Source organism: Mesoplodon densirostris, chromosome 2 (assembly GCF_025265405.1).
Source record: "Mesoplodon densirostris isolate mMesDen1 chromosome 2, mMesDen1 primary haplotype, whole genome shotgun sequence".
Lineage (NCBI taxonomy): Eukaryota > Metazoa > Chordata > Mammalia > Artiodactyla > Ziphiidae > Mesoplodon > Mesoplodon densirostris.
Window position 1 is genome coordinate 176714432 of NC_082662.1, and position 72089 is coordinate 176786520.

Here is a 72089-nt window from a genome sequence, read left to right on the forward strand (position 1 = left end):
GTTAGGTCAGAGCATCCTTGTTGATTGGACTTTCAGTTTGTGACGTCCACAGACCTCATCACGGGAGGGTGGGGAGAGGTCTCTTCTGTTGGTGGACGGAATGGTGGGCACTTGGTGGGGAGCACTGATGAGAAAGGGAGACAGCCCAAGACCTACACGTATGCACTGTTTCCCCTGGCCCAACAAGGTTCCTGACCCCAGGATTAACCCAGAGTTTCCGAGAAGACTAGGAGCTGCAGGGAGACACAATTAATGGTTTACTCTCCACCAGCTTTTCCTTGGACCCAAGGAGGAGAAATTACAAAAAGATCACATCACACTCCTTTCATCTTATGATTTCCACACAGGCAAGTGCAGGGAAACACTAGTCTGAAGGAAGAAAATGCATTAAAAACACGTGCATAGGGACTTCCCTGGTGGCGCAGTGGTTAAGAATCCACCTGCCGACGCAGGGGACCCGGCTTCGAGCCCTGGTCCAGGAAGATCCCACATGCCACGGAGCAACTAAGCCCGTGTGCCACAACTACTGAGCCTGTGCACTAGAGCCCGCGAGCCACAACTACCGAAGCCCGCACGCCTAGAGCCCGTGCTCCCCAACAAGAGAAGCCAAAAATAAATAATAAAATAAATTTACAGAGAAAGAAAAACACGTGCATAGCCCCTAGCTGTTTATAAAGTTCTTGAACGTGTGTGCCCCCTTCCGATTCTCACATCTTTCCATTTTGCAGATAAGCAAACGGAAGTTCAGAGCATTTAAAGGACTCGCTCAAGGTGGGAGGTGATGGTGCAGAGAGGGAGCTACCTCAGTGCAACAACTTTCAGACAGTGTGCCACCCCGGTCCCGCACACAGGTACACAGATGGTGGAGGAGACAGGCCAGCACGAGTAATGATCACAAATCTGAGTGACAAATACAATGAGAGACGTGTGGTTGGGGACGGGATCTATTCAGAGGAGGGCTTCTGGGGCATGGGAAGGAGTTATGGGTTAGGGAAGGCTTCACAGGGGAATTGGCACTCACCATCGTCCACGTTTACTGAGATTTTATGAAAGGACACACTAAGGATCGCCACTGCCAACTCTGCCTTATTCGAGGCAATTAAACCATGAGCTGAAATGGTTCCAATTGATCCCATCATCTTACCTTCCTATAGAGTTCATCCAGTAGCTGAATTTGGGGGAGGCAAAGAAAAAGGACCCACACAAAACTTTCCCAGTTGAAGACACTTTTATTTTGGTAACGCACCTGAGTCCCTGGCAGGATGGGCCTGTCCTCCACGGGGGCAATGGGGTGTTTGGGAGAGGATGGGGGCCCTGCCCTGACGGGGCAGCTGGGGGATGAGGCAAAGGGCTTTGTGACCTTGATAGGTCACAAAGGGCTTTGTGACCGTGATAGGTCACAAAGGGCATCAGAGGATAAATAGGCTGTGCCGGGGGTTAGGCTGAGAAAGTGGTGACTTCTCTCACTAGGACGGAAGTTCACCACAGCCTCTTGGGGAGATAGAAACCCAGAAGCAGAAGTGAGGTGAGGCGGAGGGCAGCCTACCATAGCTCTCGACACACTTGAAGAGATTCAGCCTGGGCTCCAGGCGCCCTGCAGCGTCCCCGCTGGGATCATCTGTGCCCCTACCCACACCCCTGCCTCTGGGAGACCCTGAGGCAAACGTGGGGGCCTGTGGGGCGGGCTTGGAAGACCTGCCGTAGGGCCGCCTGTGTGACGCGGGAGCATCGCGGCTCGCTCTTCTGCCAGTGAGGCCGAGGGAGGGAAGAGCCAGGGACCCGCCTTCACCGCGCTGCCTGTCGGGATCAAAGACAGCCATGACTGGCGACTCTCTGCTCCCGTATCACACGGCCCGGAGCAGCACCTGGGTGGACCTGTTCCACACCACCGCGGGGAAGCTGCAGCGGCAACTGCACAAGGGAGAATATGACATATTCAAGTACGCAGCAATATTCGAGAGTGACTTTATCCAGGTCACGAAGAGGGGAGACGCGATTGACGTGCACAACTGGGGCGGCATGGTGACCATGGGCATCACATCCAGCAGCCCCGTCCTCCCACTCCCAGACATCATGCTGCTGGCCCGACGGGCCACCGGCTCTGAAAAGCACACCGAGCGCAGCCAGGCCACCAAGGGGAAGAGCCACAAGGCTGCAAAGACCTTAGAGCTCACCAGGCTCCTTCCCTTGGACTTCGTGAGGATCTCCACTCACAATCGTGAGAAACAACAGCTGCGCGTGAAGCTGGCCACTGGCCGCTGCTTCTACCTGCAGCTGTGTCCCCCACTGGACGCACGGGAAGACCTCTTCGCCGAGTGGGAACAGCTCATTGACCTCCTGCGACCACCAGTGGACAGTGAAAGCCACACCTATGCCGTTCCCGTCTGGGACATGACCTGCATGCCTGTGTTCGAGGAGGAGCAGGACGGGAGGAGCCCGGCTGTGGAGGATTTCCAAGGAAAGGGGGATCGGGACCAGGTGAGCGCCAGCAGCTTCCACACGTGCCCTGAGGTGGCCGGGGCCACGCCTGCAGCTTCTGCTGGGGGGCACGGAATCCACCTGGACTCCCACAAGTCCGATACCATGCCCGATGTGGCCCCTGCGAAAGCAAAGCCTACTACACGGCTTGACAAAGCGTCAGCATCGCAGTCAACGACAAAGGTGGAGACAGCAGGGGTGGCAGGAGGCACCGCAGCGGGTGCTCTGAGCCCGGCAGTGATCAAGTCTCCTGCCGCTCAAGAGCAGAGCACGGCCAGAGCAGCCACAGCCAGCGACGGGCCTGGAGGAAGCAAAACCACCCTAGCCACTGGGGACACTGCCAGAACATCCCTGAGCAGCGGGAAAACGGCCTTGGCAGGTGCTGAGAACAATTCACAGTATGCTTCCAGCATGTCCACCAGCCTCTCCGCAGGGGCCGGCATGACTGTGGTGGGAGCAGAACCTACCAGCAAGACTGTCAAAGGAAGAGCCGACAGGGAGGATGAGGGGACCCTCGTCTCAAGCTTGCCACAGGAAGGCAAAGCGAGCGAACAGGATGGCAGCTCACAGAGAGTGTCCCAAGCCCGCAAGGGAAGAAGGGAGAGGAGGGAGCACTGGAGAGAGGACAGAGCTCTGACGAGCCCCTCGCTCTGCAGTTCCGTGGAAAGCCACCAGGAGGCAGCGGGGAGCAAGACCATCCCCAAAGCAGCTGGCCCGTGCTCAGGCGGCCGCAGAGCCACTAGAGATGACCAAAAGGCCAAAGGCCACGGCAGCCCGGGGGGCAGCGAGCAGGGCACTGCTCCCAAAGGCATCAGCCGTGCTCCCATCACCAGTGAGTCCAAGACCTCGCACAAATCGGGCAGGAGCGTATCTCCAGCGCGTTCAGGTCCCACCACCAAGAGACTCAACAGGATCAGCTCTTTCTTCAGGAACATGAGAGCCAGACTTACCAAAAAGACAGTGGCCTCATCACGAAATAAACATGGGAGCATCCTGGCGAAGCCAGTGCAAGGGACCCGAATGGAGGCCATCCCAGAGACAGCAGAGAGTGGCCAGGGGCTGGAAATCGCTGGTGTGACATCGGAGACCATGGAGCCAGTGACCGTTGAAGCCCATCAATAGGACCTAGAGCTGGGAGCTGCAAAGGGGACCAGGGCTCTGGGAAGTACCCCTGGAGAGCCCACTTCAGCTTCCTTACTGCAATTTAAATAGAAAACCATACAATCTGAGAACGCATGCAGTGTTTTGTCTGAATTTCTAGGTCCCGAAGCCCAGCCGTAGACTCACAGTGGATTCTGTGATGTCACAGTCTGAGACCCAGTGTCCAGGCAAGGGCAGCCCCACCTCACACACATGCTCAGCGCCAACAGCAGTGCTCCATCTGGCTTCCACTCCTTTCTGGCTTTGCCCCTCAGGGCCATGGCTCAAAGTCAGACTATGGTCTGGGAAGCTCTCCTTCACTATCCCCCTATTATTTTATTTATTTATTTATTTATTTATTTTTTGCGGTACGCGGGCCACTCACTGTTGTGGCCTCTCCCGTCGCGGAGCACAGGCTCCGGACGCACAGGGGCAGCGGCCATGGCTCACGGGCCCAGCCGCTCCGCGTCATGTGGGATCTTCCAGGACCGGGGCACGAACTCATGTTCCCTGCATCGGCAGGTGGACTCTCAACCACTGCGCCGCCAGGGAATCCCCCCCCCCTATTCTTTGTATAAACGCTTATTCCCCCTGAAGGTGTGTAAACACAGCCAGAACATGTCCCCTCGGGCTATTCAGTGGACAGAAATAAGGGTGGCAGTATTAGCTAGCGATCAGAACAGCAAGCACTCTCATCTAGACTTAGCCGTTCCCTGCCCAGGTATATACCCTGGAGAAACACACATGTTCTAAGAAACAACTCTGAGAATGTTTAGAGCAAAAATAACTGAACAGCAAAACACGGGAAACAGCCCAAATTTCCGTCAGCAGAATTAGTACAGCAGGATATGAAGAGACTGGAATATTCAATAGTGAAAAATAAATGAGCTACACACATTAGCATAGATCAACTTCTCATGATTTTTAAAAACATCAAAAGAATGGGATACAGTTCCACTCATGGAACCATTCTGAAACAAGCTCAAACAATGGATTGCATAGGGTACATGTTTAAAAAAAACGGTAGCTAAAAATGAGGGAAGAGTAAACCCAAACTTGAGGACAGTTTTCTCTAGGGTGGAAAGGCTAGGTCAAGGAGGTTGACACAAGGCTGTTAGTGCTGCTGGGAATCGTTCTGTCTCTTAAGCAAGATGGTAGGTACACAGGTGTTGTATTTTTCACATTTTACTAACTCTGAAATCAGGATGGTCCTACGATCACCGTGGCACTTGTGAGGAAGTGATTGCCAATGCCTTTCTCTTTTCATCACTTGTATTTATGCACAAAAATGATGTCAGAAAGGCTTGGCATCTTTAAATTACATTGATTTAAGGTAAAGTACAAGAACCCTTGTTTGGTTATTAGGAAAAGAAGGAACGATATGCCTATTTTACAGATGAGAACACTGAGGCTCAGAGAAGGTAACCTGCTCCAGTCGCACAATGGGATCTTTGCAGAACAGTGATCCACCAGCCCACTTCTTTATGCAAAGCCCTGTCTGTAGTATGCGAAGGAAGCAAGCAAACAAGCCTGAGATAGGACCAGCACAAGAACCCGAGGCAGCAGCATTCTTACCATCATGTTCCAAAACTACAGAGATGAGCGTCAATTTTTACTAGATTGAGGGGAGGGAGGGGCGGGGGCTGGGAGCCGGTTTTCGAACTTCAGTGAGCTCACAGCTCTTAGCTGGCCTTATCTCGAGGGAATCCATTCCACCCTTGAGCTGTGTCTGGCTCCCAGGCTTCTACCTCTAGCCTCTGGCATGACCCGGGCTGCAGCCAGAAACAGGCTCCCACCTGAAATTCCAGCGTTCACTCCTGGAACGTCCAGCATCCAGTCCTCCTCCAGACACTAATTAAACTTTTGAATGCCCTGCTCAGAAGGGTTTCTCCACACCAAATCTGCAGGAACTTTTTTCTTCTGGGGCTCCAAAGCCAAATCCTTAAAGCTCACATGAGGGAGAGTATTTGTTAGGTCAGAGCATCCTTGTTGATTGGACTTTCAGTTTGTGACGTCCACAGACCTCATCACGGGAGGGTGGGGAGAGGTCTCTTCTGTTGGTGGACGGAATGGTGGGCACTTGGTGGGGAGCACTGATGAGAAAGGGAGACAGCCCAAGACCTACACGTATGCACTGTTTCCCCTGGCCCAACAAGGTTCCTGACCCCAGGATTAACCCAGAGTTTCCGAGAAGACTAGGAGCTGCAGGGAGACACAATTAATGGTTTACTCTCCACCAGCTTTTCCTTGGACCCAAGGAAGAGAAATTACAAAAAGATCACATCACACTCCTTTCATCTTATGATTTCCACACAGGCAAGTGCAGGGAAACACTAGTCTGAAGGAAGAAAATGCATTAAAAACACGTGCATAGGGACTTCCCTGGTGGCGCAGTGGTTAAGAATCCACCTGCCGACGCAGGGGACCCGGCTTCGAGCCCTGGTCCAGGAAGATCCCACATGCCACGGAGCAACTAAGCCCGTGTGCCACAACTACTGAGCCTGTGCACTAGAGCCCGCGAGCCACAACTACCGAAGCCCGCACGCCTAGAGCCCGTGCTCCCCAACAAGAGAAGCCAAAAATAAATAATAAAATAAATTTACAGAGAAAGAAAAACACGTGCATAGCCCCTAGCTGTTTATAAAGTTCTTGAACGTGTGTGCCCCCTTCCGATTCTCACATCTTTCCATTTTGCAGATAAGCAAACGGAAGTTCAGAGCATTTAAAGGACTCGCTCAAGGTGGGAGGTGATGGTGCAGAGAGGGAGCTACCTCAGTGCAACAACTTTCAGACAGTGTGCCACCCCGGTCCCGCACACAGGTACACAGATGGTGGAGGAGACAGGCCAGCACGAGTAATGATCACAAATCTGAGTGACAAATACAATGAGAGACGTGTGGTTGGGGACGGGATCTATTCAGAGGAGGGCTTCTGGGGCATGGGAAGGAGTTATGGGTTAGGGAAGGCTTCACAGGGGAATTGGCACTCACCATCGTCCACGTTTACTGAGATTTTATGAAAGGACACACTAAGGATCGCCACTGCCAACTCTGCCTTATTCGAGGCAATTAAACCATGAGCTGAAATGGTTCCAATTGATCCCATCATCTTACCTTCCTATAGAGTTCATCCAGTAGCTGAATTTGGGGGAGGCAAAGAAAAAGGACCCACACAAAACTTTCCCAGTTGAAGACACTTTTATTTTGGTAACGCACCTGAGTCCCTGGCAGGATGGGCCTGTCCTCCACGGGGGCAATGGGGTGTTTGGGAGAGGATGGGGGCCCTGCCCTGACGGGGCAGCTGGGGGATGAGGCAAAGGGCTTTGTGACCTTGATAGGTCACAAAGGGCTTTGTGACCGTGATAGGTCACAAAGGGCATCAGAGGATAAATAGGCTGTGCCGGGGGTTAGGCTGAGAAAGTGGTGACTTCTCTCACTAGGACGGAAGTTCACCACAGCCTCTTGGGGAGATAGAAACCCAGAAGCAGAAGTGAGGTGAGGCGGAGGGCAGCCTACCATAGCTCTCGACACACTTGAAGAGATTCAGCCTGGGCTCCAGGCGCCCTGCAGCGTCCCCGCTGGGATCATCTGTGCCCCTACCCACACCCCTGCCTCTGGGAGACCCTGAGGCAAACGTGGGGGCCTGTGGGGCGGGCTTGGAAGACCTGCCGTAGGGCCGCCTGTGTGACGCGGGAGCATCGCGGCTCGCTCTTCTGCCAGTGAGGCCGAGGGAGGGAAGAGCCAGGGACCCGCCTTCACCGCGCTGCCTGTCGGGATCAAAGACAGCCATGACTGGCGACTCTCTGCTCCCGTATCACACGGCCCGGAGCAGCACCTGGGTGGACCTGTTCCACACCACCGCGGGGAAGCTGCAGCGGCAACTGCACAAGGGAGAATATGACATATTCAAGTACGCAGCAATATTCGAGAGTGACTTTATCCAGGTCACGAAGAGGGGAGACGCGATTGACGTGCACAACTGGGGCGGCATGGTGACCATGGGCATCACATCCAGCAGCCCCGTCCTCCCACTCCCAGACATCATGCTGCTGGCCCGACGGGCCACCGGCTCTGAAAAGCACACCGAGCGCAGCCAGGCCACCAAGGGGAAGAGCCACAAGGCTGCAAAGACCTTAGAGCTCACCAGGCTCCTTCCCTTGGACTTCGTGAGGATCTCCACTCACAATCGTGAGAAACAACAGCTGCGCGTGAAGCTGGCCACTGGCCGCTGCTTCTACCTGCAGCTGTGTCCCCCACTGGACGCACGGGAAGACCTCTTCGCCGAGTGGGAACAGCTCATTGACCTCCTGCGACCACCAGTGGACAGTGAAAGCCACACCTATGCCGTTCCCGTCTGGGACATGACCTGCATGCCTGTGTTCGAGGAGGAGCAGGACGGGAGGAGCCCGGCTGTGGAGGATTTCCAAGGAAAGGGGGATCGGGACCAGGTGAGCGCCAGCAGCTTCCACACGTGCCCTGAGGTGGCCGGGGCCACGCCTGCAGCTTCTGCTGGGGGGCACGGAATCCACCTGGACTCCCACAAGTCCGATACCATGCCCGATGTGGCCCCTGCGAAAGCAAAGCCTACTACACGGCTTGACAAAGCGTCAGCATCGCAGTCAACGACAAAGGTGGAGACAGCAGGGGTGGCAGGAGGCACCGCAGCGGGTGCTCTGAGCCCGGCAGTGATCAAGTCTCCTGCCGCTCAAGAGCAGAGCACGGCCAGAGCAGCCACAGCCAGCGACGGGCCTGGAGGAAGCAAAACCACCCTAGCCACTGGGGACACTGCCAGAACATCCCTGAGCAGCGGGAAAACGGCCTTGGCAGGTGCTGAGAACAATTCACAGTATGCTTCCAGCATGTCCACCAGCCTCTCCGCAGGGGCCGGCATGACTGTGGTGGGAGCAGAACCTACCAGCAAGACTGTCAAAGGAAGAGCCGACAGGGAGGATGAGGGGACCCTCGTCTCAAGCTTGCCACAGGAAGGCAAAGCGAGCGAACAGGATGGCAGCTCACAGAGAGTGTCCCAAGCCCGCAAGGGAAGAAGGGAGAGGAGGGAGCACTGGAGAGAGGACAGAGCTCTGACGAGCCCCTCGCTCTGCAGTTCCGTGGAAAGCCACCAGGAGGCAGCGGGGAGCAAGACCATCCCCAAAGCAGCTGGCCCGTGCTCAGGCGGCCGCAGAGCCACTAGAGATGACCAAAAGGCCAAAGGCCACGGCAGCCCGGGGGGCAGCGAGCAGGGCACTGCTCCCAAAGGCATCAGCCGTGCTCCCATCACCAGTGAGTCCAAGACCTCGCACAAATCGGGCAGGAGCGTATCTCCAGCGCGTTCAGGTCCCACCACCAAGAGACTCAACAGGATCAGCTCTTTCTTCAGGAACATGAGAGCCAGACTTACCAAAAAGACAGTGGCCTCATCACGAAATAAACATGGGAGCATCCTGGCGAAGCCAGTGCAAGGGACCCGAATGGAGGCCATCCCAGAGACAGCAGAGAGTGGCCAGGGGCTGGAAATCGCTGGTGTGACATCGGAGACCATGGAGCCAGTGACCGTTGAAGCCCATCAATAGGACCTAGAGCTGGGAGCTGCAAAGGGGACCAGGGCTCTGGGAAGTACCCCTGGAGAGCCCACTTCAGCTTCCTTACTGCAATTTAAATAGAAAACCATACAATCTGAGAACGCATGCAGTGTTTTGTCTGAATTTCTAGGTCCCGAAGCCCAGCCGTAGACTCACAGTGGATTCTGTGATGTCACAGTCTGAGACCCAGTGTCCAGGCAAGGGCAGCCCCACCTCACACACATGCTCAGCGCCAACAGCAGTGCTCCATCTGGCTTCCACTCCTTTCTGGCTTTGCCCCTCAGGGCCATGGCTCAAAGTCAGACTATGGTCTGGGAAGCTCTCCTTCACTATCCCCCTATTATTTTATTTATTTATTTATTTATTTATTTTTTGCGGTACGCGGGCCACTCACTGTTGTGGCCTCTCCCGTCGCGGAGCACAGGCTCCGGACGCACAGGGGCAGCGGCCATGGCTCACGGGCCCAGCCGCTCCGCGTCATGTGGGATCTTCCAGGACCGGGGCACGAACTCATGTTCCCTGCATCGGCAGGTGGACTCTCAACCACTGCGCCGCCAGGGAATCCCCCCCCCCTATTCTTTGTATAAACGCTTATTCCCCCTGAAGGTGTGTAAACACAGCCAGAACATGTCCCCTCGGGCTATTCAGTGGACAGAAATAAGGGTGGCAGTATTAGCTAGCGATCAGAACAGCAAGCACTCTCATCTAGACTTAGCCGTTCCCTGCCCAGGTATATACCCTGGAGAAACACACATGTTCTAAGAAACAACTCTGAGAATGTTTAGAGCAAAAATAACTGAACAGCAAAACACGGGAAACAGCCCAAATTTCCGTCAGCAGAATTAGTACAGCAGGATATGAAGAGACTGGAATATTCAATAGTGAAAAATAAATGAGCTACACACATTAGCATAGATCAACTTCTCATGATTTTTAAAAACATCAAAAGAATGGGATACAGTTCCACTCATGGAACCATTCTGAAACAAGCTCAAACAATGGATTGCATAGGGTACATGTTTAAAAAAAACGGTAGCTAAAAATGAGGGAAGAGTAAACCCAAACTTGAGGACAGTTTTCTCTAGGGTGGAAAGGCTAGGTCAAGGAGGTTGACACAAGGCTGTTAGTGCTGCTGGGAATCGTTCTGTCTCTTAAGCAAGATGGTAGGTACACAGGTGTTGTATTTTTCACATTTTACTAACTCTGAAATCAGGATGGTCCTACGATCACCGTGGCACTTGTGAGGAAGTGATTGCCAATGCCTTTCTCTTTTCATCACTTGTATTTATGCACAAAAATGATGTCAGAAAGGCTTGGCATCTTTAAATTACATTGATTTAAGGTAAAGTACAAGAACCCTTGTTTGGTTATTAGGAAAAGAAGGAACGATATGCCTATTTTACAGATGAGAACACTGAGGCTCAGAGAAGGTAACCTGCTCCAGTCGCACAATGGGATCTTTGCAGAACAGTGATCCACCAGCCCACTTCTTTATGCAAAGCCCTGTCTGTAGTATGCGAAGGAAGCAAGCAAACAAGCCTGAGATAGGACCAGCACAAGAACCCGAGGCAGCAGCATTCTTACCATCATGTTCCAAAACTACAGAGATGAGCGTCAATTTTTACTAGATTGAGGGGAGGGAGGGGCGGGGGCTGGGAGCCGGTTTTCGAACTTCAGTGAGCTCACAGCTCTTAGCTGGCCTTATCTCGAGGGAATCCATTCCACCCTTGAGCTGTGTCTGGCTCCCAGGCTTCTACCTCTAGCCTCTGGCATGACCCGGGCTGCAGCCAGAAACAGGCTCCCACCTGAAATTCCAGCGTTCACTCCTGGAACGTCCAGCATCCAGTCCTCCTCCAGACACTAATTAAACTTTTGAATGCCCTGCTCAGAAGGGTTTCTCCACACCAAATCTGCAGGAACTTTTTTCTTCTGGGGCTCCAAAGCCAAATCCTTAAAGCTCACATGAGGGAGAGTATTTGTTAGGTCAGAGCATCCTTGTTGATTGGACTTTCAGTTTGTGACGTCCACAGACCTCATCACGGGAGGGTGGGGAGAGGTCTCTTCTGTTGGTGGACGGAATGGTGGGCACTTGGTGGGGAGCACTGATGAGAAAGGGAGACAGCCCAAGACCTACACGTATGCACTGTTTCCCCTGGCCCAACAAGGTTCCTGACCCCAGGATTAACCCAGAGTTTCCGAGAAGACTAGGAGCTGCAGGGAGACACAATTAATGGTTTACTCTCCACCAGCTTTTCCTTGGACCCAAGGAGGAGAAATTACAAAAAGATCACATCACACTCCTTTCATCTTATGATTTCCACACAGGCAAGTGCAGGGAAACACTAGTCTGAAGGAAGAAAATGCATTAAAAACACGTGCATAGGGACTTCCCTGGTGGCGCAGTGGTTAAGAATCCACCTGCCGACGCAGGGGACCCGGCTTCGAGCCCTGGTCCAGGAAGATCCCACATGCCACGGAGCAACTAAGCCCGTGTGCCACAACTACTGAGCCTGTGCACTAGAGCCCGCGAGCCACAACTACCGAAGCCCGCACGCCTAGAGCCCGTGCTCCCCAACAAGAGAAGCCAAAAATAAATAATAAAATAAATTTACAGAGAAAGAAAAACACGTGCATAGCCCCTAGCTGTTTATAAAGTTCTTGAACGTGTGTGCCCCCTTCCGATTCTCACATCTTTCCATTTTGCAGATAAGCAAACGGAAGTTCAGAGCATTTAAAGGACTCGCTCAAGGTGGGAGGTGATGGTGCAGAGAGGGAGCTACCTCAGTGCAACAACTTTCAGACAGTGTGCCACCCCGGTCCCGCACACAGGTACACAGATGGTGGAGGAGACAGGCCAGCACGAGTAATGATCACAAATCTGAGTGACAAATACAATGAGAGACGTGTGGTTGGGGACGGGATCTATTCAGAGGAGGGCTTCTGGGGCATGGGAAGGAGTTATGGGTTAGGGAAGGCTTCACAGGGGAATTGGCACTCACCATCGTCCACGTTTACTGAGATTTTATGAAAGGACACACTAAGGATCGCCACTGCCAACTCTGCCTTATTCGAGGCAATTAAACCATGAGCTGAAATGGTTCCAATTGATCCCATCATCTTACCTTCCTATAGAGTTCATCCAGTAGCTGAATTTGGGGGAGGCAAAGAAAAAGGACCCACACAAAACTTTCCCAGTTGAAGACACTTTTATTTTGGTAACGCACCTGAGTCCCTGGCAGGATGGGCCTGTCCTCCACGGGGGCAATGGGGTGTTTGGGAGAGGATGGGGGCCCTGCCCTGACGGGGCAGCTGGGGGATGAGGCAAAGGGCTTTGTGACCTTGATAGGTCACAAAGGGCTTTGTGACCGTGATAGGTCACAAAGGGCATCAGAGGATAAATAGGCTGTGCCGGGGGTTAGGCTGAGAAAGTGGTGACTTCTCTCACTAGGACGGAAGTTCACCACAGCCTCTTGGGGAGATAGAAACCCAGAAGCAGAAGTGAGGTGAGGCGGAGGGCAGCCTACCATAGCTCTCGACACACTTGAAGAGATTCAGCCTGGGCTCCAGGCGCCCTGCAGCGTCCCCGCTGGGATCATCTGTGCCCCTACCCACACCCCTGCCTCTGGGAGACCCTGAGGCAAACGTGGGGGCCTGTGGGGCGGGCTTGGAAGACCTGCCGTAGGGCCGCCTGTGTGACGCGGGAGCATCGCGGCTCGCTCTTCTGCCAGTGAGGCCGAGGGAGGGAAGAGCCAGGGACCCGCCTTCACCGCGCTGCCTGTCGGGATCAAAGACAGCCATGACTGGCGACTCTCTGCTCCCGTATCACACGGCCCGGAGCAGCACCTGGGTGGACCTGTTCCACACCACCGCGGGGAAGCTGCAGCGGCAACTGCACAAGGGAGAATATGACATATTCAAGTACGCAGCAATATTCGAGAGTGACTTTATCCAGGTCACGAAGAGGGGAGACGCGATTGACGTGCACAACTGGGGCGGCATGGTGACCATGGGCATCACATCCAGCAGCCCCGTCCTCCCACTCCCAGACATCATGCTGCTGGCCCGACGGGCCACCGGCTCTGAAAAGCACACCGAGCGCAGCCAGGCCACCAAGGGGAAGAGCCACAAGGCTGCAAAGACCTTAGAGCTCACCAGGCTCCTTCCCTTGGACTTCGTGAGGATCTCCACTCACAATCGTGAGAAACAACAGCTGCGCGTGAAGCTGGCCACTGGCCGCTGCTTCTACCTGCAGCTGTGTCCCCCACTGGACGCACGGGAAGACCTCTTCGCCGAGTGGGAACAGCTCATTGACCTCCTGCGACCACCAGTGGACAGTGAAAGCCACACCTATGCCGTTCCCGTCTGGGACATGACCTGCATGCCTGTGTTCGAGGAGGAGCAGGACGGGAGGAGCCCGGCTGTGGAGGATTTCCAAGGAAAGGGGGATCGGGACCAGGTGAGCGCCAGCAGCTTCCACACGTGCCCTGAGGTGGCCGGGGCCACGCCTGCAGCTTCTGCTGGGGGGCACGGAATCCACCTGGACTCCCACAAGTCCGATACCATGCCCGATGTGGCCCCTGCGAAAGCAAAGCCTACTACACGGCTTGACAAAGCGTCAGCATCGCAGTCAACGACAAAGGTGGAGACAGCAGGGGTGGCAGGAGGCACCGCAGCGGGTGCTCTGAGCCCGGCAGTGATCAAGTCTCCTGCCGCTCAAGAGCAGAGCACGGCCAGAGCAGCCACAGCCAGCGACGGGCCTGGAGGAAGCAAAACCACCCTAGCCACTGGGGACACTGCCAGAACATCCCTGAGCAGCGGGAAAACGGCCTTGGCAGGTGCTGAGAACAATTCACAGTATGCTTCCAGCATGTCCACCAGCCTCTCCGCAGGGGCCGGCATGACTGTGGTGGGAGCAGAACCTACCAGCAAGACTGTCAAAGGAAGAGCCGACAGGGAGGATGAGGGGACCCTCGTCTCAAGCTTGCCACAGGAAGGCAAAGCGAGCGAACAGGATGGCAGCTCACAGAGAGTGTCCCAAGCCCGCAAGGGAAGAAGGGAGAGGAGGGAGCACTGGAGAGAGGACAGAGCTCTGACGAGCCCCTCGCTCTGCAGTTCCGTGGAAAGCCACCAGGAGGCAGCGGGGAGCAAGACCATCCCCAAAGCAGCTGGCCCGTGCTCAGGCGGCCGCAGAGCCACTAGAGATGACCAAAAGGCCAAAGGCCACGGCAGCCCGGGGGGCAGCGAGCAGGGCACTGCTCCCAAAGGCATCAGCCGTGCTCCCATCACCAGTGAGTCCAAGACCTCGCACAAATCGGGCAGGAGCGTATCTCCAGCGCGTTCAGGTCCCACCACCAAGAGACTCAACAGGATCAGCTCTTTCTTCAGGAACATGAGAGCCAGACTTACCAAAAAGACAGTGGCCTCATCACGAAATAAACATGGGAGCATCCTGGCGAAGCCAGTGCAAGGGACCCGAATGGAGGCCATCCCAGAGACAGCAGAGAGTGGCCAGGGGCTGGAAATCGCTGGTGTGACATCGGAGACCATGGAGCCAGTGACCGTTGAAGCCCATCAATAGGACCTAGAGCTGGGAGCTGCAAAGGGGACCAGGGCTCTGGGAAGTACCCCTGGAGAGCCCACTTCAGCTTCCTTACTGCAATTTAAATAGAAAACCATACAATCTGAGAACGCATGCAGTGTTTTGTCTGAATTTCTAGGTCCCGAAGCCCAGCCGTAGACTCACAGTGGATTCTGTGATGTCACAGTCTGAGACCCAGTGTCCAGGCAAGGGCAGCCCCACCTCACACACATGCTCAGCGCCAACAGCAGTGCTCCATCTGGCTTCCACTCCTTTCTGGCTTTGCCCCTCAGGGCCATGGCTCAAAGTCAGACTATGGTCTGGGAAGCTCTCCTTCACTATCCCCCTATTCTTTTATTTATTTATTTATTTATTTATTTTTTGCGGTACGCGGGCCACTCACTGTTGTGGCCTCTCCCGTCGCGGAGCACAGGCTCCAGACGCACAGGGGCAGCGGCCATGGCTCACGGGCCCAGCCGCTCCGCGTCATGTGGGATCTTCCAGGACCGGGGCACGAACTCATGTTCCCTGCATCGGCAGGTGGACTCTCAACCACTGCACCCCCAGGGAATCCCCCCCCCTATTCTTTGTATAAACGCTTATTCCCCCTGAAGGTGTGTAAACACAGCCAGAACATGTCCCCTCGGGCTATTCAGTGGACAGAAATAAGGGTGGCAGTATTAGCTAGCGATCAGAACAGCAAGCACTCTCATCTAGACTTAGCCGTTCCCTGCCCAGGTATATACCCTGGAGAAACACACATGTTCTAAGAAACAACTCTGAGAATGTTTAGAGCAAAAATAACTGAACAGCAAAACACGGGAAACAGCCCAAATTTCCGTCAGCAGAATTAGTACAGCAGGATATGAAGAGACTGGAATATTCAATAGTGAAAAATAAATGAGCTACACACATTAGCATAGATCAACTTCTCATGATTTTTAAAAACATCAAAAGAATGGGATACAGTTCCACTCATGGTACCATTCTGAAACAAGCTCAAACAATGGATTGCATAGGGTACATGTTTAAAAAACACGGTAGCTAAAAATGAGGGAAGAGTAAACCCAAACTTGAGGACAGTTTACTCTAGGGTGGAAAGGCTAGGTCAAGGAGGTTGACACAAGGCTGTTAGTGCTGCTGGGAATCGTTCTGTTTCTTAAGCAAGATGGTAGGTACACAGGTGTTGTATTTTTCACATTTTACTAACTCTGAAATCAGGATGGTCCTACGATCACCGTGGCACTTGTGAGGAAGTGATTGCCAATGCCTTTCTCTTTTCATCACTTGTATTTATGCACAAAAATGATGTCAGAAAGGCTTGGCATCTTTAAATTACATTGATTTAAGGTAAAGTACAAGAACCCTTGTTTGGTTATTAGGAAAAGAAGGAACGATATGCCTATTTTACAGATGAGAACACTGAGGCTCAGAGAAGGTAACCTGCTCCAGTCGCACAATGGGATCTTTGCAGAACAGTGATCCACCAGCCCACTTCTTTATGCAAAGCCCTGTCTGTAGTATGCGAAGGAAGCAAGCAAACAAGCCTGAGATAGGACCAGCACAAGAACCCGAGGCAGCAGCATTCTTACCATCATGTTCCAAAACTACAGAGATGAGCGTCAATTTTTACTAGATTGAGGGGAGGGAGGGGCGGGGGCTGGGAGCCGGTTTTCGAACTTCAGTGAGCTCACAGCTCTTAGCTGGCCTTATCTCGAGGGAATCCATTCCACCCTTGAGCTGTGTCTGGCTCCCAGGCTTCTACCTCTAGCCTCTGGCATGACCCGGGCTGCAGCCAGAAACAGGCTCCCACCTGAAATTCCAGCGTTCACTCCTGGAACGTCCAGCATCCAGTCCTCCTCCAGACACTAATTAAACTTTTGAATGCCCTGCTCAGAAGGGTTTCTCCACACCAAATCTGCAGGAACTTTTTTCTTCTGGGGCTCCAAAGCCAAATCCTTAAAGCTCACATGAGGGAGAGTATTTGTTAGGTCAGAGCATCCTTGTTGATTGGACTTTCAGTTTGTGACGTCCACAGACCTCATCACGGGAGGGTGGGGAGAGGTCTCTTCTGTTGGTGGACGGAATGGTGGGCACTTGGTGGGGAGCACTGATGAGAAAGGGAGACAGCCCAAGACCTACACGTATGCACTGTTTCCCCTGGCCCAACAAGGTTCCTGACCCCAGGATTAACCCAGAGTTTCCGAGAAGACTAGGAGCTGCAGGGAGACACAATTAATGGTTTACTCTCCACCAGCTTTTCCTTGGACCCAAGGAGGAGAAATTACAAAAAGATCACATCACACTCCTTTCATCTTATGATTTCCACACAGGCAAGTGCAGGGAAACACTAGTCTGAAGGAAGAAAATGCATTAAAAACACGTGCATAGGGACTTCCCTGGTGGCGCAGTGGTTAAGAATCCACCTGCCGACGCAGGGGACCCGGCTTCGAGCCCTGGTCCAGGAAGATCCCACATGCCACGGAGCAACTAAGCCCGTGTGCCACAACTACTGAGCCTGTGCACTAGAGCCCGCGAGCCACAACTACCGAAGCCCGCACGCCTAGAGCCCGTGCTCCCCAACAAGAGAAGCCAAAAATAAATAATAAAATAAATTTACAGAGAAAGAAAAACACGTGCATAGCCCCTAGCTGTTTATAAAGTTCTTGAACGTGTGTGCCCCCTTCCGATTCTCACATCTTTCCATTTTGCAGATAAGCAAACGGAAGTTCAGAGCATTTAAAGGACTCGCTCAAGGTGGGAGGTGATGGTGCAGAGAGGGAGCTACCTCAGTGCAACAACTTTCAGACAGTGTGCCACCCCGGTCCCGCACACAGGTACACAGATGGTGGAGGAGACAGGCCAGCACGAGTAATGATCACAAATCTGAGTGACAAATACAATGAGAGACGTGTGGTTGGGGACGGGATCTATTCAGAGGAGGGCTTCTGGGGCATGGGAAGGAGTTATGGGTTAGGGAAGGCTTCACAGGGGAATTGGCACTCACCATCGTCCACGTTTACTGAGATTTTATGAAAGGACACACTAAGGATCGCCACTGCCAACTCTGCCTTATTCGAGGCAATTAAACCATGAGCTGAAATGGTTCCAATTGATCCCATCATCTTACCTTCCTATAGAGTTCATCCAGTAGCTGAATTTGGGGGAGGCAAAGAAAAAGGACCCACACAAAACTTTCCCAGTTGAAGACACTTTTATTTTGGTAACGCACCTGAGTCCCTGGCAGGATGGGCCTGTCCTCCACGGGGGCAATGGGGTGTTTGGGAGAGGATGGGGGCCCTGCCCTGACGGGGCAGCTGGGGGATGAGGCAAAGGGCTTTGTGACCTTGATAGGTCACAAAGGGCTTTGTGACCGTGATAGGTCACAAAGGGCATCAGAGGATAAATAGGCTGTGCCGGGGGTTAGGCTGAGAAAGTGGTGACTTCTCTCACTAGGACGGAAGTTCACCACAGCCTCTTGGGGAGATAGAAACCCAGAAGCAGAAGTGAGGTGAGGCGGAGGGCAGCCTACCATAGCTCTCGACACACTTGAAGAGATTCAGCCTGGGCTCCAGGCGCCCTGCAGCGTCCCCGCTGGGATCATCTGTGCCCCTACCCACACCCCTGCCTCTGGGAGACCCTGAGGCAAACGTGGGGGCCTGTGGGGCGGGCTTGGAAGACCTGCCGTAGGGCCGCCTGTGTGACGCGGGAGCATCGCGGCTCGCTCTTCTGCCAGTGAGGCCGAGGGAGGGAAGAGCCAGGGACCCGCCTTCACCGCGCTGCCTGTCGGGATCAAAGACAGCCATGACTGGCGACTCTCTGCTCCCGTATCACACGGCCCGGAGCAGCACCTGGGTGGACCTGTTCCACACCACCGCGGGGAAGCTGCAGCGGCAACTGCACAAGGGAGAATATGACATATTCAAGTACGCAGCAATATTCGAGAGTGACTTTATCCAGGTCACGAAGAGGGGAGACGCGATTGACGTGCACAACTGGGGCGGCATGGTGACCATGGGCATCACATCCAGCAGCCCCGTCCTCCCACTCCCAGACATCATGCTGCTGGCCCGACGGGCCACCGGCTCTGAAAAGCACACCGAGCGCAGCCAGGCCACCAAGGGGAAGAGCCACAAGGCTGCAAAGACCTTAGAGCTCACCAGGCTCCTTCCCTTGGATTTCGTGAGGATCTCCACTCACAATCGTGAGAAACAACAGCTGCGCGTGAAGCTGGCCACTGGCCGCTGCTTCTACCTGCAGCTGTGTCCCCCACTGGACGCACGGGAAGACCTCTTCGCCGAGTGGGAACAGCTCATTGACCTCCTGCGACCACCAGTGGACAGTGAAAGCCACACCTATGCCGTTCCCGTCTGGGACATGACCTGCATGCCTGTGTTCGAGGAGGAGCAGGACGGGAGGAGCCCGGCTGTGGAGGATTTCCAAGGAAAGGGGGATCGGGACCAGGTGAGCGCCAGCAGCTTCCACACGTGCCCTGAGGTGGCCGGGGCCACGCCTGCAGCTTCTGCTGGGGGGCACGGAATCCACCTGGACTCCCACAAGTCCGATACCATGCCCGATGTGGCCCCTGCGAAAGCAAAGCCTACTACACGGCTTGACAAAGCGTCAGCATCGCAGTCAACGACAAAGGTGGAGACAGCAGGGGTGGCAGGAGGCACCGCAGCGGGTGCTCTGAGCCCGGCAGTGATCAAGTCTCCTGCCGCTCAAGAGCAGAGCACGGCCAGAGCAGCCACAGCCAGCGACGGGCCTGGAGGAAGCAAAACCACCCTAGCCACTGGGGACACTGTCAGAACATCCCTGAGCAGCGGGAAAACGGCCTTGGCAGGTGCTGAGAACAATTCACAGTATGCTTCCAGCATGTCCACCAGCCTCTCCGCAGGGGCCGGCATGACTGTGGTGGGAGCAGAACCTACCAGCAAGACTGTCAAAGGAAGAGCCGACAGGGAGGATGAGGGGACCCTCGTCTCAAGCTTGCCACAGGAAGGCAAAGCGAGCGAACAGGATGGCAGCTCACAGAGAGTGTCCCAAGCCCGCAAGGGAAGAAGGGAGAGGAGGGAGCACTGGAGAGAGGACAGAGCTCTGACGAGCCCCTCGCTCTGCAGTTCCGTGGAAAGCCACCAGGAGGCAGCGGGGAGCAAGACCATCCCCAAAGCAGCTGGCCCGTGCTCAGGCGGCCGCAGAGCCACTAGAGATGACCAAAAGGCCAAAGGCCACGGCAGCCCGGGGGGCAGCGAGCAGGGCACTGCTCCCAAAGGCATCAGCCGTGCTCCCATCACCAGTGAGTCCAAGACCTCGCACAAATCGGGCAGGAGCGTATCTCCAGCGCGTTCAGGTCCCACCACCAAGAGACTCAACAGGATCAGCTCTTTCTTCAGGAACATGAGAGCCAGACTTACCAAAAAGACAGTGGCCTCATCACGAAATAAACATGGGAGCATCCTGGCGAAGCCAGTGCAAGGGACCCGAATGGAGGCCATCCCAGAGACAGCAGAGAGTGGCCAGGGGCTGGAAATCGCTGGTGTGACATCGGAGACCATGGAGCCAGTGACCGTTGAAGCCCATCAATAGGACCTAGAGCTGGGAGCTGCAAAGGGGACCAGGGCTCTGGGAAGTACCCCTGGAGAGCCCACTTCAGCTTCCTTACTGCAATTTAAATAGAAAACCATACAATCTGAGAACGCATGCAGTGTTTTGTCTGAATTTCTAGGTCCCGAAGCCCAGCCGTAGACTCACAGTGGATTCTGTGATGTCACAGTCTGAGACCCAGTGTCCAGGCAAGGGCAGCCCCACCTCACACACATGCTCAGCGCCAACAGCAGTGCTCCATCTGGCTTCCACTCCTTTCTGGCTTTGCCCCTCAGGGCCATGGCTCAAAGTCAGACTATGGTCTGGGAAGCTCTCCTTCACTATCCCCCTATTATTTTATTTATTTATTTATTTATTTATTTTTTGCGGTACGCGGGCCACTCACTGTTGTGGCCTCTCCCGTCGCGGAGCACAGGCTCCGGACGCACAGGGGCAGCGGCCATGGCTCACGGGCCCAGCCGCTCAGCGTCATGTGGGATCTTCCAGGACCGGGGCACGAACTCATGTTCCCTGCATCGGCAGGTGGACTCTCAACCACTGCGCCGCCAGGGAATCCCCCCCCCCTATTCTTTGTATAAACGCTTATTCCCCCTGAAGGTGTGTAAACACAGCCAGAACATGTCCCCTCGGGCTATTCAGTGGACAGAAATAAGGGTGGCAGTATTAGCTAGCGATCAGAACAGCAAGCACTCTCATCTAGACTTAGCCGTTCCCTGCCCAGGTATATACCCTGGAGAAACACACATGTTCTAAGAAACAACTCTGAGAATGTTTAGAGCAAAAATAACTGAACAGCAAAACACGGGAAACAGCCCAAATTTCCGTCAGCAGAATTAGTACAGCAGGATATGAAGAGACTGGAATATTCAATAGTGAAAAATAAATGAGCTACACACATTAGCATAGATCAACTTCTCATGATTTTTAAAAACATCAAAAGAATGGGATACAGTTCCACTCATGGAACCATTCTGAAACAAGCTCAAACAATGGATTGCATAGGGTACATGTTTAAAAAAAACGGTAGCTAAAAATGAGGGAAGAGTAAACCCAAACTTGAGGACAGTTTTCTCTAGGGTGGAAAGGCTAGGTCAAGGAGGTTGACCCAAGGCTGTTAGTGCTGCTGGGAATCGTTCTGTCTCTTAAGCAAGATGGTAGGTACACAGGTGTTGTATTTTTCACATTTTACTAACTCTGAAATCAGGATGGTCCTACGATCACCGTGGCACTTGTGAGGAAGTGATTGCCAATGCCTTTCTCTTTTCATCACTTGTATTTATGCACAAAAATGATGTCAGAAAGGCTTGGCATCTTTAAATTACATTGATTTAAGGTAAAGTACAAGAACCCTTGTTTGGTTATTAGGAAAAGAAGGAACGATATGCCTATTTTACAGATGAGAACACTGAGGCTCAGAGAAGGTAACCTGCTCCAGTCGCACAATGGGATCTTTGCAGAACAGTGATCCACCAGCCCACTTCTTTATGCAAAGCCCTGTCTGTAGTATGCGAAGGAAGCAAGCAAACAAGCCTGAGATAGGACCAGCACAAGAACCCGAGGCAGCAGCATTCTTACCATCATGTTCCAAAACTACAGAGATGAGCGTCAATTTTTACTAGATTGAGGGGAGGGAGGGGCGGGGGCTGGGAGCCGGTTTTCGAACTTCAGTGAGCTCACAGCTCTTAGCTGGCCTTATCTCGAGGGAATCCATTCCACCCTTGAGCTGTGTCTGGCTCCCAGGCTTCTACCTCTAGCCTCTGGCATGACCCGGGCTGCAGCCAGAAACAGGCTCCCACCTGAAATTCCAGCGTTCACTCCTGGAACGTCCAGCATCCAGTCCTCCTCCAGACACTAATTAAACTTTTGAATGCCCTGCTCAGAAGGGTTTCTCCACACCAAATCTGCAGGAACTTTTTTCTTCTGGGGCTCCAAAGCCAAATCCTTAAAGCTCACATGAGGGAGAGTATTTGTTAGGTCAGAGCATCCTTGTTGATTGGACTTTCAGTTTGTGACGTCCACAGACCTCATCACGGGAGGGTGGGGAGAGGTCTCTTCTGTTGGTGGACGGAATGGTGGGCACTTGGTGGGGAGCACTGATGAGAAAGGGAGACAGCCCAAGACCTACACGTATGCACTGTTTCCCCTGGCCCAACAAGGTTCCTGACCCCAGGATTAACCCAGAGTTTCCGAGAAGACTAGGAGCTGCAGGGAGACACAATTAATGGTTTACTCTCCACCAGCTTTTCCTTGGACCCAAGGAGGAGAAATTACAAAAAGATCACATCACACTCCTTTCATCTTATGATTTCCACACAGGCAAGTGCAGGGAAACACTAGTCTGAAGGAAGAAAATGCATTAAAAACACGTGCATAGGGACTTCCCTGGTGGCGCAGTGGTTAAGAATCCACCTGCCGACGCAGGGGACCCGGCTTCGAGCCCTGGTCCAGGAAGATCCCACATGCCACGGAGCAACTAAGCCCGTGTGCCACAACTACTGAGCCTGTGCACTAGAGCCCGCGAGCCACAACTACCGAAGCCCGCACGCCTAGAGCCCGTGCTCCCCAACAAGAGAAGCCAAAAATAAATAATAAAATAAATTTACAGAGAAAGAAAAACACGTGCATAGCCCCTAGCTGTTTATAAAGTTCTTGAACGTGTGTGCCCCCTTCCGATTCTCACATCTTTCCATTTTGCAGATAAGCAAACGGAAGTTCAGAGCATTTAAAGGACTCGCTCAAGGTGGGAGGTGATGGTGCAGAGAGGGAGCTACCTCAGTGCAACAACTTTCAGACAGTGTGCCACCCCGGTCCCGCACACAGGTACACAGATGGTGGAGGAGACAGGCCAGCACGAGTAATGATCACAAATCTGAGTGACAAATACAATGAGAGACGTGTGGTTGGGGACGGGATCTATTCAGAGGAGGGCTTCTGGGGCATGGGAAGGAGTTATGGGTTAGGGAAGGCTTCACAGGGGAATTGGCACTCACCATCGTCCACGTTTACTGAGATTTTATGAAAGGACACACTAAGGATCGCCACTGCCAACTCTGCCTTATTCGAGGCAATTAAACCATGAGCTGAAATGGTTCCAATTGATCCCATCATCTTACCTTCCTATAGAGTTCATCCAGTAGCTGAATTTGGGGGAGGCAAAGAAAAAGGACCCACACAAAACTTTCCCAGTTGAAGACACTTTTATTTTGGTAACGCACCTGAGTCCCTGGCAGGATGGGCCTGTCCTCCACGGGGGCAATGGGGTGTTTGGGAGAGGATGGGGGCCCTGCCCTGACGGGGCAGCTGGGGGATGAGGCAAAGGGCTTTGTGACCTTGATAGGTCACAAAGGGCTTTGTGACCGTGATAGGTCACAAAGGGCATCAGAGGATAAATAGGCTGTGCCGGGGGTTAGGCTGAGAAAGTGGTGACTTCTCTCACTAGGACGGAAGTTCACCACAGCCTCTTGGGGAGATAGAAACCCAGAAGCAGAAGTGAGGTGAGGCGGAGGGCAGCCTACCATAGCTCTCGACACACTTGAAGAGATTCAGCCTGGGCTCCAGGCGCCCTGCAGCGTCCCCGCTGGGATCATCTGTGCCCCTACCCACACCCCTGCCTCTGGGAGACCCTGAGGCAAACGTGGGGGCCTGTGGGGCGGGCTTGGAAGACCTGCCGTAGGGCCGCCTGTGTGACGCGGGAGCATCGCGGCTCGCTCTTCTGCCAGTGAGGCCGAGGGAGGGAAGAGCCAGGGACCCGCCTTCACCGCGCTGCCTGTCGGGATCAAAGACAGCCATGACTGGCGACTCTCTGCTCCCGTATCACACGGCCCGGAGCAGCACCTGGGTGGACCTGTTCCACACCACCGCGGGGAAGCTGCAGCGGCAACTGCACAAGGGAGAATATGACATATTCAAGTACGCAGCAATATTCGAGAGTGACTTTATCCAGGTCACGAAGAGGGGAGACGCGATTGACGTGCACAACTGGGGCGGCATGGTGACCATGGGCATCACATCCAGCAGCCCCGTCCTCCCACTCCCAGACATCATGCTGCTGGCCCGACGGGCCACCGGCTCTGAAAAGCACACCGAGCGCAGCCAGGCCACCAAGGGGAAGAGCCACAAGGCTGCAAAGACCTTAGAGCTCACCAGGCTCCTTCCCTTGGACTTCGTGAGGATCTCCACTCACAATCGTGAGAAACAACAGCTGCGCGTGAAGCTGGCCACTGGCCGCTGCTTCTACCTGCAGCTGTGTCCCCCACTGGACGCACGGGAAGACCTCTTCGCCGAGTGGGAACAGCTCATTGACCTCCTGCGACCACCAGTGGACAGTGAAAGCCACACCTATGCCGTTCCCGTCTGGGACATGACCTGCATGCCTGTGTTCGAGGAGGAGCAGGACGGGAGGAGCCCGGCTGTGGAGGATTTCCAAGGAAAGGGGGATCGGGACCAGGTGAGCGCCAGCAGCTTCCACACGTGCCCTGAGGTGGCCGGGGCCACGCCTGCAGCTTCTGCTGGGGGGCACGGAATCCACCTGGACTCCCACAAGTCCGATACCATGCCCGATGTGGCCCCTGCGAAAGCCAAGCCTACTACACGGCTTGACAAAGCGTCAGCATCGCAGTCAACGACAAAGGTGGAGACAGCAGGGGTGGCAGGAGGCACCGCAGCGGGTGCTCTGAGCCCGGCAGTGATCAAGTCTCCTGCCGCTCAAGAGCAGAGCACGGCCAGAGCAGCCACAGCCAGCGACGGGCCTGGAGGAAGCAAAACCACCCTAGCCACTGGGGACACTGCCAGAACATCCCTGAGCAGCGGGAAAACGGCCTTGGCAGGTGCTGAGAACAATTCACAGTATGCTTCCAGCATGTCCACCAGCCTCTCCGCAGGGGCCGGCATGACTGTGGTGGGGGCAGAACCTACCAGCAAGACTGTCAAAGGAAGAGCCGACAGGGAGGATGAGGGGACCCTCGTCTCAAGCTTGCCACAGGAAGGCAAAGCGAGCGAACAGGATGGCAGCTCACAGAGAGTGTCCCAAGCCCGCAAGGGAAGAAGGGAGAGGAGGGAGCACTGGAGAGAGGACAGAGCTCTGACGAGCCCCTCGCTCTGCAGTTCCGTGGAAAGCCACCAGGAGGCAGCGGGGAGCAAGACCATCCCCAAAGCAGCTGGCCCGTGCTCAGGCGGCCGCAGAGCCACTAGAGATGACCAAAAGGCCAAAGGCCACGGCAGCCCGGGGGGCAGCGAGCAGGGCACTGCTCCCAAAGGCATCAGCCGTGCTCCCATCACCAGTGAGTCCAAGACCTCGCACAAATCAGGCAGGAGCGTATCTCCAGCGCGTTCAGGTCCCACCACCAAGAGACTCAACAGGATCAGCTCTTTCTTCAGGAACATGAGAGCCAGACTTACCAAAAAGACAGTGGCCTCATCACGAAATAAACATGGGAGCATCCTGGCGAAGCCAGTGCAAGGGACCCGAATGTAGGCCATCCCAGAGACAGCAGAGAGTGGCCAGGGGCTGGAAATCGCTGGTGTGACATCGGAGACCATGGAGCCAGTGACCGTTGAAGCCCATCAATAGGACCTAGAGCTGGGAGCTGCAAAGGGGACCAGGGCTCTGGGAAGTACCCCTGGAGAGCCCACTTCAGCTTCCTTACTGCAATTTAAATAGAAAACCATACAATCTGAGAACGCATGCAGTGTTTTGTCTGAATTTCTAGGTCCCGAAGCCCAGCCGTAGACTCACAGTGGATTCTGTGATGTCACAGTCTGAGACCCAGTGTCCAGGCAAGGGCAGCCCCACCTCACACACATGCTCAGCGCCAACAGCAGTGCTCCATCTGGCTTCCACTCCTTTCTGGCTTTGCCCCTCAGGGCCATGGCTCAAAGTCAGACTATGGTCTGGGAAGCTCTCCTTCACTATCCCCCTATTCTTTTATTTATTTATTTATTTATTTATTTTTTGCGGTACGCGGGCCACTCACTGTTGTGGCCTCTCCCGTCGCGGAGCACAGGCTCCGGACGCACAGGGGCAGCGGCCATGGCTCACGGGCCCAGCCGCTCCGCGTCATGTGGGATCTTCCAGGACCGGGGCACGAACTCATGTTCCCTGCATCGGCAGGTGGACTCTCAACCACTGCGCCGCCAGGGAATCCCCCCCCCCATTCTTTGTATAAACGCTTATTCCCCCTGAAGGTGTGTAAACACAGCCAGAACATGTCCCCTCGGGCTATTCAGTGGACAGAAATAAGGGTGGCAGTATTAGCTAGCGATCAGAACAGCAAGCACTCTCATCTAGACTTAGCCGTTCCCTGCCCAGGTATATACCCTGGAGAAACACACATGTTCTAAGAAACAACTCTGAGAATGTTTAGAGCAAAAATAACTGAACAGCAAAACACGGGAAACAGCCCAAATTTCCGTCAGCAGAATTAGTACAGCAGGATATGAAGAGACTGGAATATTCAATAGTGAAAAATAAATGAGCTACACACATTAGCATAGATCAACTTCTCATGATTTTTAAAAACATCAAAAGAATGGGATACAGTTCCACTCATGGAACCATTCTGAAACAAGCTCAAACAATGGATTGCATAGGGTACATGTTTAAAAAAAACGGTAGCTAAAAATGAGGGAAGAGTAAACCCAAACTTGAGGACAGTTTTCTCTAGGGTGGAAAGGCTAGGTCAAGGAGGTTGACCCAAGGCTGTTAGTGCTGCTGGGAATCGTTCTGTCTCTTAAGCAAGATGGTAGGTACACAGGTGTTGTATTTTTCACATTTTACTAACTCTGAAATCAGGATGGTCCTACGATCACCGTGGCACTTGTGAGGAAGTGATTGCCAATGCCTTTCTCTTTTCATCACTTGTATTTATGCACAAAAATGATGTCAGAAAGGCTTGGCATCTTTAAATTACATTGATTTAAGGTAAAGTACAAGAACCCTTGTTTGGTTATTAGGAAAAGAAGGAACGATATGCCTATTTTACAGATGAGAACACTGAGGCTCAGAGAAGGTAACCTGCTCCAGTCGCACAATGGGATCTTTGCAGAACAGTGATCCACCAGCCCACTTCTTTATGCAAAGCCCTGTCTGTAGTATGCGAAGGAAGCAAGCAAACAAGCCTGAGATAGGACCAGCACAAGAACCCGAGGCAGCAGCATTCTTACCATCATGTTCCAAAACTACAGAGATGAGCGTCAATTTTTACTAGATTGAGGGGAGGGAGGGGCGGGGGCTGGGAGCCGGTTTTCGAACTTCAGTGAGCTCACAGCTCTTAGCTGGCCTTATCTCGAGGGAATCCATTCCACCCTTGAGCTGTGTCTGGCTCCCAGGCTTCTACCTCTAGCCTCTGGCATGACCCGGGCTGCAGCCAGAAACAGGCTCCCACCTGAAATTCCAGCGTTCACTCCTGGAACGTCCAGCATCCAGTCCTCCTCCAGACACTAATTAAACTTTTGAATGCCCTGCTCAGAAGGGTTTCTCCACACCAAATCTGCAGGAACTTTTTTCTTCTGGGGCTCCAAAGCCAAATCCTTAAAGCTCACATGAGGGAGAGTATTTGTTAGGTCAGAGCATCCTTGTTGATTGGACTTTCAGTTTGTGACGTCCACAGACCTCATCACGGGAGGGTGGGGAGAGGTCTCTTCTGTTGGTGGACGGAATGGTGGGCACTTGGTGGGGAGCACTGATGAGAAAGGGAGACAGCCCAAGACCTACACGTATGCACTGTTTCCCCTGTCCCAACAAGGTTCCTGACCCCAGGATTAACCCAGAGTTTCCGAGAAGACTAGGAGCTGCAGGGAGACACAATTAATGGTTTACTCTCCACCAGCTTTTCCTTGGACCCAAGGAGGAGAAATTACAAAAAGATCACATCACACTCCTTTCATCTTATGATTTCCACACAGGCAAGTGCAGGGAAACACTAGTCTGAAGGAAGAAAATGCATTAAAAACACGTGCATAGGGACTTCCCTGGTGGCGCAGTGGTTAAGAATCCACCTGCCGACGCAGGGGACCCGGCTTCGAGCCCTGGTCCAGGAAGATCCCACATGCCACGGAGCAACTAAGCCCGTGTGCCACAACTACTGAGCCTGTGCACTAGAGCCCGCGAGCCACAACTACCGAAGCCCGCACGCCTAGAGCCCGTGCTCCCCAACAAGAGAAGCCAAAAATAAATAATAAAATAAATTTACAGAGAAAGAAAAACACGTGCATAGCCCCTAGCTGTTTATAAAGTTCTTGAACGTGTGTGCCCCCTTCCGATTCTCACATCTTTCCATTTTGCAGATAAGCAAACGGAAGTTCAGAGCATTTAAAGGACTCGCTCAAGGTGGGAGGTGATGGTGCAGAGAGGGAGCTACCTCAGTGCAACAACTTTCAGACAGTGTGCCACCCCGGTCCCGCACACAGGTACACAGATGGTGGAGGAGACAGGCCAGCACGAGTAATGATCACAAATCTGAGTGACAAATACAATGAGAGACGTGTGGTTGGGGACGGGATCTATTCAGAGGAGGGCTTCTGGGGCATGGGAAGGAGTTATGGGTTAGGGAAGGCTTCACAGGGGAATTGGCACTCACCATCGTCCACGTTTACTGAGATTTTATGAAAGGACACACTAAGGATCGCCACTGCCAACTCTGCCTTATTCGAGGCAATTAAACCATGAGCTGAAATGGTTCCAATTGATCCCATCATCTTACCTTCCTATAGAGTTCATCCAGTAGCTGAATTTGGGGGAGGCAAAGAAAAAGGACCCACACAAAACTTTCCCAGTTGAAGACACTTTTATTTTGGTAACGCACCTGAGTCCCTGGCAGGATGGGCCTGTCCTCCACGGGGGCAATGGGGTGTTTGGGAGAGGATGGGGGCCCTGCCCTGACGGGGCAGCTGGGGGATGAGGCAAAGGGCTTTGTGACCTTGATAGGTCACAAAGGGCTTTGTGACCGTGATAGGTCACAAAGGGCATCAGAGGATAAATAGGCTGTGCCGGGGGTTAGGCTGAGAAAGTGGTGACTTCTCTCACTAGGACGGAAGTTCACCACAGCCTCTTGGGGAGATAGAAACCCAGAAGCAGAAGTGAGGTGAGGCGGAGGGCAGCCTACCATAGCTCTCGACACACTTGAAGAGATTCAGCCTGGGCTCCAGGTGCCCTGCAGCGTCCCCGCTGGGATCATCTGTGCCCCTACCCACACCCCTGCCTCTGGGAGACCCTGAGGCAAACGTGGGGGCCTGTGGGGCGGGCTTGCAAGACCTGCCGTAGGGCCGCCTGTGTGACGCGGGAGCATCGCGGCTCGCTCTTCTGCCAGTGAGGCCGAGGGAGGGAAGAGCCAGGGACCCGCCTTCACCGCGCTGCCTGTCGGGATCAAAGACAGCCATGAGTGGCGACTCTCTGCTCCCGTATCACACGGCGCGGAGCAGCACCTGGGTGGACCTGTTCCACACCACCGCGGGGAAGCTGCAGTGGCAACTGCACAAGGGAGAATATGACATATTCAAGTACGCAGCAATATTCGAGAGTGACTTTATCCAGGTCACGAAGAGGGGAGACGCGATTGACGTGCACAACTGGGGCGGCATGGTGACCATGGGCATCACATCCAGCAGCCCCGTCCTCCCACTCCCAGACATCATGCTGCTGGCCCGACGGGCCACCGGCTCTGAAAAGCACACCGAGCGCAGCCAGGCCACCAAGGGGAAGAGCCACAAGGCTGCAAAGACCTTAGAGCTCACCAGGCTCCTTCCCTTGGACTTCGTGAGGATCTCCACTCACAATCGTGAGAAACAACAGCTGCGCGTGAAGCTGGCCACTGGCCGCTGCTTCTACCTGCAGCTGTGTCCCCCTCTGGACGCGCGGGAAGACCTCTTCGCCGAGTGGGAACAGCTCATTGACCTCCTGCGACCACCAGTGGACAGTGAAAGCCACACCTATGCCGTTCCCGTCTGGGACATGACCTGCATGCCTGTGTTCGAGGAGGAGCAGGACGGGAGGAGCCCGGCTGTGGAGGATTTCCAAGGAAAGGGGGATCGGGACCAGGTGAGCGCCAGCAGCTTCCACACGTGCCCTGAGGTGGCCGGGGCCACGCCTGCAGCTTCTGCTGGGGGGCACGGAATCCACCTGGACCCCCACAAGTCCGATACCATGCCCGATGTGGCCCCTGCGAAAGCCAAGCCTACTACACGGCTTGACAAAGCGTCAGCATCGCAGTCAACGACAAAGGTGGAGACAGCAGGGGTGGCAGGAGGCACCGCAGCGGGTGCTCTGAGCCCGGCAGTGATCAAGTCTCCTGCCGCTCAAGAGCAGAGCACGGCCAGAGCAGCCACAGCCAGCGACGGGCCTGGAGGAAGCAAAACCACCCTAGCCACTGGGGACACTGCCAGAACATCCCTGAGGAGCGGGAGAACGGCCTTGGCAGGTGCTGAGAACAATTCACAGTATGCTTCCAGCATGTCCACCAGCCTCTCCGCAGGGGCCGGCATGACTGTGGTGGGGGCAGAACCTACCAGCAAGACTGTCAAAGGAAGAGCCGACAGGGAGGATGAGGGGACCCTCGTCTCAAGCTTGCCACAGGAAGGCAAAGCGAGCGAACAGGATGGCAGCTCACAGAGAGTGTCCCAGGCCCGCAAGGGAAGAAGGGAGAGGAGGGAGCACTGGGGAGAGGACAGAGCTCTGACGAGCCCCTCGCTCTGCAGTTCCGTGGAAAGCCACCAGGAGGCAGCGGGGAGCAAGACCATCCCCAAAGCAGCTGGCCCGTGCTCAGGCGGCCGCAGAGCCACTAGAGATGACCAAAAGGCCAAAGGCCACGGCAGCCCGGGGGGCAGCGAGCAGGGCACTGCTCCCAAAGGCATCAGCCGTGCTCCCATCACCAGTGAGTCCAAGACCTCGCACAAATCGGGCAGGAGCGTATCTCCAGCGCGTTCAGGTCCCACCACCAAGAGACTCAACAGGATCAGCTCTTTCTTCAGGAACATGAGAGCCAGACTTACCAAAAAGACAGTGGCCTCATCACGAAAAAAACATGGGAGCATCCTGGCGAAGCCAGTGCAAGGGACCCGAATGGAGGCCATCCCAGAGACAGCAGAGAGTGGCCAGGGGCTGGAAATCGCTGGTGTGACATCGGAGACCATGGAGCCAGTGACCGTTGAAGCCCATCAATAGGACCTAGAGCTGGGAGCTGCAAAGGGGACCAGGGCTCTGGGAAGTACCCCTGGAGAGCCCACTTCAGCTTCCTTACTGCAATTTAAATAGAAAACCATACAATCTGAGAACGCATGCAGTGTTTTGTCTGAATTTCTAGGTCCCGAAGCCCAGCCGTAGACTCACAGTGGATTCTGTGATGTCACAGTCTGAGACCCAGTGTCCAGGCAAGGGCAGCCCCACCTCACACACATGCTCAGCGCCAACAGCAGTGCTCCATCTGGCTTCCACTCCTTTCTGGCTTTGCCCCTCAGGGCCATGGCTCAAAGTCAGACTATGGTCTGGGAAGCTCTCCTTCACTATCCCCCTATTCTTTTATTTATTTATTTATTTATTTATTTTTTGCGGTACGCGGGCCACTCACTGTTGTGGCCTCTCCCGTCGCGGAGCACAGGCTCCGGACGCACAGGGGCAGCGGCCATGGCTCACGGGCCCAGCCGCTCAGCGTCATGTGGGATCTTCCAGGACCGGGGCACGAACTCATGTTCCCTGCATCGGCAGGTGGACTCTCAACCACTGCGCCGCCAGGGAATCCCCCCACCCTATTCTTTGTATAAACGCTTATTCCCCCTGAAGGTGTGTAAACAGCCAGAACATGTCCCCTCGGGCTATTCAGTGGACAGAAATAAGGGTGGCAGTATTAGCTAGCGATCAGAACAGCAAGTACTCTCATCTAGACTTAGCCGTTCCTTGCCCAGGTATATACCCTGGAGAAACACACATGTTCTAAGAAACAACTCTGAGAATGTTTAGAGCAAAAATAACTGAACAGCAAAACACGGGAAACAGCCCAAATTTCCGTCAGCAGAATTAGTACAGCAGGATATGAAGAGACTGGAATATTCAATAGTGAAAAATAAATGAGCTACACACATTAGCATAGATCAACTTCTCATGATTTTTAAAAACATCAAAAGAATGGGATACAGTTCCACTCATGGAACCATTCTGAAACAAGCTCAAACAATGGATTGCATAGGGTACATGTTTAAAAAAAACGGTAGCTAAAAATGAGGGAAGAGTAAACCCAAACTTGAGGACAGTTTTCTCTAGGGTGGAAAGGCTAGGTCAAGGAGGTTGACCCAAGGCTGTTAGTGCTGCTGGGAATCGTTCTGTCTCTTAAGCAAGATGGTAGGTACACAGGTGTTGTATTTTTCACATTTTACTAACTCTGAAATCAGGATGGTCCTACGATCACCGTGGCACTTGTGAGGAAGTGATTGCCAATGCCTTTCTCTTTTCATCACTTGTATTTATGCACAAAAATGATGTCAGAAAGGCTTGGCATCTTTAAATTACATTGATTTAAGGTAAAGTACAAGAACCCTTGTTTGGTTATTAGGAAAAGAAGGAACGATATGCCTATTTTACAGATGAGAACACTGAGGCTCAGAGAAGGTAACCTGCTCCAGTCGCACAATGGGATCTTTGCAGAACAGTGATCCACCAGCCCACTTCTTTATGCAAAGCCCTGTCTGTAGTATGCGAAGGAAGCAAGCAAACAAGCCTGAGATAGGACCAGCACAAGAACCCGAGGCAGCAGCATTCTTACCATCATGTTCCAAAACTACAGAGATGAGCGTCAATTTTTACTAGATTGAGGGGAGGGAGGGGCGGGGGCTGGGAGCCGGTTTTCGAACTTCAGTGAGCTCACAGCTCTTAGCTGGCCTTATCTCGAGGGAATCCATTCCACCCTTGAGCTGTGTCTGGCTCCCAGGCTTCTACCTCTAGCCTCTGGCATGACCCGGGCTGCAGCCAGAAACAGGCTCCCACCTGAAATTCCAGCGTTCACTCCTGGAACGTCCAGCATCCAGTCCTCCTCCAGACACTAATTAAACTTTTGAATGCCCTGCTCAGAAGGGTTTCTCCACACCAAATCTGCAGGAACTTTTTTCTTCTGGGGCTCCAAAGCCAAATCCTTAAAGCTCACATGAGGGAGAGTATTTGTTAGGTCAGAGCATCCTTGTTGATTGGACTTTCAGTTTGTGACGTCCACAGACCTCATCACGGGAGGGTGGGGAGAGGTCTCTTCTGTTGGTGGACGGAATGGTGGGCACTTGGTGGGGAGCACTGATGAGAAAGGGAGACAGCCCAAGACCTACACGTATGCACTGTTTCCCCTGGCCCAACAAGGTTCCTGACCCCAGGATTAACCCAGAGTTTCCGAGAAGACTAGGAGCTGCAGGGAGACACAATTAATGGTTTACTCTCCACCAGCTTTTCCTTGGACCCAAGGAGGAGAAATTACAAAAAGATCACATCACACTCCTTTCATCTTATGATTTCCACACAGGCAAGTGCAGGGAAACACTAGTCTGAAGGAAGAAAATGCATTAAAAACACGTGCATAGGGACTTCCCTGGTGGCGCAGTGGTTAAGAATCCACCTGCCGACGCAGGGGACCCGGCTTCGAGCCCTGGTCCAGGAAGATCCCACATGCCACGGAGCAACTAAGCCCGTGTGCCACAACTACTGAGCCTGTGCACTAGAGCCCGCGAGCCACAACTACCGAAGCCCGCACGCCTAGAGCCCGTGCTCCCCAACAAGAGAAGCCAAAAATAAATAATAAAATAAATTTACAGAGAAAGAAAAACACGTGCATAGCCCCTAGCTGTTTATAAAGTTCTTGAACGTGTGTGCCCCCTTCCGATTCTCACATCTTTCCATTTTGCAGATAAGCAAACGGAAGTTCAGAGCATTTAAAGGACTCGCTCAAGGTGGGAGGTGATGGTGCAGAGAGGGAGCTACCTCAGTGCAACAACTTTCAGACAGTGTGCCACCCCGGTCCCGCACACAGGTACACAGATGGTGGAGGAGACAGGCCAGCACGAGTAATGATCACAAATCTGAGTGACAAATACAATGAGAGACGTGTGGTTGGGGACGGGATCTATTCAGAGGAGGGCTTCTGGGGCATGGGAAGGAGTTATGGGTTAGGGAAGGCTTCACAGGGGAATTGGCACTCACCATCGTCCACGTTTACTGAGAGTTTATGAAAGGACACACTAAGGATCGCCACTGCCAACTCTGCCTTATTCGAGGCAATTAAACCATGAGCTGAAATGGTTCCAATTGATCCCATCATCTTACCTTCCTATAGAGTTCATCCAGTAGCTGAATTTGGGGGAGGCAAAGAAAAAGGACCCACACAAAACTTTCCCAGTTGAAGACACTTTTATTTTGGTAACGCACCTGAGTCCCTGGCAGGATGGGCCTGTCCTCCACGGGGGCAATGGGGTGTTTGGGAGAGGATGGGGGCCCTGCCCTGACGGGGCAGCTGGGGGATGAGGCAAAGGGCTTTGTGACCTTGATAGGTCACAAAGGGCTTTGTGACCGTGATAGGTCACAAAGGGCATCAGAGGATAAATAGGCTGTGCCGGGGGTTAGGCTGAGAAAGTGGTGACTTCTCTCACTAGGACGGAAGTTCACCACAGCCTCTTGGGGAGATAGAAACCCAGAAGCAGAAGTGAGGTGAGGCGGAGGGCAGCCTACCATAGCTCTCGACACACTTGAAGAGATTCAGCCTGGGCTCCAGGCGCCCTGCAGCGTCCCCGCTGGGATCATCTGTGCCCCTACCCACACCCCTGCCTCTGGGAGACCCTGAGGCAAACGTGGGGGCCTGTGGGGCGGGCTTGGAAGACCTGCCGTAGGGCCGCCTGTGTGACGCGGGAGCATCGCGGCTCGCTCTTCTGCCAGTGAGGCCGAGGGAGGGAAGAGCCAGGGACCCGCCTTCACCGCGCTGCCTGTCGGGATCAAAGACAGCCATGACTGGCGACTCTCTGCTCCCGTATCACACGGCCCGGAGCAGCACCTGGGTGGACCTGTTCCACACCACCGCGGGGAAGCTGCAGCGGCAACTGCACAAGGGAGAATATGACATATTCAAGTACGCAGCAATATTCGAGAGTGACTTTATCCAGGTCACGAAGAGGGGAGACGCGATTGACGTGCACAACTGGGGCGGCATGGTGACCATGGGCATCACATCCAGCAGCCCCGTCCTCCCACTCCCAGACATCATGCTGCTGGCCCGACGGGCCACCGGCTCTGAAAAGCACACCGAGCGCAGCCAGGCCACCAAGGGGAAGAGCCACAAGGCTGCAAAGACCTTAGAGCTCACCAGGCTCCTTCCCTTGGACTTCGTGAGGATCTCCACTCACAATCGTGAGAAACAACAGCTGCGCGTGAAGCTGGCCACTGGCCGCTGCTTCTACCTGCAGCTGTGTCCCCCACTGGACGCACGGGAAGACCTCTTCGCCGAGTGGGAACAGCTCATTGACCTCCTGCGACCACCAGTGGACAGTGAAAGCCACACCTATGCCGTTCCCGTCTGGGACATGACCTGCATGCCTGTGTTCGAGGAGGAGCAGGACGGGAGGAGCCCGGCTGTGGAGGATTTCCAAGGAAAGGGGGATCGGGACCAGGTGAGCGCCAGCAGCTTCCACACGTGCCCTGAGGTGGCCGGGGCCACGCCTGCAGCTTCTGCTGGGGGGCACGGAATCCACCTGGACTCCCACAAGTCCGATACCATGCCCGATGTGGCCCCTGCGAAAGCAAAGCCTACTACACGGCTTGACAAAGCGTCAGCATCGCAGTCAACGACAAAGGTGGAGACAGCAGGGGTGGCAGGAGGCACCGCAGCGGGTGCTCTGAGCCCGGCAGTGATCAAGTCTCCTGCCGCTCAAGAGCAGAGCACGGCCAGAGCAGCCACAGCCAGCGACGGGCCTGGAGGAAGCAAAACCACCCTAGCCACTGGGGACACTGCCAGAACATCCCTGAGCAGCGGGAAAACGGCCTTGGCAGGTGCTGAGAACAATTCACAGTATGCTTCCAGCATGTCCACCAGCCTCTCCGCAGGGGCCGGCATGACTGTGGTGGGGGCAGAACCTACCAGCAAGACTGTCAAAGGAAGAGCCGACAGGGAGGATGAGGGGACCCTCGTCTCAAGCTTGCCACAGGAAGGCAAAGCGAGCGAACAGGATGGCAGCTCACAGAGAGTGTCCCAAGCCCGCAAGGGAAGAAGGGAGAGGAGGGAGCACTGGAGAGAGGACAGAGCTCTGACGAGCCCCTCGCTCTGCAGTTCCGTGGAAAGCCACCAGGAGGCAGCGGGGAGCAAGACCATCCCCAAAGCAGCTGGCCCGTGCTCAGGCGGCCGCAGAGCCACTAGAGATGACCAAAAGGCCAAAGGCCACGGCAGCCCGGGGGGCAGCGAGCAGGGCACTGCTCCCAAAGGCATCAGCCGTGCTCCCATCACCAGTGAGTCCAAGACCTCGCACAAATCGGGCAGGAGCGTATCTCCAGCGCGTTCAGGTCCCACCACCAAGAGACTCAACAGGATCAGCTCTTTCTTCAGGAACATGAGAGCCAGACTTACCAAAAAGACAGTGGCCTCATCACGAAATAAACATGGGAGCATCCTGGCGAAGCCAGTGCAAGGGACCCGAATGGAGGCCATCCCAGAGACAGCAGAGAGTGGCCAGGGGCTGGAAATCGCTGGTGTGACATCGGAGACCATGGAGCCAGTGACCGTTGAAGCCCATCAATAGGACCTAGAGCTGGGAGCTGCAAAGGGGACCAGGGCTCTGGGAAGTACCCCTGGAGAGCCCACTTCAGCTTCCTTACTGCAATTTAAATAGAAAACCATACAATCTGAGAACGCATGCAGTGTTTTGTCTGAATTTCTAGGTCCCGAAGCCCAGCCGTAGACTCACAGTGGATTCTGTGATGTCACAGTCTGAGACCCAGTGTCCAGGCAAGGGCAGCCCCACCTCACACACATGCTCAGCGCCAACAGCAGTGCTCCATCTGGCTTCCACTCCTTTCTGGCTTTGCCCCTCAGGGCCATGGCTCAAAGTCAGACTATGGTCTGGGAAGCTCTCCTTCACTATCCCCCTATTCTTTTATTTATTTATTTATTTATTTATTTTTTGCGGTACGCGGGCCACTCACTGTTGTGGCCTCTCCCGTCGCGGAGCACAGGCTCCGGACGCACAGGGGCAGCGGCCATGGCTCACGGGCCCAGCCGCTCCGCGTCATGTGGGATCTTCCAGGACCGGGGCACGAACTCATGTTCCCTGCATCGGCAGGTGGACTCTCAACCACTGCGCCGCCAGGGAATCCCCCCCCCCATTCTTTGTATAAACGCTTATTCCCCCTGAAGGTGTGTAAACACAGCCAGAACATGTCCCCTCGGGCTATTCAGTGGACAGAAATAAGGGTGGCAGTATTAGCTAGCGATCAGAACAGCAAGCACTCTCATCTAGACTTAGCCGTTCCCTGCCCAGGTATATACCCTGGAGAAACACACATGTTCTAAGAAACAACTCTGAGAATGTTTAGAGCAAAAATAACTGAACAGCAAAACACGGGAAACAGCCCAAATTTCCGTCAGCAGAATTAGTACAGCAGGATATGAAGAGACTGGAATATTCAATAGTGAAAAATAAATGAGCTACACACATTAGCATAGATCAACTTCTCATGATTTTTAAAAACATCAAAAGAATGGGATACAGTTCCACTCATGGAACCATTCTGAAACAAGCTCAAACAATGGATTGCATAGGGTACATGTTTAAAAAAAACGGTAGCTAAAAATGAGGGAAGAGTAAACCCAAACTTGAGGACAGTTTTCTCTAGGGTGGAAAGGCTAGGTCAAGGAGGTTGACCCAAGGCTGTTAGTGCTGCTGGGAATCGTTCTGTCTCTTAAGCAAGATGGTAGGTACACAGGTGTTGTATTTTTCACATTTTACTAACTCTGAAATCAGGATGGTCCTACGATCACCGTGGCACTTGTGAGGAAGTGATTGCCAATGCCTTTCTCTTTTCATCACTTGTATTTATGCACAAAAATGATGTCAGAAAGGCTTGGCATCTTTAAATTACATTGATTTAAGGTAAAGTACAAGAACCCTTGTTTGGTTATTAGGAAAAGAAGGAACGATATGCCTATTTTACAGATGAGAACACTGAGGCTCAGAGAAGGTAACCTGCTCCAGTCGCACAATGGGATCTTTGCAGAACAGTGATCCACCAGCCCACTTCTTTATGCAAAGCCCTGTCTGTAGTATGCGAAGGAAGCAAGCAAACAAGCCTGAGATAGGACCAGCACAAGAACCCGAGGCAGCAGCATTCTTACCATCATGTTCCAAAACTACAGAGATGAGCGTCAATTTTTACTAGATTGAGGGGAGGGAGGGGCGGGGGCTGGGAGCCGGTTTTCGAACTTCAGTGAGCTCACAGCTCTTAGCTGGCCTTATCTCGAGGGAATCCATTCCACCCTTGAGCTGTGTCTGGCTCCCAGGCTTCTACCTCTAGCCTCTGGCATGACCCGGGCTGCAGCCAGAAACAGGCTCCCACCTGAAATTCCAGCGTTCACTCCTGGAACGTCCAGCATCCAGTCCTCCTCCAGACACTAATTAAACTTTTGAATGCCCTGCTCAGAAGGGTTTCTCCACACCAAATCTGCAGGAACTTTTTTCTTCTGGGGCTCCAAAGCCAAATCCTTAAAGCTCACATGAGGGAGAGTATTTGTTAGGTCAGAGCATCCTTGTTGATTGGACTTTCAGTTTGTGACGTCCACAGACCTCATCACGGGAGGGTGGGGAGAGGTCTCTTCTGTTGGTGGACGGAATGGTGGGCACTTGGTGGGGAGCACTGATGAGAAAGGGAGACAGCCCAAGACCTACACGTATGCACTGTTTCCCCTGGCCCAACAAGGTTCCTGACCCCAGGATTAACCCAGAGTTTCCGAGAAGACTAGGAGCTGCAGGGAGACACAATTAATGGTTTACTCTCCACCAGCTTTTCCTTGGACCCAAGGAGGAGAAATTACAAAAAGATCACATCACACTCCTTTCATCTTATGATTTCCACACAGGCAAGTGCAGGGAAACACTAGTCTGAAGGAAGAAAATGCATTAAAAACACGTGCATAGGGACTTCCCTGGTGGCGCAGTGGTTAAGAATCCACCTGCCGACGCAGGGGACCCGGCTTCGAGCCCTGGTCCAGGAAGATCCCACATGCCACGGAGCAACTAAGCCCGTGTGCCACAACTACTGAGCCTGTGCACTAGAGCCCGCGAGCCACAACTACCGAAGCCCGCACGCCTAGAGCCCGTGCTCCCCAACAAGAGAAGCCAAAAATAAATAATAAAATAAATTTACAGAGAAAGAAAAACACGTGCATAGCCCCTAGCTGTTTATAAAGTTCTTGAACGTGTGTGCCCCCTTCCGATTCTCACATCTTTCCATTTTGCAGATAAGCAAACGGAAGTTCAGAGCATTTAAAGGACTCGCTCAAGGTGGGAGGTGATGGTGCAGAGAGGGAGCTACCTCAGTGCAACAACTTTCAGACAGTGTGCCACCCCGGTCCCGCACACAGGTACACAGATGGTGGAGGAGACAGGCCAGCACGAGTAATGATCACAAATCTGAGTGACAAATACAATGAGAGACGTGTGGTTGGGGACGGGATCTATTCAGAGGAGGGCTTCTGGGGCATGGGAAGGAGTTATGGGTTAGGGAAGGCTTCACAGGGGAATTGGCACTCACCATCGTCCACGTTTACTGAGATTTTATGAAAGGACACACTAAGGATCGCCACTGCCAACTCTGCCTTATTCGAGGCAATTAAACCATGAGCTGAAATGGTTCCAATTGATCCCATCATCTTACCTTCCTATAGAGTTCATCCAGTAGCTGAATTTGGGGGAGGCAAAGAAAAAGGACCCACACAAAACTTTCCCAGTTGAAGACACTTTTATTTTGGTAACGCACCTGAGTCCCTGGCAGGATGGGCCTGTCCTCCACGGGGGCAATGGGGTGTTTGGGAGAGGATGGGGGCCCTGCCCTGACGGGGCAGCTGGGGGATGAGGCAAAGGGCTTTGTGACCTTGATAGGTCACAAAGGGCTTTGTGACCGTGATAGGTCACAAAGGGCATCAGAGGATAAATAGGCTGTGCCGGGGGTTAGGCTGAGAAAGTGGTGACTTCTCTCACTAGGACGGAAGTTCACCACAGCCTCTTGGGGAGATAGAAACCCAGAAGCAGAAGTGAGGTGAGGCGGAGGGCAGCCTACCATAGCTCTCGACACACTTGAAGAGATTCAGCCTGGGCTCCAGGTGCCCTGCAGCGTCCCCGCTGGGATCATCTGTGCCCCTACCCACACCCCTGCCTCTGGGAGACCCTGAGGCAAACGTGGGGGCCTGTGGGGCGGGCTTGCAAGACCTGCCGTAGGGCCGCCTGTGTGACGCGGGAGCATCGCGGCTCGCTCTTCTGCCAGTGAGGCCGAGGGAGGGAAGAGCCAGGGACCCGCCTTCACCGCGCTGCCTGTCGGGATCAAAGACAGCCATGAGTGGCGACTCTCTGCTCCCGTATCACACGGCGCGGAGCAGCACCTGGGTGGACCTGTTCCACACCACCGCGGGGAAGCTGCAGTGGCAACTGCACAAGGGAGAATATGACATATTCAAGTACGCAGCAATATTCGAGAGTGACTTTATCCAGGTCACGAAGAGGGGAGACGCGATTGACGTGCACAACTGGGGCGGCATGGTGACCATGGGCATCACATCCAGCAGCCCCGTCCTCCCACTCCCAGACATCATGCTGCTGGCCCGACGGGCCACCGGCTCTGAAAAGCACACCGAGCGCAGCCAGGCCACCAAGGGGAAGAGCCACAAGGCTGCAAAGACCTTAGAGCTCACCAGGCTCCTTCCCTTGGACTTCGTGAGGATCTCCACTCACAATCGTGAGAAACAACAGCTGCGCGTGAAGCTGGCCACTGGCCGCTGCTTCTACCTGCAGCTGTGTCCCCCTCTGGACGCGCGGGAAGACCTCTTCGCCGAGTGGGAACAGCTCATTGACCTCCTGCGACCACCAGTGGACAGTGAAAGCCACACCTATGCCGTTCCCGTCTGGGACATGACCTGCATGCCTGTGTTCGAGGAGGAGCAGGACGGGAGGAGCCCGGCTGTGGAGGATTTCCAAGGAAAGGGGGATCGGGACCAGGTGAGCGCCAGCAGCTTCCACACGTGCCCTGAGGTGGCCGGGGCCACGCCTGCAGCTTCTGCTGGGGGGCACGGAATCCACCTGGACCCCCACAAGTCCGATACCATGCCCGATGTGGCCCCTGCGAAAGCCAAGCCTACTACACGGCTTGACAAAGCGTCAGCATCGCAGTCAACGACAAAGGTGGAGACAGCAGGGGTGGCAGGAGGCACCGCAGCGGGTGCTCTGAGCCCGGCAGTGATCAAGTCTCCTGCCGCTCAAGAGCAGAGCACGGCCAGAGCAGCCACAGCCAGCGACGGGCCTGGAGGAAGCAAAACCACCCTAGCCACTGGGGACACTGCCAGAACATCCCTGAGGAGCGGGAGAACGGCCTTGGCAGGTGCTGAGAACAATTCACAGTATGCTTCCAGCATGTCCACCAGCCTCTCCGCAGGGGCCGGCATGACTGTGGTGGGGGCAGAACCTACCAGCAAGACTGTCAAAGGAAGAGCCGACAGGGAGGATGAGGGGACCCTCGTCTCAAGCTTGCCACAGGAAGGCAAAGCGAGCGAACAGGATGGCAGCTCACAGAGAGTGTCCCAGGCCCGCAAGGGAAGAAGGGAGAGGAGGGAGCACTGGGGAGAGGACAGAGCTCTGACGAGCCCCTCGCTCTGCAGTTCCGTGGAAAGCCACCAGGAGGCAGCGGGGAGCAAGACCATCCCCAAAGCAGCTGGCCCGTGCTCAGGCGGCCGCAGAGCCACTAGAGATGACCAAAAGGCCAAAGGCCACGGCAGCCCGGGGGGCAGCGAGCAGGGCACTGCTCCCAAAGGCATCAGCCGTGCTCCCATCACCAGTGAGTCCAAGACCTCGCACAAATCGGGCAGGAGCGTATCTCCAGCGCGTTCAGGTCCCACCACCAAGAGACTCAACAGGATCAGCTCTTTCTTCAGGAACATGAGAGCCAGACTTACCAAAAAGACAGTGGCCTCATCACGAAAAAAACATGGGAGCATCCTGGCGAAGCCAGTGCAAGGGACCCGAATGGAGGCCATCCCAGAGACAGCAGAGAGTGGCCAGGGGCTGGAAATCGCTGGTGTGACATCGGAGACCATGGAGCCAGTGACCGTTGAAGCCCATCAATAGGACCTAGAGCTGGGAGCTGCAAAGGGGACCAGGGCTCTGGGAAGTACCCCTGGAGAGCCCACTTCAGCTTCCTTACTGCAATTTAAATAGAAAACCATACAATCTGAGAACGCATGCAGTGTTTTGTCTGAATTTCTAGGTCCCGAAGCCCAGCCGTAGACTCACAGTGGATTCTGTGATGTCACAGTCTGAGACCCAGTGTCCAGGCAAGGGCAGCCCCACCTCACACACATGCTCAGCGCCAACAGCAGTGCTCCATCTGGCTTCCACTCCTTTCTGGCTTTGTCCCTCAGGGCCATGGCTCAAAGTCAGACTATGGTCTGGGAAGCTCTCCTTCACTATCCCCCTATTCTTTTATTTATTTATTTATTTATTTATTTTTTGCGGTACGCGGGCCACTCACTGTTGTGGCCTCTCCCGTCGCGGAGCACAGGCTCCGGACGCACAGGGGCAGCGGCCATGGCTCACGGGCCCAGCCGCTCAGCGTCATGTGGGATCTTCCAGGACCGGGGCACGAACTCATGTTCCCTGCATCGGCAGGTGGACTCTCAACCACTGCGCCGCCAGGGAATCCCCCCACCCTATTCTTTGTATAAACGCTTATTCCCCCTGAAGGTGTGTAAACAGCCAGAACATGTCCCCTCGGGCTATTCAGTGGACAGAAATAAGGGTGGCAGTATTAGCTAGCGATCAGAACAGCAAGTACTCTCATCTAGACTTAGCCGTTCCTTGCCCAGGTATATACCCTGGAGAAACACACATGTTCTAAGAAACAACTCTGAGAATGTTTAGAGCAAAAATAACTGAACAGCAAAACACGGGAAACAGCCCAAATTTCCGTCAGCAGAATTAGTACAGCAGGATATGAAGAGACTGGAATATTCAATAGTGAAAAATAAATGAGCTACACACATTAGCATAGATCAACTTCTCATGATTTTTAAAAACATCAAAAGAATGGGATACAGTTCCACTCATGGAACCATTCTGAAACAAGCTCAAACAATGGATTGCATAGGGTACATGTTTAAAAAAAACGGTAGCTAAAAATGAGGGAAGAGTAAACCCAAACTTGAGGACAGTTTTCTCTAGGGTGGAAAGGCTAGGTCAAGGAGGTTGACCCAAGGCTGTTAGTGCTGCTGGGAATCGTTCTGTCTCTTAAGCAAGATGGTAGGTACACAGGTGTTGTATTTTTCACATTTTACTAACTCTGAAATCAGGATGGTCCTACGATCACCGTGGCACTTGTGAGGAAGTGATTGCCAATGCCTTTCTCTTTTCATCACTTGTATTTATGCACAAAAATGATGTCAGAAAGGCTTGGCATCTTTAAATTACATTGATTTAAGGTAAAGTACAAGAACCCTTGTTTGGTTATTAGGAAAAGAAGGAACGATATGCCTATTTTACAGATGAGAACACTGAGGCTCAGAGAAGGTAACCTGCTCCAGTCGCACAATGGGATCTTTGCAGAACAGTGATCCACCAGCCCACTTCTTTATGCAAAGCCCTGTCTGTAGTATGCGAAGGAAGCAAGCAAACAAGCCTGAGATAGGACCAGCACAAGAACCCGAGGCAGCAGCATTCTTACCATCATGTTCCAAAACTACAGAGATGAGCGTCAATTTTTACTAGATTGAGGGGAGGGAGGGGCGGGGGCTGGGAGCCGGTTTTCGAACTTCAGTGAGCTCACAGCTCTTAGCTGGCCTTATCTCGAGGGAATCCATTCCACCCTTGAGCTGTGTCTGGCTCCCAGGCTTCTACCTCTAGCCTCTGGCATGACCCGGGCTGCAGCCAGAAACAGGCTCCCACCTGAAATTCCAGCGTTCACTCCTGGAACGTCCAGCATCCAGTCCTCCTCCAGACACTAATTAAACTTTTGAATGCCCTGCTCAGAAGGGTTTCTCCACACCAAATCTGCAGGAACTTTTTTCTTCTGGGGCTCCAAAGCCAAATCCTTAAAGCTCACATGAGGGAGAGTATTTGTTAGGTCAGAGCATCCTTGTTGATTGGACTTTCAGTTTGTGACGTCCACAGACCTCATCACGGGAGGGTGGGGAGAGGTCTCTTCTGTTGGTGGACGGAATGGTGGGCACTTGGTGGGGAGCACTGATGAGAAAGGGAGACAGCCCAAGACCTACACGTATGCACTGTTTCCCCTGGCCCAACAAGGTTCCTGACCCCAGGATTAACCCAGAGTTTCCGAGAAGACTAGGAGCTGCAGGGAGACACAATTAATGGTTTACTCTCCACCAGCTTTTCCTTGGACCCAAGGAGGAGAAATTACAAAAAGATCACATCACACTCCTTTCATCTTATGATTTCCACACAGGCAAGTGCAGGGAAACACTAGTCTGAAGGAAGAAAATGCATTAAAAACACGTGCATAGGGACTTCCCTGGTGGCGCAGTGGTTAAGAATCCACCTGCCGACGCAGGGGACCCGGCTTCGAGCCCTGGTCCAGGAAGATCCCACATGCCACGGAGCAACTAAGCCCGTGTGCCACAACTACTGAGCCTGTGCACTAGAGCCCGCGAGCCACAACTACCGAAGCCCGCACGCCTAGAGCCCGTGCTCCCCAACAAGAGAAGCCAAAAATAAATAATAAAATAAATTTACAGAGAAAGAAAAACACGTGCATAGCCCCTAGCTGTTTATAAAGTTCTTGAACGTGTGTGCCCCCTTCCGATTCTCACATCTTTCCATTTTGCAGATAAGCAAACGGAAGTTCAGAGCATTTAAAGGACTCGCTCAAGGTGGGAGGTGATGGTGCAGAGAGGGAGCTACCTCAGTGCAACAACTTTCAGACAGTGTGCCACCCCGGTCCCGCACACAGGTACACAGATGGTGGAGGAGACAGGCCAGCACGAGTAATGATCACAAATCTGAGTGACAAATACAATGAGAGACGTGTGGTTGGGGACGGGATCTATTCAGAGGAGGGCTTCTGGGGCATGGGAAGGAGTTATGGGTTAGGGAAGGCTTCACAGGGGAATTGGCACTCACCATCGTCCACGTTTACTGAGAGTTTATGAAAGGACACACTAAGGATCGCCACTGCCAACTCTGCCTTATTCGAGGCAATTAAACCATGAGCTGAAATGGTTCCAATTGATCCCATCATCTTACCTTCCTATAGAGTTCATCCAGTAGCTGAATTTGGGGGAGGCAAAGAAAAAGGACCCACACAAAACTTTCCCAGTTGAAGACACTTTTATTTTGGTAACGCACCTGAGTCCCTGGCAGGATGGGCCTGTCCTCCACGGGGGCAATGGGGTGTTTGGGAGAGGATGGGGGCCCTGCCCTGACGGGGCAGCTGGGGGATGAGGCAAAGGGCTTTGTGACCTTGATAGGTCACAAAGGGCTTTGTGACCGTGATAGGTCACAAAGGGCATCAGAGGATAAATAGGCTGTGCCGGGGGTTAGGCTGAGAAAGTGGTGACTTCTCTCACTAGGACGGAAGTTCACCACAGCCTCTTGGGGAGATAGAAACCCAGAAGCAGAAGTGAGGTGAGGCGGAGGGCAGCCTACCATAGCTCTCGACACACTTGAAGAGATTCAGCCTGGGCTCCAGGCGCCCTGCAGCGTCCCCGCTGGGATCATCTGTGCCCCTACCCACACCCCTGCCTCTGGGAGACCCTGAGGCAAACGTGGGGGCCTGTGGGGCGGGCTTGGAAGACCTGCCGTAGGGCCGCCTGTGTGACGCGGGAGCATCGCGGCTCGCTCTTCTGCCAGTGAGGCCGAGGGAGGGAAGAGCCAGGGACCCGCCTTCACCGCGCTGCCTGTCGGGATCAAAGACAGCCATGAGTGGCGACTCTCTGCTCCCGTATCACACGACCCGGAGCAGCACCTGGGTGGACCTGTTCCACACCACCGCGGGGAAGCTGCAGCGGCAACTGCACAAGGGAGAATATGACATATTCAAGTACGCAGCAATATTCGAGAGTGACTTTATCCAGGTCACGAAGAGGGGAGACGCGATTGACGTGCACAACTGGGGCGGCATGGTGACCATGGGCATCACATCCAGCAGCCCCGTCCTCCCACTCCCAGACATCATGCTGCTGGCCCGACGGGCCACCGGCTCTGAAAAGCACACCGAGCGCAGCCAGGCCACCAAGGGGAAGAGCCACAAGGCTGCAAAGACCTTAGAGCTCACCAGGCTCCTTCCCTTGGACTTCGTGAGGATCTCCACTCACAATCGTGAGAAACAACAGCTGCGCGTGAAGCTGGCCACTGGCCGCTGCTTCTACCTGCAGCTGTGTCCCCCTCTGGACGCGCGGGAAGACCTCTTCGCCGAGTGGGAACAGCTCATTGACCTCCTGCGACCACCAGTGGACAGTGAAAGCCACACCTATGCCGTTCCCGTCTGGGACATGACCTGCATGCCTGTGTTCGAGGAGGAGCAGGACGGGAGGAGCCCGGCTGTGGAGGATTTCCAAGGAAAGGGGGATCGGGACCAGGTGAGCGCCAGCAGCTTCCACACGTGCCCTGAGGTGGCCGGGGCCACGCCTGCAGCTTCTGCTGGGGGGCACGGAATCCACCTGGACCCCCACAAGTCCGATACCATGCCCGATGTGGCCCCTGCGAAAGCCAAGCCTACTACACGGCTTGACAAAGCGTCAGCATCGCAGTCAACGACAAAGGTGGAGACAGCAGGGGTGGCAGGAGGCACCGCAGCGGGTGCTCTGAGCCCGGCAGTGATCAAGTCTCCTGCCGCTCAAGAGCAGAGCACGGCCAGAGCAGCCACAGCCAGCGACGGGCCTGGAGGAAGCAAAACCACCCTAGCCACTGGGGACACTGCCAGAACATCCCTGAGGAGCGGGAGAACGGCCTTGGCAGGTGCTGAGAACAATTCACAGTATGCTTCCAGCATGTCCACCAGCCTCTCCGCAGGGGCCGGCATGACTGTGGTGGGGGCAGAACCTACCAGCAAGACTGTCAAAGGAAGAGCCGACAGGGAGGATGAGGGGACCCTCGTCTCAAGCTTGCCACAGGAAGGCAAAGCGAGCGAACAGGATGGCAGCTCACAGAGAGTGTCCCAGGCCCGCAAGGGAAGAAGGGAGAGGAGGGAGCACTGGGGAGAGGACAGAGCTCTGACGAGCCCCTCGCTCTGCAGTTCCGTGGAAAGCCACCAGGAGGCAGCGGGGAGCAAGACCATCCCCAAAGCAGCTGGCCCGTGCTCAGGCGGCCGCAGAGCCACTAGAGATGACCAAAAGGCCAAAGGCCACGGCAGCCCGGGGGGCAGCGAGCAGGGCACTGCTCCCAAAGGCATCAGCCGTGCTCCCATCACCAGTGAGTCCAAGACCTCGCACAAATCGGGCAGGAGCGTATCTCCAGCGCGTTCAGGTCCCACCACCAAGAGACTCAACAGGATCAGCTCTTTCTTCAGGAACATGAGAGCCAGACTTACCAAAAAGACAGTGGCCTCATCACGAAATAAACATGGGAGCATCCTGGCGAAGCCAGTGCAAGGGACCCGAATGGAGGCCATCCCAGAGACAGCAGAGAGTGGCCAGGGGCTGGAAATCGCTGGTGTGACATCGGAGACCATGGAGCCAGTGACCGTTGAAGCCCATCAATAGGACCTAGAGCTGGGAGCTGCAAAGGGGACCAGGGCTCTGGGAAGTACCCCCGGAGAGCCCACTTCAGCTTCCTTACTGCAATTTAAATAGAAAACCATACAATCTGAGAACGCATGCAGTGTTTTGTCTGAATTTCTAGGTCCCGAAGCCCAGCCGTAGACTCACAGTGGATTCTGTGATGTCACAGTCTGAGACCCAGTGTCCAGGCAAGGGCAGCCCCACCTCACACACATGCTCAGCGCCAACAGCAGTGCTCCATCTGGCTTCCACTCCTTTCTGGCTTTGTCCCTCAGGGCCATGGCTCAAAGTCAGACTATGGTCTGGGAAGCTCTCCTTCACTATCCCCCTATTCTTTTATTTATTTATTTATTTATTTTTTGCGGTACGCGGGCCACTCACTGTTGTGGCCTCTCCCGTCGCGGAGCACAGGCTCCGGACGCGCAGGGGCAGCGGCCATGGCTCACGGGCCCAGCCGCTCCGCGTCATGTGGGATCTTCCAGGACCGGGGCACGAACTCATGTTCCCTGCATCGGCAGGTGGACTCTCAACCACTGCGCCGCCAGGGAATCCCCCCCCCCCTATTCTTTGTATAAACGCTTATTCCCCCTGAAGGTGTGTAAACACAGCCAGAACATGTCCCCTCGGGCTATTCAGTGGACAGAAATAAGGGTGGCAGTATTAGCTAGCGATCAGAACAGCAAGCACTCTCATCTAGACTTAGCCGTTCCCTGCCCAGGTATATACCCTGGAGAAACACACATGTTCTAAGAAACAACTCTGAGAATGTTTAGAGCAAAAATAACTGAACAGCAAAACACGGGAAACAGCCCAAATTTCCGTCAGCAGAATTAGTACAGCAGGATATGAAGAGACTGGAATATTCAATAGTGAAAAATAAATGAGCTACACACATTAGCATAGATCAACTTCTCATGATTTTTAAAAACATCAAAAGAATGGGATACAGTTCCACTCATGGAACCATTCTGAAACAAGCTCAAACAATGGATTGCATAGGGTACATGTTTAAAAAAAACGGTAGCTAAAAATGAGGGAAGAGTAAACCCAAACTTGAGGACAGTTTTCTCTAGGGTGGAAAGGCTAGGTCAAGGAGGTTGACCCAAGGCTGTTAGTGCTGCTGGGAATCGTTCTGTCTCTTAAGCAAGATGGTAGGTACACAGGTGTTGTATTTTTCACATTTTACTAACTCTGAAATCAGGATGGTCCTACGATCACCGTGGCACTTGTGAGGAAGTGATTGCCAATGCCTTTCTCTTTTCATCACTTGTATTTATGCACAAAAATGATGTCAGAAAGGCTTGGCATCTTTAAATTACATTGATTTAAGGTAAAGTACAAGAACCCTTGTTTGGTTATTAGGAAAAGAAGGAACGATATGCCTATTTTACAGATGAGAACACTGAGGCTCAGAGAAGGTAACCTGCTCCAGTCGCACAATGGGATCTTTGCAGAACAGTGATCCACCAGCCCACTTCTTTATGCAAAGCCCTGTCTGTAGTATGCGAAGGAAGCAAGCAAACAAGCCTGAGATAGGACCAGCACAAGAACCCGAGGCAGCAGCATTCTTACCATCATGTTCCAAAACTACAGAGATGAGCGTCAATTTTTACTAGATTGAGGGGAGGGAGGGGCGGGGGCTGGGAGCCGGTTTTCGAACTTCAGTGAGCTCACAGCTCTTAGCTGGCCTTATCTCGAGGGAATCCATTCCACCCTTGAGCTGTGTCTGGCTCCCAGGCTTCTACCTCTAGCCTCTGGCATGACCCGGGCTGCAGCCAGAAACAGGCTCCCACCTGAAATTCCAGCGTTCACTCCTGGAACGTCCAGCATCCAGTCCTCCTCCAGACACTAATTAAACTTTTGAATGCCCTGCTCAGAAGGGTTTCTCCACACCAAATCTGCAGGAACTTTTTTCTTCTGGGGCTCCAAAGCCAAATCCTTAAAGCTCACATGAGGGAGAGTATTTGTTAGGTCAGAGCATCCTTGTTGATTGGACTTTCAGTTTGTGACGTCCACAGACCTCATCACGGGAGGGTGGGGAGAGGTCTCTTCTGTTGGTGGACGGAATGGTGGGCACTTGGTGGGGAGCACTGATGAGAAAGGGAGACAGCCCAAGACCTACACGTATGCACTGTTTCCCCTGGCCCAACAAGGTTCCTGACCCCAGGATTAACCCAGAGTTTCCAGAAGACTAGGAGCTGCAGGGAGACACAATTAATGGTTTACTCTCCACCAGCTTTTCCTTGGACCCAAGGAGGAGAAATTACAAAAAGATCACATCACACTCCTTTCATCTTATGATTTCCACACAGGCAAGTGCAGGGAAACACTAGTCTGAAGGAAGAAAATGCATTAAAAACACGTGCATAGGGACTTCCCTGGTGGCGCAGTGGTTAAGAATCCACCTGCCGACGCAGGGGACCCGGCTTCGAGCCCTGGTCCAGGAAGATCCCACATGCCACGGAGCAACTAAGCCCGTGTGCCACAACTACTGAGCCTGTGCACTAGAGCCCGCGAGCCACAACTACCGAAGCCCGCACGCCTAGAGCCCGTGCTCCCCAACAAGAGAAGCCAAAAATAAATAATAAAATAAATTTACAGAGAAAGAAAAACACGTGCATAGCCCCTAGCTGTTTATAAAGTTCTTGAACGTGTGTGCCCCCTTCCGATTCTCACATCTTTCCATTTTGCAGATAAGCAAACGGAAGTTCAGAGCATTTAAAGGACTCGCTCAAGGTGGGAGGTGATGGTGCAGAGAGGGAGCTACCTCAGTGCAACAACTTTCAGACAGTGTGCCACCCCGGTCCCGCACACAGGTACACAGATGGTGGAGGAGACAGGCCAGCACGAGTAATGATCACAAATCTGAGTGACAAATACAATGAGAGACGTGTGGTTGGGGACGGGATCTATTCAGAGGAGGGCTTCTGGGGCATGGGAAGGAGTTATGGGTTAGGGAAGGCTTCACAGGGGAATTGGCACTCACCATCGTCCACGTTTACTGAGATTTTATGAAAGGACACACTAAGGATCGCCACTGCCAACTCTGCCTTATTCGAGGCAATTAAACCATGAGCTGAAATGGTTCCAATTGATCCCATCATCTTACCTTCCTATAGAGTTCATCCAGTAGCTGAATTTGGGGGAGGCAAAGAAAAAGGACCCACACAAAACTTTCCCAGTTGAAGACACTTTTATTTTGGTAACGCACCTGAGTCCCTGGCAGGATGGGCCTGTCCTCCACGGGGGCAATGGGGTGTTTGGGAGAGGATGGGGGCCCTGCCCTGACGGGGCAGCTGGGGGATGAGGCAAAGGGCTTTGTGACCTTGATAGGTCACAAAGGGCTTTGTGACCGTGATAGGTCACAAAGGGCATCAGAGGATAAATAGGCTGTGCCGGGGGTTAGGCTGAGAAAGTGGTGACTTCTCTCACTAGGACGGAAGTTCACCACAGCCTCTTGGGGAGATAGAAACCCAGAAGCAGAAGTGAGGTGAGGCGGAGGGCAGCCTACCATAGCTCTCGACACACTTGAAGAGATTCAGCCTGGGCTCCAGGTGCCCTGCAGCGTCCCCGCTGGGATCATCTGTGCCCCTACCCACACCCCTGCCTCTGGGAGACCCTGAGGCAAACGTGGGGGCCTGTGGGGCGGGCTTGCAAGACCTGCCGTAGGGCCGCCTGTGTGACGCGGGAGCATCGCGGCTCGCTCTTCTGCCAGTGAGGCCGAGGGAGGGAAGAGCCAGGGACCCGCCTTCACCGCGCTGCCTGTCGGGATCAAAGACAGCCATGAGTGGCGACTCTCTGCTCCCGTATCACACGGCGCGGAGCAGCACCTGGGTGGACCTGTTCCACACCACCGCGGGGAAGCTGCAGTGGCAACTGCACAAGGGAGAATATGACATATTCAAGTACGCAGCAATATTCGAGAGTGACTTTATCCAGGTCACGAAGAGGGGAGACGCGATTGACGTGCACAACTGGGGCGGCATGGTGACCATGGGCATCACATCCAGCAGCCCCGTCCTCCCACTCCCAGACATCATGCTGCTGGCCCGACGGGCCACCGGCTCTGAAAAGCACACCGAGCGCAGCCAGGCCACCAAGGGGAAGAGCCACAAGGCTGCAAAGACCTTAGAGCTCACCAGGCTCCTTCCCTTGGACTTCGTGAGGATCTCCACTCACAATCGTGAGAAACAACAGCTGCGCGTGAAGCTGGCCACTGGCCGCTGCTTCTACCTGCAGCTGTGTCCCCCTCTGGACGCGCGGGAAGACCTCTTCGCCGAGTGGGAACAGCTCATTGACCTCCTGCGACCACCAGTGGACAGTGAAAGCCACACCTATGCCGTTCCCGTCTGGGACATGACCTGCATGCCTGTGTTCGAGGAGGAGCAGGACGGGAGGAGCCCGGCTGTGGAGGATTTCCAAGGAAAGGGGGATCGGGACCAGGTGAGCGCCAGCAGCTTCCACACGTGCCCTGAGGTGGCCGGGGCCACGCCTGCAGCTTCTGCTGGGGGGCACGGAATCCACCTGGACCCCCACAAGTCCGATACCATGCCCGATGTGGCCCCTGCGAAAGCCAAGCCTACTACACGGCTTGACAAAGCGTCAGCATCGCAGTCAACGACAAAGGTGGAGACAGCAGGGGTGGCAGGAGGCACCGCAGCGGGTGCTCTGAGCCCGGCAGTGATCAAGTCTCCTGCCGCTCAAGAGCAGAGCACGGCCAGAGCAGCCACAGCCAGCGACGGGCCTGGAGGAAGCAAAACCACCCTAGCCACTGGGGACACTGCCAGAACATCCCTGAGGAGCGGGAGAACGGCCTTGGCAGGTGCTGAGAACAATTCACAGTATGCTTCCAGCATGTCCACCAGCCTCTCCGCAGGGGCCGGCATGACTGTGGTGGGGGCAGAACCTACCAGCAAGACTGTCAAAGGAAGAGCCGACAGGGAGGATGAGGGGACCCTCGTCTCAAGCTTGCCACAGGAAGGCAAAGCGAGCGAACAGGATGGCAGCTCACAGAGAGTGTCCCAGGCCCGCAAGGGAAGAAGGGAGAGGAGGGAGCACTGGGGAGAGGACAGAGCTCTGACGAGCCCCTCGCTCTGCAGTTCCGTGGAAAGCCACCAGGAGGCAGCGGGGAGCAAGACCATCCCCAAAGCAGCTGGCCCGTGCTCAGGCGGCCGCAGAGCCACTAGAGATGACCAAAAGGCCAAAGGCCACGGCAGCCCGGGGGGCAGCGAGCAGGGCACTGCTCCCAAAGGCATCAGCCGTGCTCCCATCACCAGTGAGTCCAAGACCTCGCACAAATCGGGCAGGAGCGTATCTCCAGCGCGTTCAGGTCCCACCACCAAGAGACTCAACAGGATCAGCTCTTTCTTCAGGAACATGAGAGCCAGACTTACCAAAAAGACAGTGGCCTCATCACGAAAAAAACATGGGAGCATCCTGGCGAAGCCAGTGCAAGGGACCCGAATGGAGGCCATCCCAGAGACAGCAGAGAGTGGCCAGGGGCTGGAAATCGCTGGTGTGACATCGGAGACCATGGAGCCAGTGACCGTTGAAGCCCATCAATAGGACCTAGAGCTGGGAGCTGCAAAGGGGACCAGGGCTCTGGGAAGTACCCCTGGAGAGCCCACTTCAGCTTCCTTACTGCAATTTAAATAGAAAACCATACAATCTGAGAACGCATGCAGTGTTTTGTCTGAATTTCTAGGTCCCGAAGCCCAGCCGTAGACTCACAGTGGATTCTGTGATGTCACAGTCTGAGACCCAGTGTCCAGGCAAGGGCAGCCCCACCTCACACACATGCTCAGCGCCAACAGCAGTGCTCCATCTGGCTTCCACTCCTTTCTGGCTTTGTCCCTCAGGGCCATGGCTCAAAGTCAGACTATGGTCTGGGAAGCTCTCCTTCACTATCCCCCTATTCTTTTATTTATTTATTTATTTATTTATTTTTTGCGGTACGCGGGCCACTCACTGTTGTGGCCTCTCCCGTCGCGGAGCACAGGCTCCGGACGCACAGGGGCAGCGGCCATGGCTCACGGGCCCAGCCGCTCAGCGTCATGTGGGATCTTCCAGGACCGGGGCACGAACTCATGTTCCCTGCATCGGCAGGTGGACTCTCAACCACTGCGCCGCCAGGGAATCCCCCCACCCTATTCTTTGTATAAACGCTTATTCCCCCTGAAGGTGTGTAAACAGCCAGAACATGTCCCCTCGGGCTATTCAGTGGACAGAAATAAGGGTGGCAGTATTAGCTAGCGATCAGAACAGCAAGTACTCTCATCTAGACTTAGCCGTTCCTTGCCCAGGTATATACCCTGGAGAAACACACATGTTCTAAGAAACAACTCTGAGAATGTTTAGAGCAAAAATAACTGAACAGCAAAACACGGGAAACAGCCCAAATTTCCGTCAGCAGAATTAGTACAGCAGGATATGAAGAGACTGGAATATTCAATAGTGAAAAATAAATGAGCTACACACATTAGCATAGATCAACTTCTCATGATTTTTAAAAACATCAAAAGAATGGGATACAGTTCCACTCATGGAACCATTCTGAAACAAGCTCAAACAATGGATTGCATAGGGTACATGTTTAAAAAAAACGGTAGCTAAAAATGAGGGAAGAGTAAACCCAAACTTGAGGACAGTTTTCTCTAGGGTGGAAAGGCTAGGTCAAGGAGGTTGACCCAAGGCTGTTAGTGCTGCTGGGAATCGTTCTGTCTCTTAAGCAAGATGGTAGGTACACAGGTGTTGTATTTTTCACATTTTACTAACTCTGAAATCAGGATGGTCCTACGATCACCGTGGCACTTGTGAGGAAGTGATTGCCAATGCCTTTCTCTTTTCATCACTTGTATTTATGCACAAAAATGATGTCAGAAAGGCTTGGCATCTTTAAATTACATTGATTTAAGGTAAAGTACAAGAACCCTTGTTTGGTTATTAGGAAAAGAAGGAACGATATGCCTATTTTACAGATGAGAACACTGAGGCTCAGAGAAGGTAACCTGCTCCAGTCGCACAATGGGATCTTTGCAGAACAGTGATCCACCAGCCCACTTCTTTATGCAAAGCCCTGTCTGTAGTATGCGAAGGAAGCAAGCAAACAAGCCTGAGATAGGACCAGCACAAGAACCCGAGGCAGCAGCATTCTTACCATCATGTTCCAAAACTACAGAGATGAGCGTCAATTTTTACTAGATTGAGGGGAGGGAGGGGCGGGGGCTGGGAGCCGGTTTTCGAACTTCAGTGAGCTCACAGCTCTTAGCTGGCCTTATCTCGAGGGAATCCATTCCACCCTTGAGCTGTGTCTGGCTCCCAGGCTTCTACCTCTAGCCTCTGGCATGACCCGGGCTGCAGCCAGAAACAGGCTCCCACCTGAAATTCCAGCGTTCACTCCTGGAACGTCCAGCATCCAGTCCTCCTCCAGACACTAATTAAACTTTTGAATGCCCTGCTCAGAAGGGTTTCTCCACACCAAATCTGCAGGAACTTTTTTCTTCTGGGGCTCCAAAGCCAAATCCTTAAAGCTCACATGAGGGAGAGTATTTGTTAGGTCAGAGCATCCTTGTTGATTGGACTTTCAGTTTGTGACGTCCACAGACCTCATCACGGGAGGGTGGGGAGAGGTCTCTTCTGTTGGTGGACGGAATGGTGGGCACTTGGTGGGGAGCACTGATGAGAAAGGGAGACAGCCCAAGACCTACACGTATGCACTGTTTCCCCTGGCCCAACAAGGTTCCTGACCCCAGGATTAACCCAGAGTTTCCGAGAAGACTAGGAGCTGCAGGGAGACACAATTAATGGTTTACTCTCCACCAGCTTTTCCTTGGACCCAAGGAGGAGAAATTACAAAAAGATCACATCACACTCCTTTCATCTTATGATTTCCACACAGGCAAGTGCAGGGAAACACTAGTCTGAAGGAAGAAAATGCATTAAAAACACGTGCATAGGGACTTCCCTGGTGGCGCAGTGGTTAAGAATCCACCTGCCGACGCAGGGGACCCGGCTTCGAGCCCTGGTCCAGGAAGATCCCACATGCCACGGAGCAACTAAGCCCGTGTGCCACAACTACTGAGCCTGTGCACTAGAGCCCGCGAGCCACAACTACCGAAGCCCGCACGCCTAGAGCCCGTGCTCCCCAACAAGAGAAGCCAAAAATAAATAATAAAATAAATTTACAGAGAAAGAAAAACACGTGCATAGCCCCTAGCTGTTTATAAAGTTCTTGAACGTGTGTGCCCCCTTCCGATTCTCACATCTTTCCATTTTGCAGATAAGCAAACGGAAGTTCAGAGCATTTAAAGGACTCGCTCAAGGTGGGAGGTGATGGTGCAGAGAGGGAGCTACCTCAGTGCAACAACTTTCAGACAGTGTGCCACCCCGGTCCCGCACACAGGTACACAGATGGTGGAGGAGACAGGCCAGCACGAGTAATGATCACAAATCTGAGTGACAAATACAATGAGAGACGTGTGGTTGGGGACGGGATCTATTCAGAGGAGGGCTTCTGGGGCATGGGAAGGAGTTATGGGTTAGGGAAGGCTTCACAGGGGAATTGGCACTCACCATCGTCCACGTTTACTGAGAGTTTATGAAAGGACACACTAAGGATCGCCACTGCCAACTCTGCCTTATTCGAGGCAATTAAACCATGAGCTGAAATGGTTCCAATTGATCCCATCATCTTACCTTCCTATAGAGTTCATCCAGTAGCTGAATTTGGGGGAGGCAAAGAAAAAGGACCCACACAAAACTTTCCCAGTTGAAGACACTTTTATTTTGGTAACGCACCTGAGTCCCTGGCAGGATGGGCCTGTCCTCCACGGGGGCAATGGGGTGTTTGGGAGAGGATGGGGGCCCTGCCCTGACGGGGCAGCTGGGGGATGAGGCAAAGGGCTTTGTGACCTTGATAGGTCACAAAGGGCTTTGTGACCGTGATAGGTCACAAAGGGCATCAGAGGATAAATAGGCTGTGCCGGGGGTTAGGCTGAGAAAGTGGTGACTTCTCTCACTAGGACGGAAGTTCACCACAGCCTCTTGGGGAGATAGAAACCCAGAAGCAGAAGTGAGGTGAGGCGGAGGGCAGCCTACCATAGCTCTCGACACACTTGAAGAGATTCAGCCTGGGCTCCAGGCGCCCTGCAGCGTCCCCGCTGGGATCATCTGTGCCCCTACCCACACCCCTGCCTCTGGGAGACCCTGAGGCAAACGTGGGGGCCTGTGGGGCGGGCTTGGAAGACCTGCCGTAGGGCCGCCTGTGTGACGCGGGAGCATCGCGGCTCGCTCTTCTGCCAGTGAGGCCGAGGGAGGGAAGAGCCAGGGACCCGCCTTCACCGCGCTGCCTGTCGGGATCAAAGACAGCCATGAGTGGCGACTCTCTGCTCCCGTATCACACGACCCGGAGCAGCACCTGGGTGGACCTGTTCCACACCACCGCGGGGAAGCTGCAGCGGCAACTGCACAAGGGAGAATATGACATATTCAAGTACGCAGCAATATTCGAGAGTGACTTTATCCAGGTCACGAAGAGGGGAGACGCGATTGACGTGCACAACTGGGGCGGCATGGTGACCATGGGCATCACATCCAGCAGCCCCGTCCTCCCACTCCCAGACATCATGCTGCTGGCCCGACGGGCCACCGGCTCTGAAAAGCACACCGAGCGCAGCCAGGCCACCAAGGGGAAGAGCCACAAGGCTGCAAAGACCTTAGAGCTCACCAGGCTCCTTCCCTTGGACTTCGTGAGGATCTCCACTCACAATCGTGAGAAACAACAGCTGCGCGTGAAGCTGGCCACTGGCCGCTGCTTCTACCTGCAGCTGTGTCCCCCTCTGGACGCGCGGGAAGACCTCTTCGCCGAGTGGGAACAGCTCATTGACCTCCTGCGACCACCAGTGGACAGTGAAAGCCACACCTATGCCGTTCCCGTCTGGGACATGACCTGCATGCCTGTGTTCGAGGAGGAGCAGGACGGGAGGAGCCCGGCTGTGGAGGATTTCCAAGGAAAGGGGGATCGGGACCAGGTGAGCGCCAGCAGCTTCCACACGTGCCCTGAGGTGGCCGGGGCCACGCCTGCAGCTTCTGCTGGGGGGCACGGAATCCACCTGGACCCCCACAAGTCCGATACCATGCCCGATGTGGCCCCTGCGAAAGCCAAGCCTACTACACGGCTTGACAAAGCGTCAGCATCGCAGTCAACGACAAAGGTGGAGACAGCAGGGGTGGCAGGAGGCACCGCAGCGGGTGCTCTGAGCCCGGCAGTGATCAAGTCTCCTGCCGCTCAAGAGCAGAGCACGGCCAGAGCAGCCACAGCCAGCGACGGGCCTGGAGGAAGCAAAACCACCCTAGCCACTGGGGACACTGCCAGAACATCCCTGAGGAGCGGGAGAACGGCCTTGGCAGGTGCTGAGAACAATTCACAGTATGCTTCCAGCATGTCCACCAGCCTCTCCGCAGGGGCCGGCATGACTGTGGTGGGGGCAGAACCTACCAGCAAGACTGTCAAAGGAAGAGCCGACAGGGAGGATGAGGGGACCCTCGTCTCAAGCTTGCCACAGGAAGGCAAAGCGAGCGAACAGGATGGCAGCTCACAGAGAGTGTCCCAGGCCCGCAAGGGAAGAAGGGAGAGGAGGGAGCACTGGGGAGAGGACAGAGCTCTGACGAGCCCCTCGCTCTGCAGTTCCGTGGAAAGCCACCAGGAGGCAGCGGGGAGCAAGACCATCCCCAAAGCAGCTGGCCCGTGCTCAGGCGGCCGCAGAGCCACTAGAGATGACCAAAAGGCCAAAGGCCACGGCAGCCCGGGGGGCAGCGAGCAGGGCACTGCTCCCAAAGGCATCAGCCGTGCTCCCATCACCAGTGAGTCCAAGACCTCGCACAAATCGGGCAGGAGCGTATCTCCAGCGCGTTCAGGTCCCACCACCAAGAGACTCAACAGGATCAGCTCTTTCTTCAGGAACATGAGAGCCAGACTTACCAAAAAGACAGTGGCCTCATCACGAAATAAACATGGGAGCATCCTGGCGAAGCCAGTGCAAGGGACCCGAATGGAGGCCATCCCAGAGACAGCAGAGAGTGGCCAGGGGCTGGAAATCGCTGGTGTGACATCGGAGACCATGGAGCCAGTGACCGTTGAAGCCCATCAATAGGACCTAGAGCTGGGAGCTGCAAAGGGGACCAGGGCTCTGGGAAGTACCCCCGGAGAGCCCACTTCAGCTTCCTTACTGCAATTTAAATAGAAAACCATACAATCTGAGAACGCATGCAGTGTTTTGTCTGAATTTCTAGGTCCCGAAGCCCAGCCGTAGACTCACAGTGGATTCTGTGATGTCACAGTCTGAGACCCAGTGTCCAGGCAAGGGCAGCCCCACCTCACACACATGCTCAGCGCCAACAGCAGTGCTCCATCTGGCTTCCACTCCTTTCTGGCTTTGTCCCTCAGGGCCATGGCTCAAAGTCAGACTATGGTCTGGGAAGCTCTCCTTCACTATCCCCCTATTCTTTTATTTATTTATTTATTTATTTTTTGCGGTACGCGGGCCACTCACTGTTGTGGCCTCTCCCGTCGCGGAGCACAGGCTCCGGACGCGCAGGGGCAGCGGCCATGGCTCACGGGCCCAGCCGCTCCGCGTCATGTGGGATCTTCCAGGACCGGGGCACGAACTCATGTTCCCTGCATCGGCAGGTGGACTCTCAACCACTGCGCCGCCAGGGAATCCCCCCCCCCCATTCTTTGTATAAACGCTTATTCCCCCTGAAGGTGTGTAAACACAGCCAGAACATGTCCCCTCGGGCTATTCAGTGGACAGAAATAAGGGTGGCAGTATTAGCTAGCGATCAGAACAGCAAGCACTCTCATCTAGACTTAGCCGTTCCCTGCCCAGGTATATACCCTGGAGAAACACACATGTTCTAAGAAACAACTCTGAGAATGTTTAGAGCAAAAATAACTGAACAGCAAAACACGGGAAACAGCCCAAATTTCCGTCAGCAGAATTAGTACAGCAGGATATGAAGAGACTGGAATATTCAATAGTGAAAAATAAATGAGCTACACACATTAGCATAGATCAACTTCTCATGATTTTTAAAAACATCAAAAGAATGGGATACAGTTCCACTCATGGAACCATTCTGAAACAAGCTCAAACAATGGATTGCATAGGGTACATGTTTAAAAAAAACGGTAGCTAAAAATGAGGGAAGAGTAAACCCAAACTTGAGGACAGTTTTCTCTAGGGTGGAAAGGCTAGGTCAAGGAGGTTGACCCAAGGCTGTTAGTGCTGCTGGGAATCGTTCTGTCTCTTAAGCAAGATGGTAGGTACACAGGTGTTGTATTTTTCACATTTTACTAACTCTGAAATCAGGATGGTCCTACGATCACCGTGGCACTTGTGAGGAAGTGATTGCCAATGCCTTTCTCTTTTCATCACTTGTATTTATGCACAAAAATGATGTCAGAAAGGCTTGGCATCTTTAAATTACATTGATTTAAGGTAAAGTACAAGAACCCTTGTTTGGTTATTAGGAAAAGAAGGAACGATATGCCTATTTTACAGATGAGAACACTGAGGCTCAGAGAAGGTAACCTGCTCCAGTCGCACAATGGGATCTTTGCAGAACAGTGATCCACCAGCCCACTTCTTTATGCAAAGCCCTGTCTGTAGTATGCGAAGGAAGCAAGCAAACAAGCCTGAGATAGGACCAGCACAAGAACCCGAGGCAGCAGCATTCTTACCATCATGTTCCAAAACTACAGAGATGAGCGTCAATTTTTACTAGATTGAGGGGAGGGAGGGGCGGGGGCTGGGAGCCGGTTTTCGAACTTCAGTGAGCTCACAGCTCTTAGCTGGCCTTATCTCGAGGGAATCCATTCCACCCTTGAGCTGTGTCTGGCTCCCAGGCTTCTACCTCTAGCCTCTGGCATGACCCGGGCTGCAGCCAGAAACAGGCTCCCACCTGAAATTCCAGCGTTCACTCCTGGAACGTCCAGCATCCAGTCCTCCTCCAGACACTAATTAAACTTTTGAATGCCCTGCTCAGAAGGGTTTCTCCACACCAAATCTGCAGGAACTTTTTTCTTCTGGGGCTCCAAAGCCAAATCCTTAAAGCTCACATGAGGGAGAGTATTTGTTAGGTCAGAGCATCCTTGTTGATTGGACTTTCAGTTTGTGACGTCCACAGACCTCATCACGGGAGGGTGGGGAGAGGTCTCTTCTGTTGGTGGACGGAATGGTGGGCACTTGGTGGGGAGCACTGATGAGAAAGGGAGACAGCCCAAGACCTACACGTATGCACTGTTTCCCCTGGCCCAACAAGGTTCCTGACCCCAGGATTAACCCAGAGTTTCCGAGAAGACTAGGAGCTGCAGGGAGACACAATTAATGGTTTACTCTCCACCAGCTTTTCCTTGGACCCAAGGAGGAGAAATTACAAAAAGATCACATCACACTCCTTTCATCTTATGATTTCCACACAGGCAAGTGCAGGGAAACACTAGTCTGAAGGAAGAAAATGCATTAAAAACACGTGCATAGGGACTTCCCTGGTGGCGCAGTGGTTAAGAATCCACCTGCCGACGCAGGGGACCCGGCTTCGAGCCCTGGTCCAGGAAGATCCCACATGCCACGGAGCAACTAAGCCCGTGTGCCACAACTACTGAGCCTGTGCACTAGAGCCCGCGAGCCACAACTACCGAAGCCCGCACGCCTAGAGCCCGTGCTCCCCAACAAGAGAAGCCAAAAATAAATAATAAAATAAATTTACAGAGAAAGAAAAACACGTGCATAGCCCCTAGCTGTTTATAAAGTTCTTGAACGTGTGTGCCCCCTTCCGATTCTCACATCTTTCCATTTTGCAGATAAGCAAACGGAAGTTCAGAGCATTTAAAGGACTCGCTCAAGGTGGGAGGTGATGGTGCAGAGAGGGAGCTACCTCAGTGCAACAACTTTCAGACAGTGTGCCACCCCGGTCCCGCACACAGGTACACAGATGGTGGAGGAGACAGGCCAGCACGAGTAATGATCACAAATCTGAGTGACAAATACAATGAGAGACGTGTGGTTGGGGACGGGATCTATTCAGAGGAGGGCTTCTGGGGCATGGGAAGGAGTTATGGGTTAGGGAAGGCTTCACAGGGGAATTGGCACTCACCATCGTCCACGTTTACTGAGAGTTTATGAAAGGACACACTAAGGATCGCCACTGCCAACTCTGCCTTATTCGAGGCAATTAAACCATGAGCTGAAATGGTTCCAATTGATCCCATCATCTTACCTTCCTATAGAGTTCATCCAGTAGCTGAATTTGGGGGAGGCAAAGAAAAAGGACCCACACAAAACTTTCCCAGTTGAAGACACTTTTATTTTGGTAACGCACCTGAGTCCCTGGCAGGATGGGCCTGTCCTCCACGGGGGCAATGGGGTGTTTGGGAGAGGATGGGGGCCCTGCCCTGACGGGGCAGCTGGGGGATGAGGCAAAGGGCTTTGTGACCTTGATAGGTCACAAAGGGCTTTGTGACCGTGATAGGTCACAAAGGGCATCAGAGGATAAATAGGCTGTGCCGGGGGTTAGGCTGAGAAAGTGGTGACTTCTCTCACTAGGACGGAAGTTCACCACAGCCTCTTGGGGAGATAGAAACCCAGAAGCAGAAGTGAGGTGAGGCGGAGGGCAGCCTACCATAGCTCTCGACACACTTGAAGAGATTCAGCCTGGGCTCCAGGCGCCCTGCAGCGTCCCCGCTGGGATCATCTGTGCCCCTACCCACACCCCTGCCTCTGGGAGACCCTGAGGCAAACGTGGGGGCCTGTGGGGCGGGCTTGGAAGACCTGCCGTAGGGCCGCCTGTGTGACGCGGGAGCATCGCGGCTCGCTCTTCTGCCAGTGAGGCCGAGGGAGGGAAGAGCCAGGGACCCGCCTTCACCGCGCTGCCTGTCGGGATCAAAGACAGCCATGACTGGCGACTCTCTGCTCCCGTATCACACGGCCCGGAGCAGCACCTGGGTGGACCTGTTCCACACCACCGCGGGGAAGCTGCAGCGGCAACTGCACAAGGGAGAATATGACATATTCAAGTACGCAGCAATATTCGAGAGTGACTTTATCCAGGTCACGAAGAGGGGAGACGCGATTGACGTGCACAACTGGGGCGGCATGGTGACCATGGGCATCACATCCAGCAGCCCCGTCCTCCCACTCCCAGACATCATGCTGCTGGCCCGACGGGCCACCGGCTCTGAAAAGCACACCGAGCGCAGCCAGGCCACCAAGGGGAAGAGCCACAAGGCTGCAAAGACCTTAGAGCTCACCAGGCTCCTTCCCTTGGACTTCGTGAGGATCTCCACTCACAATCGTGAGAAACAACAGCTGCGCGTGAAGCTGGCCACTGGCCGCTGCTTCTACCTGCAGCTGTGTCCCCCTCTGGACGCGCGGGAAGACCTCTTCGCCGAGTGGGAACAGCTCATTGACCTCCTGCGACCACCAGTGGACAGTGAAAGCCACACCTATGCCGTTCCCGTCTGGGACATGACCTGCATGCCTGTGTTCGAGGAGGAGCAGGACGGGAGGAGCCCGGCTGTGGAGGATTTCCAAGGAAAGGGGGATCGGGACCAGGTGAGCGCCAGCAGCTTCCACACGTGCCCTGAGGTGGCCGGGGCCACGCCTGCAGCTTCTGCTGGGGGGCACGGAATCCACCTGGACCCCCACAAGTCCGATACCATGCCCGATGTGGCCCCTGCGAAAGCCAAGCCTACTACACGGCTTGACAAAGCGTCAGCATCGCAGTCAACGACAAAGGTGGAGACAGCAGGGGTGGCAGGAGGCACCGCAGCGGGTGCTCTGAGCCCGGCAGTGATCAAGTCTCCTGCCGCTCAAGAGCAGAGCACGGCCAGAGCAGCCACAGCCAGCGACGGGCCTGGAGGAAGCAAAACCACCCTAGCCACTGGGGACACTGCCAGAACATCCCTGAGGAGCGGGAGAACGGCCTTGGCAGGTGCTGAGAACAATTCACAGTATGCTTCCAGCATGTCCACCAGCCTCTCCGCAGGGGCCGGCATGACTGTGGTGGGGGCAGAACCTACCAGCAAGACTGTCAAAGGAAGAGCCGACAGGGAGGATGAGGGGACCCTCGTCTCAAGCTTGCCACAGGAAGGCAAAGCGAGCGAACAGGATGGCAGCTCACAGAGAGTGTCCCAGGCCCGCAAGGGAAGAAGGGAGAGGAGGGAGCACTGGGGAGAGGACAGAGCTCTGACGAGCCCCTCGCTCTGCAGTTCCGTGGAAAGCCACCAGGAGGCAGCGGGGAGCAAGACCATCCCCAAAGCAGCTGGCCCGTGCTCAGGCGGCCGCAGAGCCACTAGAGATGACCAAAAGGCCAAAGGCCACGGCAGCCCGGGGGGCAGCGAGCAGGGCACTGCTCCCAAAGGCATCAGCCGTGCTCCCATCACCAGTGAGTCCAAGACCTCGCACAAATCGGGCAGGAGCGTATCTCCAGCGCGTTCAGGTCCCACCACCAAGAGACTCAACAGGATCAGCTCTTTCTTCAGGAACATGAGAGCCAGACTTACCAAAAAGACAGTGGCCTCGTCACGAAATAAATATGGGAGCATCCTGGCGAAGCCAGTGCAAGGGACCCGAATGGAGGCCATCCCAGAGACAGCAGAGAGTGGCCAGGGGCTGGAAATCGCTGGTGTGACATCGGAGACCATGGAGCCAGTGACCGTTGAAGCCCATCAATAGGACCTAGAGCTGGGAGCTGCAAAGGGGACCAGGGCTCTGGGAAGTACCCCTGGAGAGCCCACTTCAGCTTCCTTACTGCAATTTAAATAGAAAACCATACAATCTGAGAACGCATGCAGTGTTTTGTCTGAATTTCTAGGTCCCGAAGCCCAGCCGTAGACTCACAGTGGATTCTGTGATGTCACAGTCTGAGACCCAGTGTCCAGGCAAGGGCAGCCCCACCTCACACACATGCTCAGCGCCAACAGCAGTGCTCCATCTGGCTTCCACTCCTTTCTGGCTTTGCCCCTCAGGGCCATGGCTCAAAGTCAGACTATGGTCTGGGAAGCTCTCCTTCACTATCCCCCTATTCTTTTATTTATTTATTTATTTATTTATTTTTTGCGGTACGCGGGCCACTCACTGTTGTGGCCTCTCCCGTCGCGGAGCACAGGCTCCGGACGCACAGGGGCAGCGGCCATGGCTCACGGGCCCAGCCGCTCAGCGTCATGTGGGATCTTCCAGGACCGGGGCACGAACTCATGTTCCCTGCATCGGCAGGTGGACTCTCAACCACTGCGCCGCCAGGGAATCCCCCCACCCTATTCTTTGTATAAACGCTTATTCCCCCTGAAGGTGTGTAAACAGCCAGAACATGTCCCCTCGGGCTATTCAGTGGACAGAAATAAGGGTGGCAGTATTAGCTAGCGATCAGAACAGCAAGTACTCTCATCTAGACTTAGCCGTTCCTTGCCCAGGTATATACCCTGGAGAAACACACATGTTCTAAGAAACAACTCTGAGAATGTTTAGAGCAAAAATAACTGAACAGCAAAACACGGGAAACAGCCCAAATTTCCGTCAGCAGAATTAGTACAGCAGGATATGAAGAGACTGGAATATTCAATAGTGAAAAATAAATGAGCTACACACATTAGCATAGATCAACTTCTCATGATTTTTAAAAACATCAAAAGAATGGGATACAGTTCCACTCATGGAACCATTCTGAAACAAGCTCAAACAATGGATTGCATAGGGTACATGTTTAAAAAAAACGGTAGCTAAAAATGAGGGAAGAGTAAACCCAAACTTGAGGACAGTTTTCTCTAGGGTGGAAAGGCTAGGTCAAGGAGGTTGACCCAAGGCTGTTAGTGCTGCTGGGAATCGTTCTGTCTCTTAAGCAAGATGGTAGGTACACAGGTGTTGTATTTTTCACATTTTACTAACTCTGAAATCAGGATGGTCCTACGATCACCGTGGCACTTGTGAGGAAGTGATTGCCAATGCCTTTCTCTTTTCATCACTTGTATTTATGCACAAAAATGATGTCAGAAAGGCTTGGCATCTTTAAATTACATTGATTTAAGGTAAAGTACAAGAACCCTTGTTTGGTTATTAGGAAAAGAAGGAACGATATGCCTATTTTACAGATGAGAACACTGAGGCTCAGAGAAGGTAACCTGCTCCAGTCGCACAATGGGATCTTTGCAGAACAGTGATCCACCAGCCCACTTCTTTATGCAAAGCCCTGTCTGTAGTATGCGAAGGAAGCAAGCAAACAAGCCTGAGATAGGACCAGCACAAGAACCCGAGGCAGCAGCATTCTTACCATCATGTTCCAAAACTACAGAGATGAGCGTCAATTTTTACTAGATTGAGGGGAGGGAGGGGCGGGGGCTGGGAGCCGGTTTTCGAACTTCAGTGAGCTCACAGCTCTTAGCTGGCCTTATCTCGAGGGAATCCATTCCACCCTTGAGCTGTGTCTGGCTCCCAGGCTTCTACCTCTAGCCTCTGGCATGACCCGGGCTGCAGCCAGAAACAGGCTCCCACCTGAAATTCCAGCGTTCACTCCTGGAACGTCCAGCATCCAGTCCTCCTCCAGACACTAATTAAACTTTTGAATGCCCTGCTCAGAAGGGTTTCTCCACACCAAATCTGCAGGAACTTTTTTCTTCTGGGGCTCCAAAGCCAAATCCTTAAAGCTCACATGAGGGAGAGTATTTGTTAGGTCAGAGCATCCTTGTTGATTGGACTTTCAGTTTGTGACGTCCACAGACCTCATCACGGGAGGGTGGGGAGAGGTCTCTTCTGTTGGTGGACGGAATGGTGGGCACTTGGTGGGGAGCACTGATGAGAAAGGGAGACAGCCCAAGACCTACACGTATGCACTGTTTCCCCTGGCCCAACAAGGTTCCTGACCCCAGGATTAACCCAGAGTTTCCGAGAAGACTAGGAGCTGCAGGGAGACACAATTAATGGTTTACTCTCCACCAGCTTTTCCTTGGACCCAAGGAGGAGAAATTACAAAAAGATCACATCACACTCCTTTCATCTTATGATTTCCACACAGGCAAGTGCAGGGAAACACTAGTCTGAAGGAAGAAAATGCATTAAAAACACGTGCATAGGGACTTCCCTGGTGGCGCAGTGGTTAAGAATCCACCTGCCGACGCAGGGGACCCGGCTTCGAGCCCTGGTCCAGGAAGATCCCACATGCCACGGAGCAACTAAGCCCGTGTGCCACAACTACTGAGCCTGTGCACTAGAGCCCGCGAGCCACAACTACCGAAGCCCGCACGCCTAGAGCCCGTGCTCCCCAACAAGAGAAGCCAAAAATAAATAATAAAATAAATTTACAGAGAAAGAAAAACACGTGCATAGCCCCTAGCTGTTTATAAAGTTCTTGAACGTGTGTGCCCCCTTCCGATTCTCACATCTTTCCATTTTGCAGATAAGCAAACGGAAGTTCAGAGCATTTAAAGGACTCGCTCAAGGTGGGAGGTGATGGTGCAGAGAGGGAGCTACCTCAGTGCAACAACTTTCAGACAGTGTGCCACCCCGGTCCCGCACACAGGTACACAGATGGTGGAGGAGACAGGCCAGCACGAGTAATGATCACAAATCTGAGTGACAAATACAATGAGAGACGTGTGGTTGGGGACGGGATCTATTCAGAGGAGGGCTTCTGGGGCATGGGAAGGAGTTATGGGTTAGGGAAGGCTTCACAGGGGAATTGGCACTCACCATCGTCCACGTTTACTGAGAGTTTATGAAAGGACACACTAAGGATCGCCACTGCCAACTCTGCCTTATTCGAGGCAATTAAACCATGAGCTGAAATGGTTCCAATTGATCCCATCATCTTACCTTCCTATAGAGTTCATCCAGTAGCTGAATTTGGGGGAGGCAAAGAAAAAGGACCCACACAAAACTTTCCCAGTTGAAGACACTTTTATTTTGGTAACGCACCTGAGTCCCTGGCAGGATGGGCCTGTCCTCCACGGGGGCAATGGGGTGTTTGGGAGAGGATGGGGGCCCTGCCCTGACGGGGCAGCTGGGGGATGAGGCAAAGGGCTTTGTGACCTTGATAGGTCACAAAGGGCTTTGTGACCGTGATAGGTCACAAAGGGCATCAGAGGATAAATAGGCTGTGCCGGGGGTTAGGCTGAGAAAGTGGTGACTTCTCTCACTAGGACGGAAGTTCACCACAGCCTCTTGGGGAGATAGAAACCCAGAAGCAGAAGTGAGGTGAGGCGGAGGGCAGCCTACCATAGCTCTCGACACACTTGAAGAGATTCAGCCTGGGCTCCAGGCGCCCTGCAGCGTCCCCGCTGGGATCATCTGTGCCCCTACCCACACCCCTGCCTCTGGGAGACCCTGAGGCAAACGTGGGGGCCTGTGGGGCGGGCTTGGAAGACCTGCCGTAGGGCCGCCTGTGTGACGCGGGAGCATCGCGGCTCGCTCTTCTGCCAGTGAGGCCGAGGGAGGGAAGAGCCAGGGACCCGCCTTCACCGCGCTGCCTGTCGGGATCAAAGACAGCCATGACTGGCGACTCTCTGCTCCCGTATCACACGGCCCGGAGCAGCACCTGGGTGGACCTGTTCCACACCACCGCGGGGAAGCTGCAGCGGCAACTGCACAAGGGAGAATATGACATATTCAAGTACGCAGCAATATTCGAGAGTGACTTTATCCAGGTCACGAAGAGGGGAGACGCGATTGACGTGCACAACTGGGGCGGCATGGTGACCATGGGCATCACATCCAGCAGCCCCGTCCTCCCACTCCCAGACATCATGCTGCTGGCCCGACGGGCCACCGGCTCTGAAAAGCACACCGAGCGCAGCCAGGCCACCAAGGGGAAGAGCCACAAGGCTGCAAAGACCTTAGAGCTCACCAGGCTCCTTCCCTTGGATTTCGTGAGGATCTCCACTCACAATCGTGAGAAACAACAGCTGCGCGTGAAGCTGGCCACTGGCCGCTGCTTCTACCTGCAGCTGTGTCCCCCACTGGACGCACGGGAAGACCTCTTCGCCGAGTGGGAACAGCTCATTGACCTCCTGCGACCACCAGTGGACAGTGAAAGCCACACCTATGCCGTTCCCGTCTGGGACATGACCTGCATGCCTGTGTTCGAGGAGGAGCAGGACGGGAGGAGCCCGGCTGTGGAGGATTTCCAAGGAAAGGGGGATCGGGACCAGGTGAGCGCCAGCAGCTTCCACACGTGCCCTGAGGTGGCCGGGGCCACGCCTGCAGCTTCTGCTGGGGGGCACGGAATCCACCTGGACTCCCACAAGTCCGATACCATGCCCGATGTGGCCCCTGCGAAAGCAAAGCCTACTACACGGCTTGACAAAGCGTCAGCATCGCAGTCAACGACAAAGGTGGAGACAGCAGGGGTGGCAGGAGGCACCGCAGCGGGTGCTCTGAGCCCGGCAGTGATCAAGTCTCCTGCCGCTCAAGAGCAGAGCACGGCCAGAGCAGCCACAGCCAGCGACGGGCCTGGAGGAAGCAAAACCACCCTAGCCACTGGGGACACTGTCAGAACATCCCTGAGCAGCGGGAAAACGGCCTTGGCAGGTGCTGAGAACAATTCACAGTATGCTTCCAGCATGTCCACCAGCCTCTCCGCAGGGGCCGGCATGACTGTGGTGGGAGCAGAACCTACCAGCAAGACTGTCAAAGGAAGAGCCGACAGGGAGGATGAGGGGACCCTCGTCTCAAGCTTGCCACAGGAAGGCAAAGCGAGCGAACAGGATGGCAGCTCACAGAGAGTGTCCCAAGCCCGCAAGGGAAGAAGGGAGAGGAGGGAGCACTGGAGAGAGGACAGAGCTCTGACGAGCCCCTCGCTCTGCAGTTCCGTGGAAAGCCACCAGGAGGCAGCGGGGAGCAAGACCATCCCCAAAGCAGCTGGCCCGTGCTCAGGCGGCCGCAGAGCCACTAGAGATGACCAAAAGGCCAAAGGCCACGGCAGCCCGGGGGGCAGCGAGCAGGGCACTGCTCCCAAAGGCATCAGCCGTGCTCCCATCACCAGTGAGTCCAAGACCTCGCACAAATCGGGCAGGAGCGTATCTCCAGCGCGTTCAGGTCCCACCACCAAGAGACTCAACAGGATCAGCTCTTTCTTCAGGAACATGAGAGCCAGACTTACCAAAAAGACAGTGGCCTCATCACGAAATAAACATGGGAGCATCCTGGCGAAGCCAGTGCAAGGGACCCGAATGGAGGCCATCCCAGAGACAGCAGAGAGTGGCCAGGGGCTGGAAATCGCTGGTGTGACATCGGAGACCATGGAGCCAGTGACCGTTGAAGCCCATCAATAGGACCTAGAGCTGGGAGCTGCAAAGGGGACCAGGGCTCTGGGAAGTACCCCTGGAGAGCCCACTTCAGCTTCCTTACTGCAATTTAAATAGAAAACCATACAATCTGAGAACGCATGCAGTGTTTTGTCTGAATTTCTAGGTCCCGAAGCCCAGCCGTAGACTCACAGTGGATTCTGTGATGTCACAGTCTGAGACCCAGTGTCCAGGCAAGGGCAGCCCCACCTCACACACATGCTCAGCGCCAACAGCAGTGCTCCATCTGGCTTCCACTCCTTTCTGGCTTTGCCCCTCAGGGCCATGGCTCAAAGTCAGACTATGGTCTGGGAAGCTCTCCTTCACTATCCCCCTATTATTTTATTTATTTATTTATTTATTTATTTTTTGCGGTACGCGGGCCACTCACTGTTGTGGCCTCTCCCGTCGCGGAGCACAGGCTCCGGACGCACAGGGGCAGCGGCCATGGCTCACGGGCCCAGCCGCTCAGCGTCATGTGGGATCTTCCAGGACCGGGGCACGAACTCATGTTCCCTGCATCGGCAGGTGGACTCTCAACCACTGCGCCGCCAGGGAATCCCCCCCCCCTATTCTTTGTATAAACGCTTATTCCCCCTGAAGGTGTGTAAACACAGCCAGAACATGTCCCCTCGGGCTATTCAGTGGACAGAAATAAGGGTGGCAGTATTAGCTAGCGATCAGAACAGCAAGCACTCTCATCTAGACTTAGCCGTTCCCTGCCCAGGTATATACCCTGGAGAAACACACATGTTCTAAGAAACAACTCTGAGAATGTTTAGAGCAAAAATAACTGAACAGCAAAACACGGGAAACAGCCCAAATTTCCGTCAGCAGAATTAGTACAGCAGGATATGAAGAGACTGGAATATTCAATAGTGAAAAATAAATGAGCTACACACATTAGCATAGATCAACTTCTCATGATTTTTAAAAACATCAAAAGAATGGGATACAGTTCCACTCATGGAACCATTCTGAAACAAGCTCAAACAATGGATTGCATAGGGTACATGTTTAAAAAAAACGGTAGCTAAAAATGAGGGAAGAGTAAACCCAAACTTGAGGACAGTTTTCTCTAGGGTGGAAAGGCTAGGTCAAGGAGGTTGACCCAAGGCTGTTAGTGCTGCTGGGAATCGTTCTGTCTCTTAAGCAAGATGGTAGGTACACAGGTGTTGTATTTTTCACATTTTACTAACTCTGAAATCAGGATGGTCCTACGATCACCGTGGCACTTGTGAGGAAGTGATTGCCAATGCCTTTCTCTTTTCATCACTTGTATTTATGCACAAAAATGATGTCAGAAAGGCTTGGCATCTTTAAATTACATTGATTTAAGGTAAAGTACAAGAACCCTTGTTTGGTTATTAGGAAAAGAAGGAACGATATGCCTATTTTACAGATGAGAACACTGAGGCTCAGAGAAGGTAACCTGCTCCAGTCGCACAATGG